General features: G+C 39.3%; 2 protein-coding genes and 3 non-coding genes across 5 annotated transcripts; 1 reads left to right on the top strand and 4 right to left on the bottom strand.

The window, feature by feature from the left end:
• Positions 1 to 29,535: 29,535 nt before the first annotated feature.
• LOC134311834 (uncharacterized) lies at positions 29,536 to 31,685 on the bottom strand. The gene is made up of 3 exons (XM_062993502.1): positions 31,644 to 31,685; positions 30,829 to 31,078; positions 29,536 to 30,203 (listed from the first exon to the last, which is right to left on the bottom strand). The coding sequence occupies exons 1-3, from the start codon at positions 31,683 to 31,685 to the stop codon at positions 29,536 to 29,538; spliced, it is 960 nt and encodes a 319-aa protein (XP_062849572.1).
• A 539-nt stretch (positions 31,686 to 32,224) lies between these two features.
• On the top strand, positions 32,225 to 41,205 carry LOC134311833 (uncharacterized). The gene is made up of 3 exons (XM_062993501.1): positions 32,225 to 32,264; positions 32,390 to 32,803; positions 40,856 to 41,205. Exons 1-3 carry the CDS (start codon positions 32,225 to 32,227, stop codon positions 41,203 to 41,205), a joined length of 804 nt encoding a protein of 267 aa, XP_062849571.1.
• Positions 41,206 to 42,135: 930 nt separating this feature from the next.
• trnap-cgg (transfer RNA proline (anticodon CGG)) lies at positions 42,136 to 42,207 on the bottom strand. The gene has a single exon. It is a non-coding gene; the product is annotated as a tRNA-Pro (tRNA).
• Positions 42,208 to 56,584: 14,377 nt separating this feature from the next.
• Positions 56,585 to 56,656, bottom strand: trnap-agg (transfer RNA proline (anticodon AGG)). Its single transcript has one exon. It is a non-coding gene; the product is annotated as a tRNA-Pro (tRNA).
• A 619-nt stretch (positions 56,657 to 57,275) lies between these two features.
• trnap-cgg (transfer RNA proline (anticodon CGG)) lies at positions 57,276 to 57,347 on the bottom strand. Its single transcript has one exon. It is a non-coding gene; the product is annotated as a tRNA-Pro (tRNA).
• Between the last annotated feature and the right edge of the window lie 14,742 nt (positions 57,348 to 72,089).

Here is a 72,089-nt window from a genome sequence, read left to right as displayed (position 1 = left end):
CACCCGAGTCAGTATTCAGCCGTAGATCATTTAACACTTTTATGAGAGCCGTTTCAGTGCTGTGGTGAGGTCGAAAGCCTGCCTGAAATTTGTCAAAATAACCACTGGAATTAAAAAAACTGCTGACTTGACTGTAAACAACTTTCTCAATGATCTTAGCTATGAAAGGAAGATTTGAGACCGGCCTGTAGTTGTTTAACACAGACGCATCCAGAGTTCTCTTTTTTAGGAGTGGCTTAATGGCAGCTGTTTTCAGTGACTTTGGGAAGACGCCTGATGCTAGTGAGCCATTAACTATTTGTTGCAAATCAGTTTTTACAGAGTTAAAAATAGTTTTAAAAAATTCAGATGGCAGCATGTCGAGACAACATGTCGATGATTTAAGATGCTGAACTGTTTTCTCCAGAGTGTTTTGGTCTATTGTATTAAATTGTGACATAATAGTCATGTTATTTTTAGGTGTCTGTAGGGGCAGCATGGTTTCATCGTTTGACTGAGTGGCGTTAATGGTCAGACTAATAGTTTTGATTTTTTCACAGAAGAAATGAGCAAATTCATTACATTTCTCTGTGGACAGAAGTTCTGGGGTGATCTGTTTTGGAGGATTTGTAAGCTTGTCGACCACGTTGAATAGAGTGCGGGTGTTGTTGATGTTCCTGTTAATGATCTTAGAGAAGTGCAGCTGTCTAGCCCTGCATAACTCTGAGTTAAAACTACAAAGGCTTTGCTTATAGAGATCATAGTGGATTTGAAGTTTAGTTTTCCTCCACTTACGTTCAGCTCTCCTGCATTCTCTTTTCAGAGCTATTACCATCATTGTGTTACGCCATGGTGCTTTCTGTTTGCTCAACGTTTTCATGACTTTTACCGGGGCAACCACATCCATGACAGTCAATATTTTCACATTAAAGTTATCCAGAAGTTCATCAACTGACTCTGCAATTAAAGTTGGTGATATAGCTATGGCCTCCATAAACTGAGAACTAGTGCTTTCATTTATGTACCTTTTCTTAACAGAAACAGAGCTAGTTTGAGCATCTGGAGTGATCAGTATTTCAAAGAAGACACAAAAATGATCAGAGAGGGCCAAGTCCTTGACCATAACAGAAGAAATGTTAAGACCTTTAGTAATAACTAGATCCAGAGTGTGCCCTCGAGTATGTGTAGGCCCTTTCACATGTTGCAATAGACCAAACGTGTCAAAAAGACCAAAAAGTTCTTTAGTGTTATTGTCCTTGTTATTATCTAAGTGGATGTTAAAATCCCCAGTTATGATGAAAAAGCTGTACTCAGTGGAGATAACTGACAGTAGTTCAGCAAATTCATCTATAAAATGTGCAGAGTATCTTGGAGGTTTATAAATGGTTAAAAATAAAATTTTGGGAGCACCCTGCAAAATAAAACAGAGGTATTCAAAAGACATAAAATTGCCAAGTGCAGTCTCTTTGCACTGGAATACATCTTTAAATAAGGCAGCTACTCCTCCACCTTTCCTACCACTTCGACACACATTCATAGAACTGAAGTTTGCTGGTGCTGTTTCATTAAGAACAGTGGCACTGCTGCCTTCTGCTAACCATGTTTCAGTTAGAAACAAAAAATCTAAACCGTAGGATAGAATTATGTCATTCACTAAAAATGATTTGTTGGCTAGAGATCTAATATTAAGCAGAGCTAGCTTTAAAGGAACCACAGGAGCCCCTGGGGCAGCCCGAGGTTGTGGTGGTACAGGTAAGAGGTTAGACTGGTTGACTTGATATGCTGAATGCGTTCTATTCTTTCTATTTCTAATCAACACAGGAATAGAAAACATTTCAGACATACTGGGTCCAAGCTTACTCTCCAAACTGTTGTCAGTATCATATCTGCTATAGCAAGGACCCTGAACACATCACAACGTGTTATCATTGTTTTGTATTCTGAAGCCGCTATCAGTAGCACTCGCTGAACATTCTGAACTCTGTACAGCCAGAGTAGATGAAGTACAAGGCTGCTGCTGACGGTGCTGAAGTGGCCTCAGAGCGCGGGGGGTAATGGGGGGAAGGGGTGCCCTGGGCTTTTTGGGTGAAACCTGTGGACTGGCTGAGATGGAGTGTGAGAATTTAGTCCCAACACACACCAGTTTCTCCATTTTCTCTGTGAAATCCATATGTGGAGGTGATGTTGTTGAGAGAGAGAAGTTGGAGGATGACTGTGATGTCTCTGCTGCTGACTGCTGTGTCACTGCCTGATGATGAAGGTCGTAATAGCTTTCGTCACGAGTCAGAAACTCAGCCTGAGCTGTGTTCTCCAGTGATGGGGATTTTATGTTTGATGGTCCTTCATGGTTGAAGGCAGGTGAGGGAGGTTGAGGATGCACGTATTGTGTCGAGTCAGTCCAAGAAGCAGATGGGTGGCGAAGAGCAAAATGGAGGTTGTCCTTTAGTGCCTTTACTCCAGTCCTGCTTAGGTGGGTGCCATCTGGGTAAAATAATTCTCTGCGCCCCCAGAATAGATTAAAATTGTCAATATAATCCATCCCTTTCAAACAGCAGGTTCTGCTTAGCCATGTGTTGAGGCTGAGTAGCCGAGAAAACATATTAGATCCTCGGGCTGGGAGAGGCCCACTGATGAACTTCTGAGCATTCAGCTTCTCAAGTGTATTAAACAGTTCAGTGAAGTTGTTCTTTAAGATTTCTGACTCCTCTTTGCGAATGTCATTTCTGCCCACATGCAGAATAATTCGGTCGATCACTCCATGCTGGGAGAGAATGTTGGGAAGTTCCTCATTGAATTCTGAGACAGTCACGTTCGGGAGACAGCATGTTAGGATTGATCTGCTGCCTATATTCTTGATGGCCGAGTCACCGACGATCAGAGTTTTCGTAGTGGTCTCTGCATCAGGCAAGGGCCTCTGCTTGTTCAGCCTCGTGTTTTTGCTAGCCCGCTTTGAGTCCCCTTTTAAAGTCATCTTCACTGGTTTTGTTTCATTACCATTACCACTGGGGGTAACCTCGATGAAATTTCTGAGTGGTTCAAAACGATTCAGCAAAGGGATCGGTTTTTGTTGCGACTCTGCTATTTTCCCACGGGGTGCAATTGTGCTAGCTTTTGGAGTAATCTTAGCTTTCCGAGCCCATGATGAACAGTCTGGTGTGGAAGACATTAAAACAGCCACCTGCTGCTTTTGTGCTTTTTGTTTTGGTTTTGCTCCAAGTTTGTGCCACCGACTTATTCTCTCACATGGCTCATTTCTGTTCCCCTGTTTTGACTGAATTCTGTCAAGCTTCGGGAAATCTGTTAAGCTTTCTAGTCTTAGCTTAGCTGGTTGTTCTGTATTAGATTTTGACTCACCCTCGAGTGATCTGGAACCATTTCTCCTATCCATTCCAGGTAGGATTGTGAGCATTTTTGTCTCCAGTACAGCGATTTTCCGTAGGAGTCTGTAGCAGTTGGAGCAGCACGAAGAACCCGCTGTAGTGATAGGAGCCATGGTAGTCCTGATAACTGTGCCCGAGTTCAGTCTGACGGCTGGTGGAAAACTCTGTTAACTAAGCGTCTAGTTTAATGTAGTTCTGTAATTCTGTGCCTTTTTTGTCGATCTATTGTCAGTGTCTGCTGATTGAGCTCTATATTTTAGAAATAAAAGATAAAAAGTAACTAAAATAACTAAAAACTAAAAGCAAGCGGAGAGCAGACAGAAAGCGTGCAGCCAGAGCGAGCATCAAGGACGAATATATAATTAATTAATATATAATTAATTAACTCTCATAAAGTTTACACTATAGTTTTAAATATCAGTGAAAACTAAACATTTTTAAGTAAGAATATAAATATATACACAATATATTCAAGTAGTAAATAAACTATGTGGGGTGAATAAATCTTATTTTAAACATTCTAGTAGTGTTGAAATGTTTTTTTTGTCATTGACCATAAACCTAGAAATAATAAGTAAATATTCATCAAAAAACACATCACGTTTAAATCCATGCATGCGCGATGAACGAGACTTGATAACGTGATTTCTGTACTAACATTAGATCATTGTTTTAATACCAACAGTTTCTGTTTATTTACAGGGTTTCCTAACTTTCAGGACAAGCCAGTGCATGTTAACATTTCTTTTGTTTAAAAAAAATTGTTGATGTATTTTCTGAATTGTACAATTGTTTTGAAAGTTTTACTAAATGCACTTTTAAATACCTAACAGGTCATGTAACCATTCAGTGGTCTTTAATGTTGATTGAACAACATTTAATTTGTTTTCTATTTATTTTTTCTATTTGCTTTATAAAACTTCATAACTTAAAAAATATATATATTTTTTATTTCCAGGCAAGGCAAGGCAAGTTTATTTGTATAGCACCTTTCATACACAGTGGCAATTCAAAGTGCTTTACATAAGGAAAAAAAATTAATTAAAAGCATTAAAACATTCCTGAGATCTAGAATCTCAGAAAGACTTCTTGCAAACATTTAGTTACAATTAAGACAACATGAAATTCAAACAAGAGAGATAAAAAATTAAGAACATGAAAAATTAAAAGAAATATGGTAAAATGAGGGTAATAGCAAAAAATTTTGAGCTCAATCATAGGCACAAGAAAAAAGAAAAGTTTTAAACCTGGATTTAAACATTTCTACATTTGCGGAACATCTAATATCTCCTGGCAGTCTGTTCCAGTTATATGCAGCCCAACAGCTAAATGCTGCTTCACCATGTTTAGTTTGGACTCTGGGCTCAACAAGCTGACCTGAGTCCATGGATCTAAGAGATCTACTAGGTTTATATTCTCTAAACATTTCTGAGATGTATTCTGGGCCGAACCCATTCATTGATTTATAGACCAGTAGCAGCACTTTAAATTCTATTCTGTAACTAACCGGAAGCCAGTGTAGAGATTTTAGAACTGGAGTGATGTGCTCAGTTCTCTTCGTCTTAGTTAAAACTCTAGCAGCAGCGTTCTGAATGAGCTGTAACTGTTTAATGGTCTTTTTGGGAAGTCCAGTTAAGAGACCATTACAATAGTCCACCCTACTGGAGATAAAAGCATGGATGAGCTTCTCTAGGTCTTGCTGGCACATTAGACCCTTGATTTTGGCTATATTTCTAAGATGGTAGAAGGCTGTTTTGGTGCTGGTTTTAATATGGCTGGTGAATGTAAGATCTGAGTCTATTAGAACGCCAAGATTCCGGACTTGGTCTTTGGTTCTTAGAGCCCGGGAATTGAGGTGTTCACTGACACTAATCCTCTTCTCTTTGCTGCCAAACACAACAATCTCTGTTTTGTCCTTATTTAACTGTAAAAAATTCTGGCTCATCCAGTTATGGATGTCCTCCAGACACTGACACAGTGAATCTATTGGGCTGTAATCATCTGGTGAGAGAGCCAGATATATCTGTGTGTCATCTGCATAACTATGGTAATCAATGTTGTTAGCCTGTAGCATTTGGCCTAATGGCAGCATATGAAGACTGAACAGAAGAGGTCCGAGAACTGATCCCTGGGGGATTCCACATGTCAAAGCCACCCTGTCAGATTCATAGCTGCCAATAGTGACGTAGTAACTCCGGTCTTCTAAATAGGACCTGAACCAATTAAGGACTGTTCCGGAAAGTCCAACCCAGTTTTCCAACCTGTCCAGCAATATTCTATGATATACAGTGTCAAAGGCAGCACTAAGATCCAGTAAAATGAGAACTGATATTTTACCCGAGTCAGTATTCAGCCGTAGATCATTTAACACTTTTATGAGAGCCGTTTCAGTGCTGTGGTGAGGTCGAAAGCCTGCCTGAAATTTGTCAAAATAACCACTGGAATTAAAAAAACTGCTGACTTGACTGTAAACAACTTTCTCAATGATCTTAGCTATGAAAGGAAGATTTGAGACCGGCCTGTAGTTGTTTAACACAGACGCATCCAGAGTTCTCTTTTTTAGGAGTGGCTTAATGGCAGCTGTTTTCAGTGACTTTGGGAAGACGCCTGATGCTAGTGAGCCATTAACTATTTGTTGCAAATCAGTTTTTACAGAGTTAAAAATAGTTTTAAAAAATTCAGATGGCAGCATGTCGAGACAACATGTCGATGATTTAAGATGCTGAACTGTTTTCTCCAGAGTGCTTTGGTCTATTGTATTAAATTGTGACATAATAGTCATGTTATTTTTAGGTGTCTGTAGGGGCAGCATGGTTTCATCGTTGAGTGGCGTTAATGGTCAGTCTAATAGTTTTGATTTTTTCACAGAAGAAATGAGCAAATTCATTACATTTCTCTGTGGACAGAAGTTCTGGGGTGATCTGTTTTGAAGGATTTGTAAGCTTGTCGACCACGTTGAATAGAGTGCGGGTGTTGTTGATGTTCCTGTAAATGATCTTAGAGAAGTGCAGCTGTCTAGCCCTGCATAACTCTGAGTTAAAACTACAAAGGCTTTGCTTATAGAGATCATAGTGGATTTGAAGTTTAGTTTTCCTCCACTTACGTTCAGCTCTCCTGCATTCTCTTTTCAGAGCTATTACCATCATTGTGTTACGCCATGGTGCTTTCTGTTTGCTCAACGTTTTCATGACTTTTACCGAGGCAACCACATCCATGACAGTCAATATTTTCACATTAAAGTTATCCAGAAGTTCATCAACTGACTCTGCAATTAAAGTTGGTGATATAGCTATGGCCTCCATAAACCGAGAACTAGTACTTTCATTTATGTACCTTTTCTTAACAGAAACAGAGCTAGTTTGAGCATCTGGAGTGATCAGTATTTCAAAGAAGACACAAAAATGATCAGAGAGGGCCAAGTCCTTGACCATAACAGAGGAAATGTTAAGACCTTTAGAAATAACTAGATCCAGAGTGTGCCCTCGAGTATGTGTAGGCCTTTTCACATGTTGCAATAGACCAAACGTGTGAAAAAGTCCAAAAAGTTCTTTAGTGTTATTGTCCTTGTTATTATCTAAGTGGATGTTAAAATCCCCAGTTATGATGAAAAAGCTGTACTCAGTGGAGATAAGTGACAGTAGTTCAGCAAATTCATCTATAAAATGTGCAGAGTATCTTGGAGGTTTATAAATGGTTAAAAATAAAATTTTGGGAGTACCCTGCAAAATAAAACAGAGGTATTCAAAAGACATAAAATTGCCAAGTGCAGTCTCTTTGCACTGGAATACATCTTTAAATAAGGCAGCTACTCCTCCACCTTTCCTACCACTTCGACACACATTCATAGAACTGAAGTTTGCTGGTGCTGTTTCATTAAGAACAGTGGCACTGCTGCCTTCTGCTAACCATGTTTCAGTTAGAAACAGAAAATCTAAACCGTAGGATAGAATTATGTCATTCACTAAAAATGATTTGTTGGCTAGAGATCTAATATTAAGCAGAGCTAGCTTTAAAGGAACCACAGGAGCCCCTGGGGCAGCCCGAGGTTGTGGTGGTACAGGTAAGAGGTTAGACTGGTTGACTTGATATGCTGAATGCGTTCTATTCTTTCTATTTCTAATCAACACAGGAATAGAAAACATTTCAGACATACTGGGTCCAAGCTTACTCTCCAAACTGTTGTCAGTATCATATCTGCTATAGCAAGGACCCTGAACACATCACAACGTGTTATCATTGTTTTGTATTCTGAAGCCGCTATCAGTAGCACTCGCTGAACATTCTGAACTCTGTACAGCCAGAGTAGATGAAGTACAAGGCTGCTGCTGACGGTGCTGAAGTGGCCTCAGAGCACGGGGGGGGAAGGGGTGCCCTGGGCTTTTTGGGTGAAACCTGTGGACTGGCTGAGATGGAGTGTGAGAATTTAGTCCCAGCACACACCAGTTTCTCCATTTTCTCTGTGAAATCCATATGTGGGGAGGTGATGTTGTTGAGAGAGAGAAGTTGGAGGATGACTGTGATGTCTCTGCTGTTGACTGCTGTGTCACTGCCTGATGATGAAGGTCGTAATAGCTTTCGTCACGAGTCAGAAACTCAGCCTGAGCTGTGTTCTCCAGTGATGAGGATTGTATGTTTGATGGTCCTTCATGGTTGAAGGCAGGTGAGGGAGGTTGAGGATGCACGTATTGTGTCGAGTCAGTCCAAGAAGCAGATGGGTGGCGAAGAGCAAAATGGAGGTTGTCCTTTAGTGCCTTCACTCCAGTCTTGTTTAGGTGGGTGCCATCTGGGTAAAAAAATTATCTGTGCCCCCAGGATAAATTAAAATTGTCAATATAATCCATACCTTTCAGACTGCAGGTTCTGCTTAGCCACGTGTTGAGGTTGAGTAGCCGTGAAAACATATTAGATCCTCGGGCTGGGAGAGGCCCACTGATGAACTTCTGAGCAGTCAGCTTCTAAAGTGTATTAAACAGTTCAGTGAAGTTGTTCTTTAAGATTTCTGACTCCTCTCTGCGAATGTCATTTCTGCCCACGTGCAGAATAATTCGGTCGATCACTCCATGCTGGGAGAGAATGTTGGGAAGTTCCTCATTTAATTCCGAGATAGTCACGTTCGGGAGACAGCATGTTAGCATTGATCTGCTGCCTATATTCTTGATGGCAGAGTCACCGACGATCAGAGTTTTCGGAGCGTTCTCTGCGTCAGGCGAGGGCCTCTGCTTAAACAGCCTCGTGTTTTTACTAGCCCGCTTTGAGTCCCCTTTTATAGTCAGCTTCGTTACCATTACCGCTGGGGGTAACCTCGATCAGATTTCTGAGCGGTTCAAAACGATTCAGCAAAGGGATCGGTTTTTGTTGCGACCCTGCTATTTTCCCACGGGGTGCAATTGTGCTAGCTTTTGAAATAGTTTTAGCTTTCCGAGCCCATGATGAACAGTCTGGCGTGGAAGACATTAAGACAGCCACCTGCTGCTTTTGTGGTTTTGGTTTTGCTCCAGGTTTGTGCCACCGACTTATTCTCTCACATGGTTCGTTTCTGTTCCCCTGTTTTGATTGAATTCTGTCAAGCTTCGGGAAGTCTGTTAAGCTGTCTAGCCTTAGCTTAGCTGGTTGTTCTGTGTTAGATTTTGACTCACCCTCGAGTGATCTGGAACCATTTCTCCTCTCCGTTCCAGGTAGGATTGTGAGCATTTTTGTCTCCAGCACAGCGATTTTCCGTAGGAGACTGTAGCAGTTGGAGCAGCACGAAGAACCCGCTGTAGTGATAGGAGCCATGGTAGTCCTGATAACTGTGCCCGAGTTCAGTCTGATGGCTAGTGGAAAACTCCGTTAACTAAGTGTCTAGTTTAATGTAGTTCTGTAATTCTGTGCCTTTCCAGCCGATCTATTGTCGGTGTTTGCTGATTGAGCTCTATATTTTAGAAATAAAAGATAAAAAATAACTAAAATAGCTAAAAACTAAAAGCAAGCGGAGAGCAGACAGAAAGCGTGCAGCCAGAGCGAGCGTCAAGAACGATGCGTTAAATGATCTGGCAGATGTACCAAATGTTTCAGCTTGGAAGACACTATGTCAGAGTCTTCTCACACAGATAATCTTCTATAACAGAAGGAGAGAGGGAGAAGCTTCAAAATTACTCCTGAAAACATACAGAGCTCGCAACAAAGCTCCTCCTTACCCAGAAATATATGAGAGCCTCTCCAAACTTGAACAATCACTCGTCAACAATTTTACCAGACTAGAAATACGAGGGAAGAGAGAGAAAAGTCCCGCTGGATTCTTTCTTACCTCACTAATTAAGGCCCTTCTTGCCCAGATGCCAAGTTTAGCAAAGCGTCCAACTCAGAAGGTTTAAGGTGCTGCCAAGTGTCTTTAATGTTAAAATGATTATTACCACTGTGGTCCTGAAAACATGTGATGCCTTAGACATTGTTTTTTTATAAAATGTTAATTGTACCCATTTAAGATCAAATCCATAAAAAGTCGAGGGGTTTGAACACTTTCTGAATCCACTTTCTGTTTTTGTTTAAAAGTAGTGTTATTCAATCACAGGACTCTACACATGTTCTCACTCCTAGGGGGATCCATATTTTGGGGAGGTAGCAGGGTCTCCAGGCCCCTATTTGCTGTGCAGCACCCACATTACCTGCTGTACTGCTGTTTTACCCAATTAAATCTTTCTTACTAATGAGCGTGAATTTGGAAGTTGCGTTCTAAACAAAAAAAAAGAATCCTTAAGTTAGTGATGCTCTTGTAACATGTTATAAAGACCCTAATTAGTTGCCCTTTAGATATAGTGTCACTCATTTATATGTAGAAGCCCAAAGAAATGTTCATAAATGTTCCTTACAACTCTGTAAATACCTTATTCGGTGCAGCTGTAAATTGTGCGAGCTCACTGATTTTGGCTGGTCAGGTGTCTAGATACAGGCATGATTGGCTATGTCTAAGGGGGAGAGAGTGGCCAGAATGGTGTCCTGTCCAGGGTGCATTACTGCATTGTACGCAGTGGATCCATGAATACCAGGCCCACCCTGACCCTGACCAGGGTGAAAAATGATTCCCTTTGATCTAAAAAATGATGTAGTAATGACAGTGATGTGAAAGAGGACATGTTGGTAGGACATGTTGGAGAAAATAAATGTTTTTCTTTAAGAGCTGTGAATTCTGGCTTATTTATTACTACCACATGTTCATTTATGTGCTTCTTCAGCTATTCAGGTAATAATTAGTATTTATTTCCCATCAGCAGTGTTTATCTGATGTGTGATTATACAGTGTTCTGGTTCAGTTAGAAAACAACAAACTGCTTGAAATGGCTGCACATGAATATTTCCCATATTTCAGTACATGAACAGTCGGAGTGATGCTGCTCTGTTCCTACATGCAGACAGGAACTATCAGAATCCCAGACTACTGAATGAAGCTTTAGCATTTTAATCTCATCTCTGTAGCTGTGAAGGTAACCGGAGTGACCGTGCTGTGCCTGACATCCTGCCTCAGTATTCAAATAGCTCAACAAACTCTTCTTATACACATATACAGTGTATCACAAAAGTGAGTACACCCCTCACATTTCTGCAGATATTTAAGTATATCTTTTCATGGGACAACACTGACAAAATGACACTTTGACACAATGAAAAGTAGTCTGTGTGCAGCTTATATAACAGTGTAAATTTATTCTTCCCTCAAAATAACTCAATATACAGCCATTAATGTCTAAACCACCGGCAACAAAAGTGAGTACACCCCTTAGTGAAAGTTCCTGAAGTGTCAATATTTTGTGTGGCCACCATTATTTACCAGAACTGCCTTAACTCTCCTGGGCATGGAGTTTACCAGAGCTTCACAGGTTGCCACTGGAATGCTTTTCCACTCCTCCATGACGACATCACGGAGCTGGCGGATATTCGAGACTTTGCGCTCCTCCACCTTCCGCTTGAGGATGCCCCAAAGATGTTCTATTGGGTTTAGGTCTGGAGACATGCTTGGCCAGTCCATCACCTTTACCCTCAGCCTCTTCAATAAAGCAGTGGTCGTCTTAGAGGTGTGTTTGGGGTCATTATCATGCTGGAACACTGCCCTGCGACCCAGTTTCCGGAGGGAGGGGATCATGCTCTGCTTCAGTATTTCACAGTACATATTGGAGTTCATGTGTCCCTCAATGAAATGTAACTCCCCAACACCTGCTGCACTCATGCAGCCCCAGACCATGGCATTCCCACCACCATGCTTGACTGTAGGCATGACACACTTATCTTTGTACTCCTCACCTGATTGCCGCCACACATGCTTGAGACCATCTGAACCAAACAAATTAATCTTGATCTCATCAGACCATAGGACATGGTTCCAGTAATCCATGTCCTTTGTTGACATGTCTTCAGCAAACTGTTTGTGGGCTTTCTTGTGTAGAGACTTCAGAAGAGGCTTCCTTCTGGGGTGACAGCCATGCAGACCAATTTGATGTAGTGTGCGGCGTATGGTCTGAGCACTGACAGGCTGACCCCCCACCTTTTCAATCTCTGCAGCAATGCTGACAGCACTCCTGCGCCTATCTTTCAAAGACAGCAGTTTGTCAGGATGTGACGCTGAGCACGTGCACTCAGCTTCTTTGGACGACCAACGGTCTGTTCTGAGTGGACCCTGCTCTTTTAAAACGCTGGATGATCTTGGCCACTGTGCTGCAGCTCAGTTTCAGGGTGTTGGCAATCTTCTTGTAGCCTTGGCCATCTTCATGTAGTGCAACAATTCGTCTTTTAAGATCCTCAGAGAGTTCTTTGCCATGAGGTGCCATGTTGGAATTTTCAGTGACCAGTATGAGAGAGTGTGAGAGCTGTACTACTAAATTGAACACACCTGCTCCCTATGCACACCTGAGACCTAGTAACACTAACAAATCACATGACATTTTGGAGGGAAAATGACAAGCAGTGCTCAATTTGGACATTTAGGGGTGTAGTCTCTTAGGGGTGTACTCACTTTTGTTGCCGGTGGTTTAGACATTAATGGCTGTATATTGAGTTATTTTGAGGGAAGAATAAATTTACACTGTTATATAAGCTGCACACAGACTACTTTTCATTGTGTCAAAGTGTCATTTTGTCAGTGTTGTCCCATGAAAAGATATACTTAAATATCTGCAGAAATGTGAGGGGTGTACTCACTTTTGTGATACACTGTACATGCTTTACCTTTATTGTTTGTTTATTAGGGTTTAATCGTCATGTTTTACACTTTGGTTACATTCATGACAGGAACTGTAGTTACTCATTACACAAGATTCACCAGTTCACAAGTTTAATATCAAACACAGCCATGGACAATTTAGTGTCTCCAGTTCATCTCACTTACACATCTTTATACTGTGGGAGGAAACCGGAGCACCTGGAGGAAACCCACACACACACGGGGAGAACATGCAAATTCCACACAGAAAGGACCCGGACCGCTCCACCTGATTATCGAACTAAGGACCTTCTTGCTGTGAGGAGACAGTGCTACCCACTGAGCCACCCTGCTTTACCTTAAAATCTTCACTGAAAGACTCAAAGTAAAAAAGTAACAAATATTCTTACACAGGGACACAGTCAGTCTGGTACAGGAAAGGACATTCCTCAAACTGTTGCCATAACATTGGAAGCATAGAATTTACTTCATATAATTGACCACGTTAGAGATAGGTATTGCTGAAACATTTGAGCTTAATAATTAGAAGTGTCCACATACTTTTGGCCATATTTACATTATATTGCCAAAAGTATTTGTAGTATAGTAGTGTGTGAGATCAGGGCTTGCAACTCAGGCAAACTGACATGATGAAAGATGGGATTGCAAGAAGCTTAAGAACACTCTCCAAGATGACCTTGATTCTAAGGAAAGTATGCCACTATGCAATGAAACAATATACAAGGCAAAATAAACAGATGATTGGAGATGAAAGAATTTGCTGTCCTGGATGAAAGCAACTTTCACCACAAACGAAAAGTGAGCAAATTACATTCATCTTATAGGCTACTTGATATATTCAGCTTTCTTGCTATAGTTTTTTTGGGGAGTCTACTTACCAGATGCCATGATTGCCACAAGGATGTGTGATAATACCAAAGTCAAATTTTCTGGTTGTTTGTAGTGGTATCTGGATATTACTTGTCTCTCAGCAGAAAATCTCGCTTAACCTTCATGATTTGTCCCTTGACTTACTTTGGTCCAGCTCAAAAGCCCTAAATGATCTTAACCTAACAACATATTCTTATTCCAACAGTATGGTCGAGGTAGGTTTGCTTCCTTGGAGGAGATAGAAGTGGATATTTTGTGTGCTTGGCATAAGGAATAAACCCCGGCATCCAGTTCTGTGCCATGTGAAGCGAAGGTCACGGCATCAGCTTATACCTATTGTTGTGAAACATGTGCGTCCTGGTACAACAATAATTAGTAATGAGTGGAGAGCTTATAGAGCTGCCTTGACAGATATGGGTTACACTCATTTTAGAGTTAACCATTCCCAGTGGTTTACAGATCCACACACTCAACATCTTGAGAGGGCATGGTTGACCTACAAATCAAATATCTGGAGGCTAAGAGGTAACAGGACAGAGAAAATGCTAAAACAAAACCTTTCATTGAGTGGACTCACTGGCTTGCAGATAAGCATAGGCATGGTACACTTGGCCACTTGCTTAAAGACATTAGGCATCAGTTTCCTCTTTAAATAACTGCCCCCCCCATTTTCTTTTTTTTATTTAAATGCAAAAAATAGCCTTTATCATCCTTGAAGGTTGTTTAAATATTTACTTTTATATTTTAGAGAATATTTATAGTGCAGTTATTTTAAATCCATATATCCATTCATATATATATATACAGTGTATCACAAAAGTGAGTACACCCCTCACATTTCTGCAAATATTTCATTATATCTTTTCATGGGACGACACTATAGACATGAAACTTGGATATAATTTAGAGTAGTCAGTGTACAGCTTGTATAGCAGTGTAGATTTACTGTCTTCTGAAAATAACTCAACACACAGCCATTAATGTCTAAATAGCTGGCAACATAAGTGAGTACACCCCACAGTGAACATGTCCAAACTGTGCCCAAATGTGTCGTTGTCCCTCCCTGGTGTCATGTGTCAAGGTCCCAGGTGTAAATGGGGAGCAGGGCTGTTAAATTTGGTGTTTTGGGTACAATTCTCTTATACTGGCCACTGGATATTCAACATGGCACCTCATGGCAAAGAACTCTCTGAGGATGTGAGAAATAGAATTGTTGCTCTCCACAAAGATGGCCTGGGCTATTAGAAGATTGCTAACACCCTGAAACTGAGCTACAGCATGGTGGCCAAGGTCATACAGCGGTTTTCCAGGACAGGTTCCACTCGGAACAGGCTTCGCCAGGGTCGACCAAAGAAGTTGAGTCCACGTGTTCGGCGTCATATCCAGAGGTTGGCTTTAAAAAAATAGACACATGAGTGCTGCCAGCATTGCTGCAGAGGTTGAAGATGTGGGAGGTCAGCCTGTCAGTGCTCAGACCATACGCCGCACACTGCATCAACTCGGTCTGCATGGTCGTCATCCCAGAAGGAAGCTGACGCACAAGAAAGCCCACAAACAGTTTGCTGAAGACAAGCAGTCCAAGAACATGGATTACTGGAATGCCCTGTGGTCTGACAAGACCAAGATAAACTTGTTTGGCTCAGATGGTGTCCAGCATGTTTGGCGGCGCCCTGGTGAGAAGTACCAAGACAACTGTATCTTGCCTACAGTCAAGCATGGTGGTGGTAGCATCATGGTCTTGGGCTGCATGAGTGTTGCTGGCACTGGGGAGCTGCAGTTCACTGAGGGAAACATGAATTCCAACATGTACTGTGACATTCTGAAACAGAGCATGATCCCCTCCCTTCGAAAACTGGGCCTCATGGCAGTTTTCCAACAGGATAACGACCCCAAACACAACCTCCAAGATGACAACTGCCTTGCTGAGGAAGCTGAAGGTAAAGGTGATGGACTAAACCCAATTGAGCACCTGTGGCGCATCCTCAAGTGGAAGGTGGAGGAGTTCAAGGTGTCTAACATCCACCAGCTCCGTGATGTCATCATGGAGGAGTGGAAGAGGATTCCAGTAGCAACCTGTGCAGCTCTGGTGAATTCCATGCCCAGGAGGGTTAAGGCAGTGCTGGATAATAATGGTGGTCACAAAAAATATTGACACTTTGGGCACAATTTGGACATGTTCACTGTGGGGTGTACTCACTTATGTTGCCAGCCATTTAGACATTAATGGCTGTGTGTTGAGTTATTTTCAGAAGACAGTAAATCTACACTGCTATACAAGTTGTACACTGACTACTCTAAGTTATATCCAAGTTTTATTTCTATAGTGTTGTCCCATGAAAAGATATAATGAAATATTTGCAGAAATGTGAGGGGTGTACTCACTTTTGTGATACACTGTATATATATATATATATATATATATATATATATATATATTAGGGCTGTCAAACGATTAAAAATTTTAATCGCGATTAATCTCAGAATTTCATATAGTTAATCGCGATTAATCGCTTTTTTTTTTTTTTTTTTTTAAAGGAGGTGGTTTTAATGTTATGGCTGATCGGTGTACATACACTAACATACACAAAAACTCATTCACAATCAACACAGTCTTGTTCCCTGGGTTCTGACAACTCATACTAGTGACTATATTACTTGCATCTTTGCACAATATTGCATTGTTTTTGCACCTTATTCTCACCTTATTCTACCTGCTGCTATATAAACCCTACGCTGCTAACTGGATATCAGAATAAGTTTTTATTAGGGCTGTCGAAGTTAACGCGATAATAATAACGCGTTCCAGTGTTGCCAGATTGGGCGGTTATCCGCCAAATTGGGCGGATTTTGTTGGAAAACAATTTAATAGCATTTAAATAACACTTCTGTTTAAAAGAAAATATTCAGTTTTAAGAAGCACCAGCATTGTAGAAGGATATTAAAAGTAAAGTCAATTTTCAATGCTGATTTGGCTTAATAGTGTTGGTCAGTCTGTATCATATTCTTAAAATGATAAAGTATTGCAAAGGAATATCTTTGAAATTCTTCCTCATAATGTTAAGGTTGCTATATTTTGGTTTTTCACTTGTCAGGGAAAATTAAGAGAGAAAAAAGCTTATTATTATCATACGTGTGATCTATATCATTTACGTGATCTGCGTATCACGTTACCACTGTGTTGTACGTCACTGAGCTGATATGTGTATCAGGTGACCAGCGGGTAACGGCGTGTTATGTTTAAGTGTGATGCTCCAAGTTGTGGATTAAGCAATAACGACAACATGTTCTCCACATAACTAGTGTCATTTGTATTTCGTGGTTAAGTACAAAACATAACAATGTGGGTCTTCGTGATGTAATTCTACATGGCACTCACTGCCTGTATAGGTAAATTTTTCCTGTATAGAATTTGCGTTAACGGCACAATTTTTTTAAATCGCGTTAAATTGAGATTGCGTTAATGCGTTAATAACGCGTTAACTTCGACAGCCCTAATATATATATATATATATACAGTATATATATATATACTGTATATATATACGTATATCCATATATCATTTTTTGTGGCTGTAACTGTTCGCACAAAGCAGTCTTTAATAATGTGTAGAGATGTTTTAGTATAATTTTATATGTTCTAAATACAATTAAGTAAAACATTTACAGTCTGTCATGCTGGTTTGCTCAGTTTGTTTCTTATGATCTCATGTTTTATGTAGCAGGAAACATTTGGAAGTTGTGCATTTTAGTAGATGGACTTTGAAAGATATGCACCTTATTAGCAGGCATTTCACTGATCTGTAAGTTACTCATACTTAATTAATGATTTATTAATATATACATATGACTAGTAAATGTATATTATGTCATGACTTTACTTGGTGGAGCACATAATCATGAAGCCATGCTGAATGTAGACAAAGTTCATAATGCATAGATACATTAACTAAGGATGTGTAACTATGTAGTTCATTAATAAATGGATAGTTAATTTAAAAAAATGAAATTTGAATCAAGGAGCAGTGCACCAAACCAAAATATCCCGTCAACAATGGATGTGCTATAGTCTCTAACTGTACAACAGCAAGGTGGAGCTGCAAAGTAGATACAGTTAATAAAAGTACAGGTAAGTGTACACAACAACATCTCAGCAATGCTGTTTTGCCAGAAACATTCATGCCATTGCAAGACACGTTAACATGTCACTACCAGGATAGGCCACAGATGTGTTCAGAATGGTCTACCATCCAAATAATAGTTTCATGCTTTTCCCAGTTTTATTTAATGTTGTGTGTGAAACATAAAGGACAAGAAAACTGTGGAATACTGATTCCTTCTCAAGAAACTGAAACTGTTGATTGTGCTGCCCCTCGCCTCTGAAATTCCCTCTGCATCCTCCCTCACGCATTTCAAATCATTGCTTAAAACACATCTCTTCACTGAGTATTTTTCATAGTTGTTGTTGTAAAGCGTCCTTGAGCATGGTTAAAGGTGCTATATAAGTATAACTTTGTAACGATGAGCTCCTGTGTGCCAGGCCCCTCTCCGTGAGCACACTCTGTCTCGTGCCATGCCCTGAGCCAATGCCCCTTTTCTGATTGGTTCCCTGAGACTATTAGCTCCAGCTGTCCCTCATTTCAGGGAGTGTAAGAGGGGAGCTAGAGGGAAGCCTCAGTTGGAGGTTGTTTGCTTTACCTTGCTTTGTGACTCTTTGGGTTTGGTTGGATGTTAGCCTTGATAGACTTGTTAGCTTTGTTAGCCTTGTAGACTTGTTAGCCTTGATAAACTTGTTAGACTTGTTAGCCTTAATTGACTTGTTAGACTTGTTAGCCATGTTAGCCGTGTTAGCCTTGTTAGACTTCTCAGCCCTGTTTAGTCTTGCTTAGTTCTGTTTATCCTTGTTTAGCAATGAAACATTCATAATATTTGATATTTTCTAGTAGACTCAACTTAACTTAGTTGCTTTCTTTTCTTGAAACTACTTAATGCAATTAGTTTATTAGGTGAAATTGCGCAATACATCGTGAGAGCACGTTTTGTTTTAGTGGCGTCTCAGGTAATGTGAAGCTCAACAAAATCTTTTTTCATCTGTCTAATTGCATGCTAATCATGATGTTTATCTTATTATATTGTTTAATATAGATCTTTAGTTAAATAATATTAAAGTTTTATTGTTGCACATGCTTTATTTGTTTAAAAATACTAACGCTAATTAGCATGTGCTAATGTTAACGCTATCGGCGGATCTGCTTACAGTGATTTATTTATTAACGTCTTTCTAGGGTTTCTGTGAATCGTATTAAAGTCTTAAATTGACCTGGTTTTAAATGTGTCAGAGGCATATTTTAATAGATTGCCTTTGGCTGACTGTATAAGTCCGGTTGCGCTCTGTGTAACGTTAGTATAATTAAAAATCTGAGTTTTGTGACTGTTATCCATGAAAACACAAATGTGAACAGTATCGGATATTCAATTAATTTGTAATGTTAAAGTCTTTACTATAGAAATAATATTTTAATTATTACAACAAAACAATTGATGTCTTGTATCTCAGAAGGGCCAGTCAAAAGTGTGGAAGCTCTTTTAGTGACACTGAGGGGGTTATTGACACCCCAGGGGAAGAGAGACTGTTCAGTTTGGAAGATTTTTCTCCCTTACCTCAATGTGTGGAAACCTCCTCACCACAATCAACTCCTTGGGGACCGCTGTCTCCCTTCCCTATCACACTGCCACCCAGGTCACCTAGAAAAAGGAGGGTTAGAATTTAGAAGCCAAAGGAAGTTAATCCAGTGGTGGTCCACCCAGAGAACCACGTAGAGCTCTTTCAAATTGAGCCATGCCCCAGCACACAGAAAACTGCCACTTTGCCGCTTATCCATGAGCCGCAGGTGGAGACCCTCTGTAAATCACCAGCTTTGGTGGCGGTACATGTTGAAAACACCACCTCGCCACTGAGTGAGGGAACCGAACAGGACCCTCCAATGATTTCCGCTGAACAATCAGGTGCAACACAAGTGTTAGATGCATCACAAATGCCAACAGAGGGGATTGTGTTAACCCAACCAGGTGACATCTTATCACCAACAGATTCATTGGGAAGTGTTCCTAGAGAGGAATTTGAAACTAGCCTTTTGACAGAACCCCTCATAAAATCAGTCGTACTGCAAACCAGTTCACCAGAAACATTTAGACCAATAAAACACCTCTCCACAAATAGGAAAATGGTGAACTGGAGTTTCAGTGCCCACAAACCAATATGTCTTCTGGGATTTGTCCAGAATCACAGGACACACATTTGGGGACTTGCAAGTTGACAGCTATCCAGGAGGCACATTTAGACATGCAGAGAACCTCATAAACAAAGCCACAGTGCATGTCAGAGTACAACGGTCATCCTAGCTTTTGGCATTAACCATCGTAACCAAAAGGGCAAAGAGACCGCAGTAAAACAGATGCAGCGGGCATTGAAAGCAGCAGCTGAGAAGTTTCCAGATGCGACCATTTGGATTCCGTTAGTTAATTTTTCGAAGGCTCTGAAATTAAAGGAGCAAACCATGCTCACAACCCTCAATAACCACATCAAGAAAAACATGGCATTTTTGCCACTGCTACCGGCCGCCCAGTTTAAAGTAACCCAGGATAGGGTACACTGGACGTCAGCTTGTGCTAAAGCGATGCTAGAACACTGGGCTAAACACCTAAACTTCACAGCCTTTTGAACCCAAAACAGGGACTACCCAAAACAGGGACTACAGAGAGGTGGTGAGGTGTTAAATTTGTCAAAACACTTCACACCTACTAAAGGTCAATTAAAACTTTGAAATAAGGGCTTAACATTCATCCCCACGCCCAAAATAAACCAAGACATGAAAAAGCAACTCACCTTTGATGTACAACAGTACCATAGGAGACTGCTATTAACAACATACTTTAGGTATGATCAAGGGTCCGATCCTCCTTTCACCCCCAAATCAACCTGGACACCCAAACTCTCCCAGGTTCCGAATACTGTAAGAAGAATTATTAGAGCAGATAAATATGCGAATATAAACTTGCCCTGAAACCACAGAGAAACGTCAAACCTTGATAGAGAGGAACAGCGAGCCTTAGAACAGTTACGTCGTGACAAATCCATTGTCATCAAACCTGCTGATAAAGGCAGTGTAACAGTAATAATGGACAGGGATGCTTATGTAAAAGAAGCAGAGCAACAATTACACCAGGAGACCTACTACTAAAAACTCCACGAACCAATTTTCTTGAAAACAGTTCCAGAAGTCCGAAATATCCTCTCCCAATTACGGGAAGGAGGCTACATTAATAAAAACAGGAAACTTACCTGATGGGGCCGGACAATCCACGCCAAAGGTTCTTCTATCTGCTCCCTAAAATACACAAAGATCCAGAGTCATGGAGTGTCCCTTTTGAAATGCCACCAGGCCCCCCAATTGTATCGGACTGTGGCAGTGAAACCTATGCCACAGCAGAATACATTGAACATTTTCTGAACCCGATCAGCATCAGACACCCAAGTTATATCAAAGATACATATGATTTTATAGACAAAATCAAAAACATTCTTCTTCCATTGGAATGCTTCCTCTTCACCATAGACATAGATAGTCTCTATACTAACATTGAGACATCCGCAGGGCTGGAAGCAGTGAAAGAATGGTTCATCAGATATCCTGACAAATATAGACCTGATGGAATCCTCTTAAAATTATTAGAAATTTTTAATTTGATTCCAAATTTTATCTCCAAGTGAAGGGAACGGCAATGGGAAAGAGATTTTCCCCCTCATATGCCAACATCTTTATGGCACGGTGGGAAGAGACAGCACTGGCTAATTGGCACAGATTTTTGGATGACATCTGGGGTGTCTGGTCAGGAACGGAGGACGAGTTCAAACAATTTACAACTCACCTCAACCAGTTTGATCAATCCATCAAAATCAAGTATACATTGCACAAAACGGAGGTGAACTTCCTGGACACAGTAACTTTTAAAGGCAACGACTTCTCAGATACACATAGACTTCATGTCAAAGTCTACTTTACGGACACAGACACACATGCCTTACTGTTTAAATTGAGCTATCATCCTAGACACACATTTAAGGGGATTGTCATGTCTCAATTGTTGAGATTTCACAGAATCTGCACCCAATCAGGAGACTTTTTGCAAAAAGGGTCCTATTCCGAGCACTCAGGGAAAGGGGTTACTCCCGCTCCCTCCTTAGAAAATGCTTAAGCAGCTTCTTCACTAGAAAGGAGGAGGATACCACTGAAATAATCCCCCTAATCACAACATTCTCAAAAGGAAGTGTCAGGTTAAACAGAAGGCTTAAAGAGAACTTTGAGAAGTTTGTAGTTGCAGTTGGTAATTTTACTGGTAATTTTTTTTTCTACATTTTATGCTAAATTGAAGAATATTGAGCTACGTTTGACTGAACATTGAGTTATAAAGTTTGTTTTTGAAGAAGAAAAAAAATGTGGAAATGTAAAGATTGTGGAATTTCAGTGTCCACCAGATCTCAGTTATTAATTGTACTTCCTTATTCATTGCACATCAGCCCCGATGCCATTCTTTATTCTGGATCTGCTGCACCTAAAATAAAATGCTATCTGATGAAATTGTTAGTGTGAAGGCTTTACTTAATTTTATGATTAATGGTAAAGCTGCTCTCGCTCCATGTTCAAAGTTATTTGTGAGAGCAAACTGACAGATGACAGATGATATTAAGTTTACTTAAGTTAATTATTTAAGCTTTAATGAATAAATTATGATTGGTTGATTTACAAAGCCTGAACATAGATAGATAGATAGATAGATAGATAGATAGATAGATAGATAGATAGATAGATAGATAGATAGATAGATAGATAGATAGATAGATAGATAGATAGATAGATAGATAGATAGATAGATAGATAGATAGATTCTTTATTGATCCTTTGCAGGAAATTTCTTTGTTATAGCAGCTCACATCAGACAACAACTTCTTGTATACATACAATATTAACTTACAGTGTAAAACAAGCAATAAGGGTAAAAATGTACAGTATGGTACTATATACATGTAAACTTTTTATAAGATAAGATATCCTTTATTTGTCATATATACATATACAGGTGTACAGTACAATGAAATTCTTTCTTCGCATATCCCAGCTGGTGTTGGAAGCTGGGGTCAGAGCGCAGGGTCAGCCAACTTACGGCGCCCCTGGAGCAGACAGGGTTAAGGGCCTTGCTCAAGGACCCAACAGTGGCTACATAGCAGAGCCTGGATTTGAACCGCCAATCTTCCGGTTGATAGCCCAAAGCCCTACCCACTAGGCTACCACAGGCCCCATGGTGTATGCATAGCATACAAAATTAGTATTTATTAAGGTATGTAACCATTGGTGCATGCATAGCATACAGAAGTAGGTATTTCTTATAAATGATTTATTTGGATTATTATGAATTGTTAAACAGTCTGATAGCAGTTATAAGAAAAGATTTTCTGTAGCGTTCAGTCCTGCATTTAGGAGGAATCAGTCTGTGACTGAAGGTGCTCTGTCGAAACACCTCCAGGGTATGAAGTGGGTGTGAATTGTTTTTGATAATTGAGTTAGCTTTGTGAGCATTCTTAACTCTGCTACCTGCTGAACTGAGTCCTGTTCAGACCCCACTATGGAGCTGGCCTTTTTGATCTGTTTGTTTATTCGGTTAGTGTCCATTGTTCTAGCACTCTCACCCCAGCAAACCACTCCAAAGAAAAGAGCACTGGCCACCACAGACTGATAAAAGGTGCACAAAAGTGGCCTGCTGATGTTAAAAGATTTCATCCTTCTTAAGAAGTACAGTCTGCTCTGCCCCTTTTTGTACACCGTCTCCATGTGTGTAGACCAGTCCAGCTTGTTGTCCAGCTGAACTCCAAGGTACCTGTAGCTGGGTACAAGTTCCACCTCAGTTCCTAGGATAGTAACTGGCTCAGGATCCCTCTTCCTCCTCCTAAAGTCCACCACCATCTCTTTGGTTTTTGTGATGTTAAGTTGTAGGTGGTTGTTGCTACACCAGTCCACAAAGTCCTTGACCATGCCCCTGTATTCCTGCTCACATCCTGCCCTAATACAACCCACGACTGCTGAATCATCTGAAAACTTCTGAAGAAAACAGTTGTCGGAGTTATATTGAAAGTCCGATGTATACAGCGTAAACAGGAAAGGCGACAGGACTGTTCCTTGTGGGGCCCCCATACTGCTCAAGGTTTTTACAGAGACACAGTTTTTAAGTCACACAAACTGTGGTCTAGAAGATAGATAGTCCAAAACCCAGGAGACTAGAGCTGGTTCCACATTCATCTTCAACATCTTTTCACCTAGCAGCGCAGGTTAAATAGTATTGAAGGCGCATGAAAAATTGAAAAACATAATCCTCACAGTAGCGTCCACACTGTCCAGATGAGCATGAGCCCTCTGTAACATGTAGATGAGAGCATCATCCACGCCGATATTTTGTTGGTAGGTGAACTGTAGAGGATCCATATGTTCCTTCACTCTGGGTCTGATGTGAGCAAGGACTAGTCTGTCTAGCGACTTCATAACATGTGAAGTAAGGGCGACAGGCCTGTAGTCGTTGGGGTTTGTTGGGTAACTCTTTTTGGGAACGGGAACCAAGCAGGAAGCTTTCCACAGAGTGGGGATCCTCTGTAGACGCAAGCTCAGGTTGAAAAGGTGTGTGAAAATGCCACAAAGCTGACTGGAACAAATCCTCAACAGCCTGGGGCAGATTCCGTCAGGTCCAGCTGCTTTTCCCTGCTTAAGTCGATCCAGTTCCCTTTTCACTTGATATGGTTTAAGTGTTAAGGGTGTGGTTACTGATGACAAGGTGGCATTGTGTGCAACAGGTAGAAGGCATTGTGAGGTAGATTGTTCAAATCTGTTAAAAAACAAATTCAGGTCCTCAGCCGTGTCCTGGTCACCATCAAGCAGCCCTCCTCCCTTCTGTTCCAAACCAGTGATCTTTCTCATGCCATTCCAGACCTGACACACTCCTTCCTGTTGTAACTGTTGTTCTACTCTCTGTTTGTAGGCTTGTTTCCCCTCCTTAATCTCCAACTTCAGTTGTTTTTGAAGTATCTTTGCCTTTTCATGGTCACCCTCCTTGAAAGCCTTTTTCTTTTGATTTATCAGGGATTTCATGTTGCTAGTAATCCATGGTTTGTTGTTTGGGAAGCATCGAATTTCTTTGCTGGGTATGTTGCTGTCAACACAGAACTTGATGTAATCAGTCACGCAATCTGTGAGTCCCTCAATATCCTCCCCATATGACTCACAGAAAACATCCCAGTCAGTGAGTTCCAAACAGTCCTGCAGAGATTCGTTTGCTTCATTGGACCAGCATTTTATGGTTTTGGTAGTGATCGGCAGTCTTTTTATAACCGGGGTGTAGGTGGGAGAGAGGTAAACTAGGTTATGATCCGATCCTCCAAGAGGGGGCAGTGCAGTGGCTTCATATGCATCCTGAACGTTAGCATACAGAAAATCAAGAGTTGTGTTTCCCCTTGTAGTACAGTCAACAAATTGTTTGAGTGTGGGCAGTATTTTGGAGACAGTGACATGATTAAAATCTCCCCTTAGCAGAAGGAATGAGTCCGGGTATTTCTCTTGTAGTCTCGCGATAACCATGTAGATTACGTCACATGCTGTTTCAGCATGTGCAGACGGTGGAATGTAAACAACATTTACATTTACATTTTCAGCATTTAGCAGACGCCTTTATCCAAAGTGACTTACAGTACAGTTACAGTATACAGTCTGAGCAATTGAGGGTTAAGGGCCTTGCTCAAGGGCCCAACAGCAGCAACCTGGCAGTGGTGGGGCTTGAACCAGCGACCCTCTGATCACTGGTCCAGTACCTTAACCACTAGGCTACAACTGGCCCACCACAGTGAATTCCCTCGGTAGATAATATGGTCTCAGACTAACTGCTAAGAGTTCAATGACCTTATTACAGATTCTCTCCTTAACAGTGGCATGCTCAGGTTTACACCATCCTGTCCACAGGAATATTGTGTCTAATTCCAGCTGTTTTGGAAACCGATGCTATGTCCAGTAACTCCTGTCGGGAATAGACGATTGCCGATGGTTTTGGTCTCCAACACTCCTCGCGCTCAGATTCCTTTAATAACATTCTAATACGGCACTTTATCGATTTGTGCAAAATTGAAAAATAATGTAGAAACGAAAAATAAAACGAAAAATAAAAAAATAACAAGCAATTAAACACCGTAAGACACTTAAAACACATAAAACAAAACACGATACGAAGAGCTGCTTAGTAACAGGCTGCACTGGTAGGCGCCATCTTGGATATAATGAATGTTCAGCTATAAGAAATTGATGTGTCATATTTATGATATGTTTATTTGCAACAGAGTTTATAATATGGGTGTTACGCTGCCTGGTCTCTGCAGCGAATTATGGGCTCGCTATAACACAGCACATTAGTGTTATTGGCACACTCTTGCGTTTCTTCTGTTGTTGTTGCTTTTGATACAGGAACAACGACCAATGGATCACTGATCCGCCAGCAGGCAGGACTGGAGGACAACCAATCGATCGCTTGGGTTAGGCTGCGGCATCGCCAATCAACGCGACGAATGGGAAAAACAGAGGCGGGACCTATGCTTGAAGAGCGGAGCTTCAACACCTATTCAGCAGCTTTCGTGCTCAGACTGGCTTTGGCTATTGAGAACTGTGTATTGCTGTGATTAGTGCGTGCGTGTGTTGTAGTTGGTGCTTGTTGTGTATTTAGTGTTGCTGTCTGTGTTCGTTGTGTTAGCCTGTTCTGTCCTTTATATGTGTTCGTGTTATATATAGTATTGTAAATAGTCATCACTTCTCCCACTTTGTAAATATTTGCACAACCACTATATAAAACCGTAAATGCGCATTTGATGTTGTCCGTTTATTTTCTGGGTTTCCCGTTTAGTTTCTATTTGTAAAACCAGTTGTTTCTTAATTTGATTTACCCTTAAGTGTTACGGCTTTTTCCCCCTAGACTGGGTCGTAACATGGGTAAACATCCCAGTGTATTGATTCCATAATTTTTGCCAGTGGTTGTAAGAATTCCATGATTAAATTCTTGTGTAAAATATAGGCTTACATAGGTTGGTTTTGTGAGAGACACATTGGTGAGTGCTAACCCTATTGCAAAGTGTTTTTTATTGTATTGCATAGCTGTTCACAGATATTGTTAAGTTTTATACATAACCAGGATATCTGTTTACTGTTAGATTACAGTTTGCACCTCCAATTTAGGTTATTTGATCAGGCCGTTTCTCTATACCAACTCTCAGAACTTAACCCCTGCCAGAAAATCCTCTGCAAAAAAGGAACAGTGGAAAATTTGTCTTGCTTCAGAGAAACATGACTTGTTGGTTGATGACAGACCTGTGAGCAGTAACTATGAAGCTGGAGAAACTATTTCAGCGAGAGCCTCAAACAGCCAGTATGAAAACAGTTATTCAGAGCACAAGAAAGGAAGCCAGTGTGTAGCTGAGGAAGCTTCTGACAAGGTTAACATGCTGGTTGAAGATAGGAAGAGAAATGCCAGTAGTAATAGTACGTACTATATGGAAGTGAATGAGATTTCAGTGAGCGCCTCATTCAGCCAATCTGATTCCAGGTTTTCAGAATACAGCAGAGGAAGCCAATGTGTGGCTAATTCACTGATGTTTCTAGCCCACCTGCATAAAACAGAACAAATGGATAGTAAAAGTTTGGGTAGTGTTTTAAGAAAAGGAGACCAATTGTATTGTCTGATACAAAGCAGATTAGAAAAGGAGAAAATGTTTGTTTCTGTGCATCTAAACTTTGATGAATTACCAAATACAATTTAAACTGACAGAGGCTGTTACATCATAAAGAAATCCAACCCACTAAGTGGGTTGTTACTGCAAGATGCACCTCATGACTGTGAAGACTTTTTAAATCTATCGCTCCGACTTGAAGGTTTTGGAACCAGATATTCACAGGCATTGCTGCTTATAGGTGCTTTGTGCATTAGTGTTTTCCAAGATCGACATGGCCGTAATGCCAATGGAACATGTTTTGAGAAAAATGGGATAACTGTGATGGTTACTTTTCACACTGTGTCTGATCTGGCAAAAACGGCTAATAGAACTCTTCTACATTTCATTGGAACTGGATGCAGGGCAGCAATATGATTTGTCTGAAGACCAGGAGGTAAGAGCAATAGAGAGTGAACAAGGAAAGATGTCACAGCAAACCTCTTCTTTGTCTAAGATGTCAATCAAACTTGACAAACATAGACAAGAAAAAGTTGCAGAGGCAGAAGAGACTAACAGTCACCAAACAGATCAAACAGTCACCAAATGAAACAAGAAAAATAAAACAGTTAAATTCTCAAAGGAAAAAAGCTGATAAGGATCGATATAGATTACATTTATCTGAGAAGAGGGCCAGCATCAGAAGCCGATATCTTAATGACCCTGTTTTTTATTTGAGACAAAAACAGTACATTAGACATCGGTATATGAACGATTCCTATTTCCAGCAAAAACAACAACAGCGCACCAGAGACCAGGAATACAGGAATGACCCTGCATTCCAGCAAAAAAAAAAAAAAACACACATTAAGGATCAATACAGAAATAACCCCGCGTTCCAGCAAAAACAAAAAAAACACATTAAGGACCGATACAGAAAGGACCCTGCATTCCGTCTGAAGCAAAAATACCACATCCGAGTCAGATATAGAAATGATCCTTCTTTTTGTTTGAGGCAAAAAGAGTATATAAGGAGACGATACAATTTAGATTCTTCTTTCAGTGCTAAACATAAGGTTTATTTAAAGACACACTTTAAAAGTAATTATGCACAAGGTGGTAGATTTCACAGAGTACAGTATATGTCGCAAGGCTTTAAATTAAGACAAAGTATAGATCTTAAAGCACTAAACAGTATAAGGTGTAGTAACCATTTAAGGAACAAGTACAGAGCTATTGTTTGCTGTAGTCCAGGACAGGTCAGCAGTGAAAACTTTGCTACAACACAGCGTAGTAGGGAAAATCTGCTAATAAAAGAGGCACAATTACTGTTTGAATTGAATGTGCAACAAGGGCCAACGTATATTTGTACTGTCTGCCACAGATGTTTTATTTTCTAATCAGGTCAGACTATGTAAATCATCAAATTATTCAAAAGACCCTGAGCTTGTGTCCCTGTCTTTAACTGGTACGTATGTCCATGTTTGTGAAAACAGATGTGCAGATCAAGGTGAGTGTAAAATGCCTGAAAGAAAAGATGAATTGATATGTTATAGCTGTCATGAACATCTGAAGTCTGGTCATTTACCACCAATTGCAGTGGCAAATAATCTTAAACTTGACTCAATCCCAGATGAATTGCAAGGGCTGAATGTACTTGAGAGACACGTCATTGCTAAATTCATACCTTTTGCAAAGATTATCTCACTTCCAAAGGGACAACAGCGTGCAATTCATGGAGCAGTGGTACGTGTTCCCTCTGAGGTTGAGTCAACAGTTCAGTGTTTGCCCAGACCATCTTCGGAATCACAACTTCTTAGAGTAAAGCTGAAGCGTCGTTTACAGTACAAAGGACATTTTCAATTTCAGAACGTGGACAGAGAAGTATGTTTAAGAGAGGATGCCAGGGTTCTTGCACCATTTTAAAAGTAAAATTTAAGGCTTTTTAAGACATTTTAAGACCTCAATACATATAATTTAAGACCCAAAAATGTCATAAAAAATTATTTGGTAGAAAATATTCAATTTATTGTCTCCCACATTGGAAATCAAAACTTAACTTAATTGTTATCAACAATCTTTTCAATTTTGTTCCATTGTGATGCAGAACAGAGCCAGCATAAGATACATAAGCTGCATTACATTAAACAACACACTGACTTGCATGTAGAAACCATACAGAATTATAAAATAACATGTAAAGCATACTGCGTTGTAAATATAAGCTAAAAAAAAGTCCTCAAAACAGCTTGTTTGCAAAACAACACAAAATGTTATCACATGAATCTTAGAGAGAAACCAATGAACAGGTCAAATTCAAGAGGTCAAAATTCTCTTCAAGACATGTAGCGTAGCTCTGCCACTCTCTTCTCAATTTCATGGTCTAGGTCCATCAACTCCCCTCTCTTGTCCTTGCATCTTTTTCTCATGGAGTTGGATTTAGTGATGAGCTCTGCCATCTTGGTCCCAGCTGTATTCTCAGCCTTCTCTGCAAGGCTATCTGCCTCCTTCTCTAGAGTGTCACACACAGTTAAGATTGTTCTTCTTTTCTTGCGTAGCTGTTCAAGCTCATTTTCAGCCCCTTTTCTCTTGTTCATCTGTTTTGCCTTTTCCTTTTTCTTCCTCTCATCTTCCAAGAAGATCCTATACCGGTTGCGTGAAGTTGCACATTCATTTAGCAGCTCTTTAGTTAGTGGCACTTTGACCACTCCACCACACATCCTCACATAGTCGCAGATCAGTCTCTGTGAGACTATAGTGTCCTCGTTCATATTGCACATCTCCACCTCCTTGTTTATGGAGAATCCACGCTCCACAGTGGCTTGTCCATGGGACAGAAGCAGTAGCTTTTCCACAAAGCTCCAAAGTTCTGCATATCCATTCATGGCCTTATGCAGGAAGCTGTCAACTCGCAATGTCCCATCCAATGCACTGAAGACCATGAATTCCTCTCCTCTGGCCTCATTAAACAGGAACTTCTGAAACTGTTGTGCAATCTTATCACCTGCATTTACATAAAGACAAACACATTTGTATATTTTCCAGTTAAAATTATATTTTGTGGAAATCACAAGAGATTTATATTCAATATACTCTGGAAAATGAATCTCAGATTTCCAACTATATTTGAACTAAGTCCAAGAACATTTATTAGGCCTACAGACATGTGTTACAACTCCTACTAGGCTATATTTCCAATAAAATAAAATACAACTAAAAAGATGCAAGTAATAGGCTAGTATAACTTGACATCTAAAATATGGCTATTTACTGAAATAAGATATTGTCTTAGTCAACGACATTGAAGGGAGAGATGCAATAACATTTAGAGCAGTGGTTCTCAAGCTTTCTCATGTCAAGGACCCCGAAACTGGCACAAATTAGACCACAAATCCCCATCTTTTAAGATTTTTGCTTTTAGAGGTCTTATTACAAAAAGTGTATGAATCCTATGACCAAAATTGTCATACATTCTGTCACTGTGTGATTTATTGATGGAATTATAGTGAGAATAAATGATTCCCCTGGAGTTCACTTTTAAAACCACTGGTTTAAAGAAGGTGCCTAAAGACTCCCTTTGCTAAACCATAGGTAACTGTTCTTATTTCTAATATGTCTACAGATGTTACCCGCTGTGACTCCTCCTGACAACTTCTTGTCCTGCACAAATTTCATGACGAGGGCCTTCATTTTTTTCAAGCACATGTCTGGTTCAGTGTGCATCTTTTGGGGGTCCAGGCACAGCATATTTCGGACAGTGGGGTACTTCAGTGGGCACTTCAATAGAATGTTCTGACAAATTTTTGACAGAGCACTCTGGCTGTCTCGCATGAACTGTAACACATCACGCTCACTTCCACCCTGACTGCCTGACATGCCCTGACAAATGCACAAAAGTCATGTGTCTCCTGAAACATCAAATAAACTCTCCCTATGTGTAACTTACACTACACAACATTTTACAAATCCTGTGAATAAGTCAACTGCTTGATGTCTAATCTTAATCTAATCTATTGGTTGTTTTAGAATAAATACTTAAGTAGTCAAATTACTTGCAGCTGATGTAGCACATTGTTGAAGTCATCCAAGATAATAAATGGTACCTTGAGGGCAGCTGTGGCTCCCAAGCCAATGTCCACTTGCTTTGGACTGACCCAAAATTTTTGGTCTGTCACATCAAGCTTGACCAGATTTACTGGGGAAACATCAACCTGAACATCTCACTTTATAAACCGCCTGAGAAGGCTCTGAAAACAGAATAGCACAGGCATAGTAATTATTATTATAATCAAAATCTGAATAAGTATTACTGTATTTACAATATATTCTACAAACATCAACATGCTGAAAATGCATTACTTTGTTTTATCTTTCATATCCTCTGTAAGTAACGATGGTTAAATGACTAAACCTTTAATACATTTTCAGCTGTCATTAGGCCTACCCTGATTAGATCCTCCAAATCTCTGCCTAAGAAGGGAATCATCGGGGCAAAAGTGAAATTAATGTTTTATTTACATATTTAAATGATTTTTTTTGTCCTGGATTGTTACTACACCACTGACTTAATCATACCTCTATGAATCAAAATACTTTATTTAACTTTTTATTATATGATGTATATTTGATTTGAGATCTTATTGGCAAATAAGTTTAGCCAAGTATTTAATTATTAGTAAATTATTATTTACACATTTTGAGAGTTCAGGAAATATTTTACAACAATTATTAAATAAGATCATTTATTTTATGTTGAAATACAATAATAGATGTAGCATGTTGCAAAAGTGGACACCTACTGTATATACACAATATTTCGAATAAAGTTGATCCCATGTGGCTTGTGTTTGTTTACAATGTGCTCAGGACTCAAGATTCCACATGCAACTCTGAATATAGAGCAAAGAAGATGGTGTTGTCACTGCCATGTGATACCATGAGGTGGAGCTTTATTATAATGTATGATGCTACAACCACTGTAGAGAAGCATTTACAGAAATATTCTCATACTGATACACACCCATCATGTTCACCTTTATATTCATGTGTATGTGGATTTCACTAGGTGAGTACATATGATTATCTTAAAGATTAATAGTATTATTTTTAATATTTCTATAATTATTATTATCAAATTAGGAAACATTAGTCTGTGATCAGAATGTGATTATGCTCTGTTCTCTATCACAGGTGATTCTATGGCAGATCCAATAAAGCCACTTTTTGCAGATAAAAGTGTAACTGAAGGTGATACTGTTACTCTGTCCTGCAGCTACAAAGACTTCACCCAGATGGTAGGGAACTTACACTGGTACCGGCAATATCCAAAATCTAAACCAGAGTTCCTTCTTTACATCTATCCAGGTGGATCTCTGAGTGAAAACATCCCACCTGGTTTATTTGCTGATGTTCATAAAGACATTAAACAAGTGGATCTGAGCATCTCCTCTGCTGCAGTATCAGACTCTGTAATATATTACTGTGCTCTGCAGTCCACAGTGACAGGAAACCCAGCTGCACTGTACAAAAACTTCAACACAGTTATGTTATTCCAGCTGGATTACCTATTTTCCTCTCTCTCATTTTTACACTTTACAATGGGGAGTGAAATGTAATAAACTGGAAAAAGAAACCAACATTTGAAAAGATTTTATTAATTGCACATGTTACATCTGTACCAGTACAACACAATATCTACCATAATACATTACACCACACACACACACACAACTTTGTTACACTAGTAGCAGCACCACACACACCACTCTAGTGGTGTAAAATACACTGAGATTTGTTTAGGTATAGTGTAAATAAACTTGCAAATGTCTGTACTTATTTTAAACATGTTCAAATATATTAATGTCACACTGATCAAATTGTAGCAAGTACACTTTTATCATACTTTTCGAAAAAAAGTTACTTTAATAAAGTATACTTTTAATAAATACATAACCATAAAGTATACTTTTGGTTAAAATTAACTTTTATTTAATTTATTATACTTCTTAAATACTTCTTTTCAAATAGATGTTTAGTCATTTTTTGCAAAGTATATTAAATAACTGCTGTATTAATTCACTTAAAGCACACTTTTAACACGTTATACAAGAGTTTTACTTAAGTGTATTTTTTAAGTGACTTATTTTTTATATATATTTTATTTTGAAATATAATCATTTTAAATATATATATATATATATGTATATAAATGTATATAAATTACAGAGGGAAAATTAATTAATGGTGGCACGGTGGTTAAGTGGGTAGCACTGTCGCCTCACAGCAAGAAGGTCCCAGTTTCGAGTCCCAGGCGGGGTGGTCTGGGTCCTTTCTGTGCGGAGTTTGCATGTTCTCCCCATGTTTGTGTGGGTTTTCTCCGGGAGCTCCGGTTTCCTCCCACAGTCCAAAACCATACAGTCATTTTAATTTGGAGACACTGAAATGCCCTATAAGTGAATGTGTGTGTGTGTGTGTGTCTACCCTGCGATGGTGCCCCGTCCAGGGTGATACTGTTTGCCTTGCGCCTATTGAAAAGCTGGGATAGGCTCCAGCACCCCCAGCGACTCTAACTGGATAAGCAGATAAGAAAATGAATGTATGAATAAAAAAATATATAACATTAAAAAAACATATTCAGGTACTTTATAATACATATCCCTGCATTTTACCTAATGAACTCTTAATGTTTAGCTCAACCATGACCCTAATTATGATAAGAAGAAGAATGAATTACTTAAATTATACATTTCAAGTGTATTTTCAAGTGACCAAACAGTTTATTTAACATATCATCAGTATTACAGATCGATTTGACTTACTAATTAAAACTGATTTTAATAACATGTAAAAATTCACTTCAACAACAAGCTGGTATAAACTTTATAAATTAATATTATATTATTAATAAATGTGTGCTCCCAGTTCTTAGATGGCATCTTGGATTACCATAACTGAAGTAATTATAACCTTTGCTGGCTGGTCGATGGCGCCTCCATGCAGACAACAAAAAATGGAGATCAGTGCGTGACTCATAAACACATTGCTATGCACTACAAATAATCAGGACTAGAAAGAAGTTTTTCTGACAGTGTTATTTTAAGTTAATATATTTGATGTCTAAGACATTTCTAATGTAGTCAATGCATAATAATAATACACATGAACAGTGATTAAATGTGTTTTCATTTCACTTTAAGTGTAAGTGAAACTGGGAGGTATATACACATGCTGTAGTACACATAAAAAATTAAGGAATTATACTTAAAATAGTCCTACTGAAGTACCGTTTATTATACTTAACACAATTAAAGACAAGTGTTTGTATTATTTTTGTATAATTAAAGTATAAGTACAAAAATAGTTGTTCTATTTTAACACTCCTGATCATTAGTGTGACAGCAAGTACACTATGGTGCAATGTAGTATATTGAAGATCAGTATACTTACATCTACTTTTATTCCAACAGGGCTACATGTTAAAACTTTTATGGTTTATTTACTTATTTTGTGTGTATGTAGGTGTGTGTGTGTGTGTGTGTGTGTGTGTGTGTGTGTGTGTGTTCGCTCATATGGGGTCTCAGTAAAACTTCTTAATGACGATGTTAAAAATGTCAGAGTTAGAGTTAATTGCTATCAAACTAAATCCAAAACATAAACTAAGAGTTTTAATATACTTAGTGAACAACTGATACTGAAACTGGTGTGTGTAGTTGTGCTGAAGCTTCTGCACTTCCTGTGTGTGGCTTCCTAAAGACTTATGTGAGTGTTGACTTTCATACAGAACTGTTATACCGAGTGCTCACAAAGCTGTGTTCAGAAATGCATCAGTTATGCAACTTGCTGCAAATTGGGAGATACATAACACTGATTCTCACATTAGCATCAGGTAATAATAAACACATTTATTAATAAATAAAGGTTATTTTATTTATTACATTGTGTTTGCTGACAAATCAATTTTGTTTAAATTATTTTCTTTTTTTTACAACAGGTGGTTTTGCAGATGAAATTAGACCAATAGATGCCAACATTGTCAGGAAAGAAACAGAGTCTGTTACTCTAAAATGTTCATATCAGTCCAGCAGCAGTTCTGTTTGGCTTTACTGGTACAAACAAATTCCTAACAGCGCACCACAGTTTTTACTGTATAAAGGTGCAAAATCACGTAGTGGTGATGAGCACAATCCCACTGGCTCTCGATTACAGTCAAACACAGATGATACATCTACTGAACTTATTATTAACAATCCACAGCTGACAGATTCTGCTCTCTATCATTGTGCTCTTAGAGACACCCAGTGATACAAAACTATTGAGATGCTGTACAAAAACTCACATATATAAAGCTCTTTGAAGCTCAGAAGATCAAAGTTTGTTTTTCCTTTTACATCTTATCAGTTAACCACACACACAATACAAGTAGCACCTGCTCTCTGAATATATATTGTATTATTTAACAAAACATGGTAATTAACACCCATATCATCCTTGTAAAAAATAATTGGTAATTGTTGTAATTAAGTTGTATTTAACTTGGTAAGCTACTTTAGCTAGTTTTACACAACCAAACTTAATGTCTACCAGACTGTAAAAAGATCTTACTAATCTTTGGCATTACCAATAAGGTGAAGCAGTGACCTCACACTATATTGGTTTATTCAGTTATCTTGTCTGTTTCTTAAAGAAAGATTGGAAGGGATTTGCATAGTTGTCCTTTATCAGTGCATAATATCATTAAACAATTTAAGAAACTTGGATGAATTTCAGTGCTTAACACTCATGATCTCCGATCCCTCAGAGAGCACTGCATCAAGATCTGTCATTCATCAATAACTCATATAACCACATGTGTGTTACTTTGGCAAACCTTTGTTAAGCACTACAGTATAGAGTTACATTCACAAATGCCACTTAAAACTTTACTGTGCAAAAAAGGAAGTCTCATGTTAGCCATGTCCGGAAACAGCATCAAGTTCTCTGGGCTTAGATGCATCTGTGATGGATCATCACACAGTGTAAATGTGTGTGCTAAGATAAATTAGTAGACCAGATATTATTTGGAAGAAATAGACGTTGTGTGCTCCAGACCAAAGACTTTGATTTCATTAGACAGTATGGTCTTGCACCATCATGCCTATTTAGTGCATGTTTATATTGCTGCTAAGCCCCATCTGTCTATTTTGCCCATGACCGCTACACTCAAGCTTAACATTGTCTCTTTTTTGCTAACTACTAAGACTTCATAAGCATGAAAAGAACCATTTAGACTGTTATCAGCAACAAGCCCAAAAGTCAGGGTCTGGAGCTGTGTCAGTGCCCTTGGTAAAGGTCATTTACACTTCTGTGATGGCAGCATTAATGCAGAAAAGTACAGTGAGATTTTAAAGCAACATGTGCTGCCTTAAAGACAACATATTTTCCAGGGACGTCCATGCATTATTCAACAAGACAATGCAAAACCACATGCTGCACACATTACAAAGGCATGGCTGCAGTCCTGACCTGTCCCCAATAGAAAATGTGTAGAGACTTTTGAAAGGAAAATGCGACAACGACGACCCCGTACTATTGCACATCTTAAGACGTGTTTGCAGGAAGAATGAAACAAAATAAAAGCTGAAACACTAAATCACTTGGTATCTTCAGTGTCAAAACATCTTTTAAGTGTGGTGAAAAAGAAATGGCAACATTACAAAGTGGTAAATGCTTTACTGTCCCAACTTTTTTTGGAATGTGTTGCAGGCCTGAAATGCAGGAATGGATGTTTATTAATAAATTAAATGAAGTTGAGCAGATAAAACATGAAATATCTCAGGTTCATCCTGTCTGCAATCAAATGAAAGTCAAAGTAAATTTCAACTTCTTAAATAGTGGTTGACAAATCAGCTTTGTAGGATGAAGCTTCGTCATGGACCAGTGTTGTGTATTTTCAATAGAAGATACATTATCATTCTAAAAATGACTTCATCAGCAAGTCTATTTTTTATTTATGAAATAAAAAAGTCTCCAGAATTTTGATGTAGGCCTGTGTATTGACTGTTAATGTAATGACCTCTCCTGGTTCTTTACCTGACATGCAATCCATATTTAAGGGATTAGTTTTTGGAGAGATACACTAAGTGCTACAAATCATCCATCTCTAGTGTATAGGCACCTCAAACAGCAGAGGGTGCAAATGTACTGCAGCAATAAATTTGACCTTTGCCATTCCTCAGACAAAGTCAATCATGTCTGTATGGATGCCCGGCCAGGTCAATAGCATCTCCTGAGATTCAAACTTGAGAGATCAAGATATCTGCAGTGGTAACCTAGAGCATTAGACTACTGTACCAACCAAGCAACACACCACTGGCTATCACTTTAATCCAATCAGCTACACTGCATGATTGCTTCTCTTTAAGCAACTGAAACCTATTTTTCTGTTAAGGTGAACATGAATCCAAGTTAACATGGTGTATAAAACTGCATTTAAGGCAGTGAAATGATGAGCACATATGGATGAAAATAACCATATGGTATATGTTTTAAAATTAGGGTAGGATTAATTAAAATTTTAAATACATAATAATACAAGCTCCATTTCCACTGAAGTCTTGTACACTGCTCACAAAAATTACGAGATATTTCAAAATGAATATGAAGCAATTAAAAAAAGAAGGACTGGCCTTCACGTTCTCCAGACATGAATCCCATTGAACATGCTTGGGATGCACTGGGAAGACGTCTGGCAAACCGTCCAATTCCTCCCACAACACTTCTTGAGCTGGAAGTTGCCCTGGAGCAAGAGTGGCAGAGGATCGAGAACTACTGGACAGTCTGATCTTGTCCATGCCCCATCGCTGTCAGTGTGTTTTGGCAGTCTTGGGTGACCATACACCCTACTGAACAGTCAATGTGTGACACTCTCGTCCGGTTTGACATGCTCCTGTTCACCCCCACTAATATGTCACTTGCTACTCAATCAGATAACTGACTTTGAATCTCATTTGCATAATCGAACAACTTTCTTTGACTTATTGTTTGCTTTTCTGATGTTCTTGTTTAATAAAAAAAAATCAAATGCTTCTTTTTTTAATCGCTTCATATTCATTTTGAAATATCCCCTAATTTTTGTGAGCAGTATATTAAGCAAAAGTAGGCTAAAAATGTCACTTGCAAAACTTCATGAATTAGTATCCTCAGTTCCCAAACAATTAAAAGTAGAAATAATTGGAATGGTAATGTAACACAGTGCTTGTAGGAGCCATAACTCAGTAGCAGTGATTTATGTTTATATGTTACGATTAAACTGGTCAGTAAAATATTGGAAATCTTGTCCTTGTATTTTTGTTACTTAAATAAAGGTTCAAGAAAATGAACAAATCACAGATTCTTGTGTTATTGCATTTTAAAAAGTGTCCAAACTTTTCTGAAAATTGGGTTTGTTTTTAGTGGTTTTGTTAGCTCTGTTGTGTGCATAGACTGACAGAAGTAATCCTTAATTTTTTTTTTTGCAGACTATCAATTTTATATGACAATTTCCTGTTTCTATTTCCTATTTTTGCACAATGAGACCTGATCTGTACTGTTTTTCTATTCATTTAATTGTGCTTTTTTATATATGATAAAAGAAGATAGGGCATTAGATCATTAATTACTTAACAACTCAACTGAGAAATCCGGCATAATAATAAGTGATTTTAATACTACCAAGTCTTCTGGAAAAAAAAGTTGTTTCATACCATCTTCTGTAACTGCAGTCTTTGTAAGTAGCCTAGCACTGCATACTAAAACACATATAAGTCCGCACAGGCAGAAAAGCAGTAAGGAAGCTGCTTCTAGATTTAGACCCTCCTCATGATTCACTATGACTGTGGGGGGAGCTAGATGTGAGAACAAAATGTAAAAATTTGCATTTTCTTTAAACCTGGTTATTTGAACTGACACTCAGAACAACCATGTTACTTCTTGTTTTAGCATTTATTGTTGTTGCTCACACTGGTAAATATATATTTTTTTATTCTTTGTTAATTACATTTATTATTATTATTATTATCATCTAATTTATATGAATATTATATTGGTTTGCATACAGTGGGGCCAAAAAGTATTTAGTCAGCCACTGATTGTGGAAGTTCTCCTACTTAGAAAGATGAGAGAGGTCTGTAATTTTCATCATAGGTACACTTCAACTATGAGAGACAAAATGAGAAAAAAAAATCCAGGAAATCACATTGTAGGATTTTTAAAGAATTTATTTGTAAATTATGGTGGAAAATAAGTATTTGGTCAATAACAAAAGTTCAACTCAATACTTTGTAACATAACCTTTGTTGGCAATGACAGAGGTGAAACGTTTTCTGTAAGTCTTCACCAGGTTTGCACACACTGTAGCTGGTATTTTGGCCCATTCCTCCATGCAGATCTCCTCTAGAGCAGTGATGTTTTGGGGCTGTCGCTGGGCAACACGGACTCCACAAATTTTCTATGGGGTTGAGGTCTGGAGACTGGCTAGGCCACTCCAGGTCCTTGAAATGCTTTTTACGGAGCCACTCCTTCGTTGCCCGAGCGGTGTGTTTGGGATCATTGTCATGCTGGAAGACCCAGCCACGTTCCATCTTCAATGCTCTCACTGATGAAAGGAGGTTTTGGCTTAAAATCTCACGATACATGGCCCCGTTCATTCTTCCCTTAACACGGATCAGTCGTCCTGTCCCCTTTGCAGAAAAACAGCCCCAAAGCATGATGTTTCCACCCCCATGCTTCACAGTAGGTATGGTGTTCTTGGGTTCTTCCTCCAAACACGACGAGTTGAGTTTTTACCAAAAAGTTCCATTTTGGTTTCATCTGACCACATGATATTCTCCCAATCCTCTTCTGGATCATCCATATGCTCTCTGGCAAACTTCAGACGGGCCTGGACATGTACTGGCTTAAGCAGGGGGACACGCCTGGCACTGCAGGATTTGAGTCCCTCTCGGCGTAGTGTGTATACTGATGGTAGCCTTTGTTATTTTGGTCCCAGCTCTCTGCAGGTCATTCATCAGGTCCCTCCGTGTAGTTCTGGGATTTTTGCTCACCGTTCTCATGATCATTTTGACCCCACGGGATGAGATCTTGACAACAAGGGAGATTATCAGTGGTCTTGTATGTCTTCCATTTTCTTACAGTTGTTCCCACAGTTGATTTATTCACACCAACCTGCTTGCATATTGTAGATTCACTCTTCCCAGCCTGGTGCAGGTCTACAATTTTCTTCCTGGTGTCCTTTGACAGCTCTTTGGTCTTGGCCATGGTTGAGTTTGGAGTCTGACTGTTTGAGGCTGTGGACAGGTGTCTTTTATACAGATAACGAGGTCAAACAGGTGCCATTAATACAGGTAACGAGTGGAGGACAGAAGAGCTTCTTAAAGAAGAAGTTACAGGTCTGTGAGAGCCAGAAATCTTGCTTGTTTGTTATTGACCAAATACTTATTTTCCACCATAATTTATGAATAAATTCTTTAAAAATCCTACAATGTGATTTCCTGGATTTTTTTTTCTCATTTTGTCTCTCATAGTTGAAGTGTACCTATGATGAAAATTACAGACCTCTCTCATCTTTCTAAGTAGGAGAACTTGCACAATCAGTGGCTGACTTAATACTTTTTGACCCCACTGTAAATTATGTTCTTATAGCAGAAGCTGCTGACAGCATTGAACCAGACCAACCCAGTTCATCTTCAACAGAAGGAAGCAGCATCACACTGTCCTGCACATATACAGGATTACCATATAATCTCCAGTGGTATTATCACAAACCTGGATCAAAACCAGAGTTTATGGGGCTGATTAGACGATCCACAAAAGATGTCACTTATGCTGAACCAACTGATCCACGTCTGTCTATTAATCTTAATACAGAAGATATGAAAGTGGAGCTGAAGATCTCCTCTGCTGCTGTAACAGATTCTGCACTGTGTTACTGCGCCATGGAGCCCACAGTAACAGCAACTCCAGTCATGCTGCACAAAAACTCTTTAATGTGATGTGTTTTGTTCTCACTAGGTGGAGCTGTTTGCTTTTTAAACAGATGTATTTTATCTGGAATAGTTTACAAAGTAAAACAAGTTTTATCTGTTTTATTCATTTAAGTTCGAAATGAATAGACAGTCTTTCTGGTTCTCTTTGTACTGAGGCTCAGGTAGTAAATTCATTTCAATTTGAATATTTTTCTTATCACATTTCCTCTTTGTTAGCTCATGTAGTGCTTATATTGTGTCTTTCATAATGATGGAACAGTACTTTCTCTATTAATTATCTTGCATGTTCTTTACAATAAAATTAGTACAATTTTAAGTCCGGTCGAGACCCCGCACCTTGATGAGTCTCCTGATCTATGTGAGGAATTTCTCCACTTTTTTTATCAACAAAATAGAGATAAACATGTTTTATCAATTGTTAATAAAAAAACTATCAACAATGACAGTGCTTTAAATTTAAACATGGATTCACAAAACCTATCGATGGCTTTTAGAATAAATCTGACAGCATGATTTTATTTTTCAAAGTTTAAGCTAAAGGTTAAAATTTTAATAATGTGGTCTGGCATCCAGGTAGAAAGCTGTTCAAGTTTTGCCATTTAATCACCCCATTTAATTTCCATTTGCACACTGGGATTAGAACCTGAAGAGGCAGTTGACAAATTAAACATGGGTAAGCAAAGGCTCATCCAGGATTTGACCCCGGGACCTCTCGCACCCTAAGCGAGAATCATACTCCAAGACCAACGAGCCAGCCTAGACAGATGCCAGTTTAAGCATGAGGTGTCATTAAAGGCATGAAGGGTATTTGCATCCACATAAGCTTACCAACTTCTACCAGTGTATCAGCATGTGTCATTTTTGTTTAATCATTAGATTTTAACAGGACACTTAATACGTTTTTTGTATAGTTCAACGAAGCATTTGACTAAACGAGGGCTCATCCGGGATTTGAACCCGGGACCTCTCGCACCCGAAGCGAGAATCATACCCCTAGACCAACGAGCCAGCGGGAACAAGAGTCTTTGTGCTACTTTGATCTGCGTGACTGACCTTCAAACCTATGTTGTCTGGTTGAGCTGGTAAGTGTGGTCGGTGCTTGTATTACAAAACTATCAAAACCTCCAGTATCAGTACATAGACTGGTTATAACCTCTTTTTAAAGAGTTGAAACATGAAAAATATTTAAAGGCTCCAAATAGTAAAAACTTCGTTTAATTAGTCAACTGTCAGGACTAGGAAGCATTTGAAAGCTTTGTGCTGTTTTCATAAAGTACCTTTGTAACCCCATGTAATTAGGCAGGTTTTACATGTTTACCAATTTAATACCACCTTTGATTTCTAATTGCACACTGTGATACATTTTGAAGAGACATTTTGATAAGTCAACATTCTTTAGTGAAAGAGCAGGGGATTAAAGAAGGGATCCACCCGGATTTTATCAGGACACCTACACAACCTTCACTTACATTATTGTCCTTTACAACATTATTATACTAACCCAAGGTGTGGCTTATGGAGTACATTCCAAACATCCTCAGATCCAACCGTGATTGTGTGTACACTAGCATTGCTGTTGAATAAAAATGTCCCCTCACCTACATTTGACAATTAAACCACTTTTATCATCTGTCTTGTGAAACCCATTGTAAGGACTATTAAAATATGGCTGGAGTGGGCTGATATCTCCCTACAACATCAGCTGCAGCACACAGACTGGAAGCAGTTAAAACTTCCAGACTTGTTGAAAAGCTCTTAGATCTGGGCATCAGTTTCTCACTCTGTATCTGGACTTTGGACTTTCTTACTAACACCACAGTCTGTTAAGTTCATCCATCTTACCTTCTCCATCCTGATCCTGAATACAGACGTGACCCAGGGCTGTGTGCTCAGTCTACTGCTCTTCTTCATGTCATGTCTATAAATTGGTTTATGGATCTAAGGCTTATGGACCTGTAAATCATTTTAGTTTTCTTGATGTATGAAAGTAAGCAATTTGTCTGCTATCACAGATACAAGATGATGATGACCCAGTGTACCCTGGTGCATCTCTCACAAAAGGACAGAGTCTGCTGTTGCTCATGTCCTTTGTATTGACATTTTTTCCAGGCTTTCCAGTTACCCTGTACGGGTAACCCTACGGACAGTTTGGCCACTACGTGCCACATTATTATTGTATTAAATGTGAAAGTTACACAGGACCCAGGGGGGCAACTCCAACAGTCTGTTCCTGTTGTAAATCTACATTTGACGTTAACTTATTTTCTTGTACTTAGTCTATCAAGCCAGATTGTGGATAAATTTAAATAAAACAGAGAGACCAACAGGCATTATTTTTGACATACAATGTGGAGCAGTTTATAAAAACCTGAAACACAATGGAAATGGGAGATAATGACATCTAAATGATTTGGAACTGTGATGGAGTTCCAGTGTTTCAAACAGTGATGATTATACTCTCGCCTTGTGCCCATTGTTTTTTTACAAAGAACTTCTGGAACAACAAGAAAAGTCATACAAATCTTTCATTCAGATGATAATGGACTCAACTAACCTTAGAATTGATAACCTCTTTAAAGATGTCCAGGAATTAAAAGGCAGCCTCATCTACTCACAAAATGAAATAGAGGATCTGAAGTCTGCATCCGCTTCCAGTCTGACTGCACTGAAATCATTGGAAAATGACATGGAGAGCGCTTGGAACACACTGACTAAACTCTCTGCTAAATCAGAATACTTGGAAAATCAGTCTCGCAGGAATAACATTATAGTAGACGGAGTACCTGACGCAAAATCAGAAACATGGCAGGAGTCGGCCACCAAAGTGAAAAAGCTGCTCACTGACCACTTAAAGTTGGACGCAACGCTGATTGAATTTGAAAGAGCTCACCGCATTGGTAAGTTTGACGCCGGTCTTCAGAGATCTATTGTTGTTAAGCTTTTGCGGTACAAAGATAAAGATGAGATTCTAAAACGTTCAAAAGCATTCAAAGGCACAAACATATATGTTAATGAAGATTTCTCTGAAGCTGTTCGTCTGAAAAGAAAATAACTCTTACCTCAGCTACATGAGGCACATCGACAGGGAAACACATATCTCAGATACGATCAGCTAATTGTTCTTCCACCCAAGCAGAATGTTCAGTCACAGTCTGAATAAGGCTGCTATTGAATTGAATGTATTGATGTTCATATCTACTTAATTCTTTGCATTGTTATATCTTATTATATATATTACTTTTTTTTATGTCTGCCTTTCTGTGTCACCCTAATAAGGACCCACATACAATCACAGATAACTTTCCTGTCCAGAATGATATGGATTTTAATTTATTTTCTGATATTGACCCTGATGTAAACTTTGCATACAAACCTAGTAATAATGTAATTGGGAACTGCAATTACCATACAGAAAAATCTTTTAGGAATCTGTGTTATGCAGATAAAATAACAGATGACTCTTTTTCGCTGTTTCACCTACAGTGGGGCCAAAAAGTATTTAGTCAGCCACTGATTGTGCAAGGTCTCCTACTTAGAAAGATGAGAGAGGTCTGTAATTTTCATCATAGGTACACTTCAACTATGAGAGACAAAATGAGAAAAAAAAATCCAGGAAATCACATTGTAGGATTTTTAAATAATTTATTTGTAAATTATGGTGGAAAATAAGTATTTGGTCACCCACAAACAAGCAAGATTTCTGGCTCTTACAGACCTGTAACTTCTTCTTTAAGAAGCTCTTCTGTCCTCCACTCGTTACCTGTATTAATGGCACCTGTTTGACCTCGTTATCTGTATAAAAGACACCTGTCCACAGCCTCAAACAGTCAGACTCCAAACTCAACCATGGCCAAGACCAAAGAGCTGTCGAAGGACACCAGGAAGAAAATTGTAGACCTGCACCAGGCTGGGAAGAGTGAATCTACAATAGGCAAGCAGGTTGGTGTGAATAAATCAACTGTGGGAGCAATTGTAAGAAAATAAAAGACATACAAGACCATTGATAATCTCCCTCGATCTGGGGCCCCACGCAAGATCTCATCCCGTGGGGTCAAAATGATCATGAGAACGGTGAGCAAAAATCCCAGAACTACACGGAGGGACCTGATGAATGACCTGCAGAGAGCTGGGACCAAAGTAACAAAGGCTACCATCAGTAACACACTACGCCGAGAGGGACTCAAATCCTGCAGTGCCAGGCGTGTCCCCCTGCTTAAGCCAGTACATGTCCAGGCCCATCTGAAGTTTGCCAGAGAGCATATGGATGATCCAGAAGAGGATTGGGAGAATATCATGTGGTCAGATGAAACCAAAATGGAACTTTTTGGTAAAAACTCAACTCGTCGTGTTTGGAGGAAGAAGAATGCTGAGTTGCATCCCAAGAACACCATACCTACTGTGAAGCATGGGGGTGGAAACATCATGCTTTGGAGCTGTTTTTCTGCAAAGGGGACAGGACGACTGATCCGTGTTAAGGGAAGAATGAACGGGGCTATCGTATGTATCGTGAGATTTTAAGCCAAAACCTCCTTCCATCAGTGAGCGCATTGAAGATGGAACGTGGCTGGGTCTTCCAGCATGACAATGATCCCAAACACACCGCTCGGGCAACGAAGGAGTGGCTCCGTAAAAAGCATTTCAAGGTCCTGGAGTGGCCTAGCCAGTCTCCAGACCTCAACCCCATAGAAAATTTGTGGAGGGAGTTGAAAGTCCGTGTTGCCCAGCGACAGCCCCAAAACATCACTGCTCTAGAGGAGATCTGCATGGAGGAATGGGCCAAAATACCAGCTACAGTGTGTGCAAACCTGGTGAAGACTTACAGGAAACGTTTCACCTCTGTCATTGCCAACAAAGGTTATGTTACAAAGTATTGAGTTGAACTTTTGTTATTGACCAAATACTTATTTTCCACCATAATTTACAAATAAATTCTTTAAAAATCCTACAATGTGATTTCCTGGATTTTTTTTTTCTCATTTTGTCTCTCATAGTTGAAGTGTACCTATGATGAAAATTACAGACCTCTCTCATCTTTCTAAGTAGGAGAACTTGCACAATCAGTGGCTGACTAAATACTTTTTGGCCCCACTGTACTTCTAATCTTGACACACACCAGCAGGACAAAGACCTAAAGCATATATTTTTTTTAATAATAGAAAAGGACAAAACTCTGATAAGTTCTGAAGTTGCTTGCACTGAACCCAGATCTAAATTCCATCGAACACCTGTTGAGAGATTTTAAAACAGTTGGGAGAAGGAAACCTGCAAATGTAAGAGACCTGTAGACCTGTTGACCTAAGAAATGTCCAAAATTGAAGTAGATAGGTGAAGAGAAAGCAATTACAGGAAGAGATCATTTCAGTTATTGATTCCAAAAGGTGTGCTACAAAGTAAAAATAAAATAAAATAAAAATAAGTTACACAAACCATCATCCTCTATAATGAGTTCTAGTTCAGGCAGAAAGATGTGAATCTGCATTTCAGAAACATCCTCCACTGATTTAACCCTCCACCGCTGACTGAGGACGCTTCTCAACTGACACACGCTCCCTCCGACACGTGCTCAGTACAGACTGCATTTTTCTCCTGCACGAGTCGAGTTCATATATACCGATCAGCACTGTGCGCTGAGAGCCACACCCTGATCAGCATTATTCCTCAGCCCTGTGCAGGCGCCATCAATCAGCCAGCAGGGGTCGTAATTGCACCAGTTATGAGGACCCATGATCCGGCTTGCACCTAACCCTATGAACAACAGCCAATCATTGTTCATGCAGCCGCCCAGCCGGATGGCAGAGCTGAGATTCGATACGATGTATTCGAAAACCCAGCTCTGGTGTGCTAGCGTATTTTAGCGCTGCACCACCTGAGCAGCCTAAATATAAGCACGTTAATTTATAACATACAAGAATACGTTACATCCTTATATTATGCACACAACGCAATATACACAGATTGATCAGGAGATCAGTGGAGCAGTCTATATGGCAAATACAACAGCTATACAGACGGCACTGAAGAAGTAACACCAGAGGACATTGTGAAGTGTTTGTAATTATTTGTAGCACAAATAAGTATTCAAATATCTTTGTCAGGTTGATGAGACATTTTAATTCACTGAATAATACAGAATGGGATAAGTGTACAGTTTATTTGGATACCAGCACATGAATCACAGTTAATGAGAAAGCAGATCAAATGTCTAAAGTCACTCACATTTAACAACCTAAACATTAAGGTGTTAGTGGGGTAATGTAAAACCTAAACATGAAGAAAGTACTTTAGAAGCTACAAATATTTCAATATTGTCTCACACCAAAGCTCAGAAACGCCAGAAGTCTCCAGCAGTGTTTTGGTAAAGAATAGATGATGATGTGTGTACAGTGTTGCTGCAGCACCTGCATTGCTGTGTGTGACTTCCTAGAGACTTGTTTCCTCATGTTATAAGTTCAGCACTATTATACAGAGTCCTCACAAAGCTGTGTTCAGAAATGGCTCCACTATGTAACTTACTGCACATTGTGAGATACACAGCACTGATTCTCGCTTTAGCATCAGGTAATGTATTAACATCTTAATCAATACCCATGTTATTAAAATATGTTTAATTTCTTTACAATTTTTAGTATTATTTAACATATTTTCTTTTCTTTTAACAGGTGGTTTTGCAGGTAGAATTTGGCCAATAAATTCTGACATTGTTGCTAAAGAAACAGAAACTGTTACTCTACAATGTTCATATGAGTCAAGCTATAGCTACACTTATCTTTACTGGTACAAACAAAGTCCTAACAGTGCACCCCAATATTAACAGCATAAACAAGAATCATCAGGTTCTACTGAATTTACTATCAGCAATATAAAGCTGACAGATTCTGCTCTCTATCACTGTGCACTAAGAGAAGCAGCCCAGTGATACAAAGCTATTGAGATGCTGTACAAAAACTCACTTATATGAAGTTAGAAGATCAAAGTTATTTTTACACCTCATCAGTTAACCACACACACACACTGTACAATATAAATAGCACCTGCTGTCTCTGATTGTTAGTATCTTGTATTATTTAACAAAACATGATATTTAACACCCATGCATATTACCCTTGTAAAAAGTTATTGTTTTCACGTTTTTTGTAATCATGCTCCTGTATTCTCCTCTACTCCTCTCAGCTATACAGTGTAAGTCCATCTCATTATATTTCATGCAATCACAGAACGTGTTAATGTTGTGTAAGAGTGTGAGCATAACTTCTTTTTATTTATCTTACATAAAACACCTTGTTTATCTGATTTGCAGGGAAGAGTTTGGCACAGTCAATAACACCACTGAGCGCCACCTGAGCGGCTCAAAATACATTTTTAATTGATAATTTAATCTTTAAACTGCAAAAGTTTATCCGTCATTAACTGACGGTGTCTCACAACAGGGGACACATGAACCCAATACACAACAATGTGCATGAATATAGTTTCAAGGGGGAACTACTGAAATTTGGCTCCTGCTGCTGAGCCTAACAAACAGATTCCTTGGTGCCCCCATCCAAAGGCTTTGTGATCCCAAGACGATGAGTGCAAACTCACCCATTCACAGGTACTGTGTAGAAAGTAAATAAAGACGTACAGTGTATCACAAAAGTGAGTACACCCCTCACATTTCTGCAGATATTTAAGTATATCTTTTCATGGGACAACACTGACAAAATGACACTTTGACACAATGAAAAGTAGTCTGTGTGCAGCTTATATAACAGTGTAAATTTATTCTTCCCTCAAAATAACTCAATATACAGCCATTAATGTCTAAACCACCGGCAACAAAAGTGAGTACACCCCTAAGAGACTACACCCCTAAATGTCCAAATTGAGCACTGCTTGTCATTTTCCCTCCAAAATTTCATGTGACTCGTTAGTGTTACTAGGTCTCAGGTGTGCATAGGGAGCAGGTGTGTTCAATTTAGTAGTACAGCTCTCACACTCTTTCATACTGGTCACTGAACTCTCTGAGGATCCTAAAAGACGAATTGTTGCGCTACATGAAGATGGCCAAGGCTACAAGAAGATTGCCAAAACCCTGAAACTGAGCTGCAGCACAGTGGCCAAGATCATCCAGCGTTTTAAAAGAGCAGGGTCCACTCAGAAAAGACCTCGCGTTGGTCGTCCAAAGAAGCTGAGTGCACGTGCTCAGCGTCACATCCAACTGCTGTCTTTGAAAGATAGGCGCAGGAGTGCTTTCAGCATTGCTGCAGAGATTGAAAAGGGGGGGGGGGGTCAGCCTGTCAGTGCTCAGACCATACGCCGCACACTACATCAAATTGGTCTGCATGGCTGTCACCCAAGAAGGAAGCCTCTTCTGAAGTCTCTACACAAGAAAGCCCGCAAACAGTTTGCTGAAGACATGTCAACTGATTACTGGAACCATGTCCTATGGTCTGATGAGACCAAGATTAATTTGTTTGGTTCAGATGGTCTCAAGCATGTGTGGCGGCAATCAGGTGAGGAGTACAAAGATAAGTGTGTCATGCCTACAGTCAAGCATGGTGGTGGGAATGCCATGGTCTGGGGCTGCATGAGTGCAGCAGGTGTTGGGGAGTTACATTTTCATTGAGGGACACATGAACTCCAATATGTACTGTGAAATACTGAAGCAGAGCATGATCCCCTCCCTCCGGAAACTGGGTCGCAGGGCAGTGTTCCAGCATGATAATGACCCCAAACACACCTCTAAGACGACCACTGCTTTATTGAAGAGGCTGAGGGTAAAGGTGATGACTGGCCAAGCATGTCTCCAGACCTAAACCCAATAGAACATCTTTGGGGCATCCTCAAGCGGAAGGTGGAGGAGCGCAAAGTCTCGAATATCCGCCAGCTCCGTGATGTCGTCATGGAGGAGTGGAAAAGCATTCCAGTGGCAACCTGTGAAGCTCTGGTAAACTCCATGCCCAGGAGAGTTAAGGCAGTTCTGGGAAATAATGGTGGCCACACAAAATATTGACACTTCAGGAACTTTCACTAAGGGGTGTACTCACTTTTGTTGCCGGTGGTTTAGACATTAATGGCTGTATATTGAGTTATTTTGAGGGAAGAATAAATTTACACTGTTATATAAGCTGCACACAGACTACTTTTCATTGTGTCAAAGTGTCATTTTGTCAGTGTTGTCCCATGAAAAGATATACTTAAATATCTGCAGAAATGTGAGGGGTGTACTCACTTTTGTGATACACTGTATATGCACATTCACATACTGTAGAAATGAGTTACATTGTCACAGATCAAAACACAGTTCACAAAGACTCAGAAGCAACTGATAATGACATGACTTCAGCAGATGGGTTTTCTTGCTGAAAGTGTGACCATGACTGGTTTTGAATGTGGGTTTGGGCAGGCAGGTGCTCTCCTCTCTTTCCTGTACTGTGTACCACCACTGAAACCTCTTCTGACCTACTGTTCACCCCTGGTTCCCAACATCATAATTATTCTCACCTGGGAACAGAGGGTAAGAGAAATGTGTGCAGAGATGCAGTTTGTTGTCAGGACTTAAGCACTTGGACATAACCGTTTCCACCCCTACTTCCAAGGCATCTGTACTTCTTGCCTAGTCATTGCCATCATGATTTGGGGTGCTTTTTCCTTCAATGGAACAATGGAGCTTCAGGTTGAGCAGGGGCGTCAAACAGCAGCTGGCTATGTGGAGATGTTGCAGCTGGCATCCCTCATGACTGAAGGCCCTCATCTGTGTGGTAATGACTGGGTTTTTCAACAGGACAATGCTGCAGTTCACAATGCCTGCCTGACAAAGGACTTCTTCCAGGAGAACAACGTCACTCTTTTGGACCATCCTGCGTGTTCTCCTGATCTAAATCCGATTTAGAACATTTGGAGATAAATGGCAAAGGAACTTTACAAAAATGGACATCAGTTCCAGACAGTGGATGCCCTTTGTGAAGCCATCTTCAACACTTGGAGCAACGTTCCCACTAGCCTCCTGGAAACACTTGCATCAAGCATGCCCAAACGATTGTTTGAAGTAATCAGCAAGAATGGTGGAGCTACTCATTACTGAGTCCTTCTTTTGACACTTTGATTTCTGTTTTGAGGGGGTTTTTGGGTTTTTTTGAGCGATGGTCTTAAACTATTAATCAGCTGATAAACAGCCTATTTCAGTTAAATTGTTGTTTTCAATAAATTGCCTGCTCAAAATCTTTTGTCTCTTGCTGCCATTTCTTCTTTTAGCATTGTGAAGCTCTACTTAGAACCTTCTTAAGATTTAATAGTGCAAAATGCAAATTCTTGCAATTTTTTAACTGGTCTTAAGATTTTGATCAGGAGTGTATATCCCAAAGCTCTGTCCCAAACAGAGGGTATGTTAGCCTGTTAGTGGAATGTAGATGCTGCCAGTGCAAAAAGCTGGATAACAGATTGAACACTGTATAAGAAAACGTTCACATTTTTCCAGTGTGCAGCTTTATTTATTCAGAGGATTCCAACCCACCACCACCTGACATGCTAACAGTAGCTATACACTAAAGATCTTGTACTTTTGCTGGTACTTTGTTTGGACATATACAACAAACAGACCAAGGTCAAAACCCAAGCAGATCGCTGTTAAAGCAAACAGTCCAAAGAGAGTTCCAAAAAGCAATCCACCTGTAACAGGTAACTTCCACCCACTTCCTCTCTCGGCAGGAAGCATACATTTTCTGTCTGTAGTCCCAACAAGACTACAAAGCCCCAAAGCTTTAGCTATGTCGGTAAAGTAAATGAAATCTCTCCCATTTAATCTACACTGATGTGCCAGAGCATCGTTTTGATCATGTTTTCCACTTTACTTCACCTTCACAAGAGAATCGATTGTTCACTTGATTCCTCATTTTGTTCTTTTTTTTTTTTTAAAGCAAGGCCGAGAGAGAAGCATAAGAATTACAATTGTGAGTCGTAGTTGATGGATCGAGTAGCTAATATGCTGGTCATGGTCACAGTACCACCTAGTGCTCTGTCTTCCTAGCTGTAGTTAGTCCTGTCATTAGTTTGGAGTGAACCCCCATGAGCGGAGTCGACTCCATTATCTCATTCTGTATTAACTAATAGCTCCGTTCTTTCACTCGGCTTTTCAGGCAGCCAGATAACGAAGGTGTGACCTTTTGTGTCTCGTCCCGTCCTCAATCACAGACACTGGTTGGTGGATAAAGGGATTTTTTTACTGATCTGCTACAAGTTCAGCAACCACAATGGTCAGCTAGCCAGCCTAAGCAGAACAGGCTAATCAGTAACTGAGCACGTGTGATTTACAAACTTCGGTTAAAAGAGTGTAAAATAGCCTGTATTCACAACCAGCTCATGAATGTTAATCTACATGCATGAATGTTAATGAACAAAATATAGCAGAGCTGAAAAGTTACTAGCTTAATAAAAGTATATATTTAAGAGTATTGCAGGAGCTTTGCTTAGACGAACTTACCCACAGCAGTGCTCAGTCTATCTGCTGTGGATCTCCCAGCATTCAATTAGCTTAATAGAAAAAGGTGCTGGTGGCATATGACAAAAAGATGATGCTGAAGTCATATGCAGGAATTTCACAAACTATACACATAAACATGAGCATCTTTTACCACTGTTACATCAGCATGTGTCATTTTTGTTTGATCATTAGATTTTAACGGGACACTTGATGGGTTGGTTTCCCAGACAGGGATTAAGGCTATAGTCCAGGACTACATTTTGCTTTAAATGGAGAATCTCCATTCAAAATGCTGTGTAGTCTAGGACTAGGCTTAATCCCTGTCTGTGAAACCAACCCGATAAGTTTTTTGTATAGTTCAACGAAGCATTCGACTAAACAAGGGCTCGTCCGGGATTTGAACCCGGGATCTCTTGCACCCAAAGCGAGAATCATACCCCTAGACCAGAGGTCACTAACGGGTGGACTGCGGTCTGGGTCCGGACCCAGAAGCTGTCCCATATGGACCCGGACCGACAGCCAAAACAGAAAGTTATGGTTTAAAACCTGACGGAGTGCTTCTATTTTAACCGGCGCAGCTTTTGTAGTCTTTACGGTAGCGGTTTAGTGAATGAAGAAACGCACAGACCAATTGCATGCGAGTTCCCACGTGACACCACTCAACCAATCAAGTCTGTGCATTCCAGGAAGTAAACATTGCGACGCTCCAGTGCAGACGGATGAGAGAGTTAGAGGCAAGTTGCTCATGAAAAGATGGTAGATAGAAAAAAAACATAGCAAATTTAGAGAAAACAAAAAGGGAGAGATACAGACGACTGCGCTGGACAAAATTGAGGAAAACACGGGCGAGAAACAAAGGGAGAGAAAAATAACGAACAAATGGCGCTCTCCAAAAAAAGAAAAGTGGACAGCGAAAACAGAGCATTTAATCCGGAATGGACAGAGTCATTTCTGTTCATACTTCCCACTGGGAGCACTAAACCCGTGTGTCTCATATGTTCAGAAACCGTGGCACTTAATAAAAGTGCCAATGTAAAACGCCATGAGAGAAAAAGCATAAAGGTTTTGAACAAACATACCCACTCAAATCTGAAGTGAGATCAAATAAAATAAGTAGTCTCAGAGCCCAATATGACCAGTCCACCAGAATCCTGAGCCACACATTCACTGCCCAACAACATGCTCATGAGTGTTCCCTCAGAATTGCTTGGATTTTGGGTCAACACAAAAAGCCATTTACTGATGGAGAGGTTGTCAAGGAATGCATGAGTGCAGTAGCTGAAACACTAATTGAGGGAAAACAAAAACAAGAGCTTTGTGATAAAATAAAGCAAATACCCATGTCAGCATCATCTGCCACAAAGAAAAGTGAAATATTGACTCAGGATGTGCTAACCCAGCTAGATGAAGCCATTAATAGGGCACCATGTGTAGGTTTAGCAGTGGATGAGTCCACTGACATGTGTGACAATGCTTAGCTGTTAGTGTATGTCAGGTTTTTCAACACAGACCAGAGAGCATTTTGTGAAGACCTGTTAGGTGTCACTCCCCTTCAGACCAGTACAAGAGGAGAAGATATCTACCTGGCCATTAAGGCGATGTTAACAAAGAGAGGAATAGAGCCAAAAAAAGTCATTTCAGTAACCACAGATGGAGCCCCTGCTATGATAGGTAGAGAGAAAGGAGCTGAAGCAAGACTGAAAGTGGACAATCCTGAGCTCATAGCTAACCATTGCATTATTCATCAATCTGTCCTCTGCGCCTCCCTGTCAGATGAGCATGCTGAGGTGATGAATACAATGATGAAAATGATCAATTTTCTCAGGGCATCCTCTTCCTACCAGCATCACATGCTTAGGGAATTCCTCAGGGAAGTTGATGCCAGTGCTGATGATCTTTTGCTGCACAACAATGTGCGATGGCTCAGCAAAGGCAGAGTGTTAGCACGCTTTTGGTCTATTAGGAGGAAAGTTGCATCTTTTTTGGCAGAGCTAAAAAGTCAGAAGGCAACACAGTTTTCTCTCTTTTTAGAAAATGAAAAACAGATGGACAAAGTGGCCTTTTTGGTTGATATCACTTTACATCTGAATGAACTAAATTTGAGGCTACAGGGCAAGGACAACTCAATTTGTGAACTGATGACAGCTGTCCACTCCTTTCAGAGGAAACTTGAGGTGTTTAAGGAACACCTGCAGGGAGACTGTGCACACTTCCCAGCAGTGCAGGAACAGGTTCAGGGAAAGCGAGATGTGTCTTCTTTTGTTGACTTTATTGATAAGTTGATTGTAAACTTCAGCAACCGTTTTGACAGCTTCAACTTTGGACAGCAGCTCACCATGTTCATTCTGAACCCATTTCTCATCACAGATGTCAGGCAGTTCTCAAAGGAAGTCACACAGCACTTTAAATGGGTAAATGCTGGGCCTCTCCAGATGCAATTGGTTGATCTCCAAGCAGATGTGGCCCTGAAAGAGCAGTTTGTAAGAACTGATCCTTCCACTTTCTGGCTCCAAATGGTCCCTGAGACAGCTTTTCCAGGTCTGAGGAAAGAAGGTCTTTACATCTTGACCATGTTTGGCTTCACACACAACTGTGAGGCAGCTTTCTCCACAATGAACATAATCAAAACTAAATATCGTTCCAGGCTCACCAATGACCACCTTCAGGTGTGTATGAGAATGGCCCTGACTCCATTCAAACCCAGGTTTAAAATCCTGGCAGGACAAGCTAAAGCTCAATTCTCTCACTAAGCAAAAACGTGGGGGAGTTGAACATAAGAGGGGAAGAAAGTGAACCTCTAAAGCTGTTTCATTGTTAACATGTTAAGACTTATTATCTGTAAAATTGGTTGAGACTGTTGAGTCAAGATGTAAAACATTCACAATTTTCACATTTTCTTTTTCTTTTATTTTGAAATGCATATCAGCAGTCATACATATATGTTTAGTTCTATGTTACATGACAATAAATATTGCTAAAATTTGTGAACACGTTTTTAAGTAAGTTAGTTTTTGAGTTAAATAAGTTTTTGAATTGTACTGAATTCATTTGATTTGACAGTCAGGTATTGATTACATGCAGATGTTCATACAACTACTAGGCTACCTTAATATATATCACACTAAATAGTTGGACCTTATGATCTTCCGGACCTTTGCTTCAAGAAATTTTCTCTAACTGGACCTCTTATACCCCTGCCCTAGACCAACGAGCCAGTGGGAACACAGATCATTGTCTTACTTTGATCATATTTAAGGCCGGTCAGTTATACAAAAGAATGATACATTTGATAGGCTTTTTTATTTTTTATACCGACTCTCGCACCCAAAGCGAGAATCATACGCCTAGACCAATGCTGCGTGACTGACCTTTGAACTCTGTTTTCTGGTTGAGCTAGGAAGTGAATTCAGTGCTTGCATGACAAAACTCAAGGCATAGAATAATTACAACTCATTAAAGAGTTAAAACATGAAACATATTTAAATGCTCAAAATAATAAAAGCTGGTTTTACTTAGTCAACTGTAAAGACTTGGATGACTTGGATTTTAACAAAACACCTCCCGAAATTTATGTAAGAATCACAAATCCTGGACAAACCATCCTACTACGACTAAAAGTCCTTTACATTTACCCAAATATTACAGTAACCAAATAACTAAAGTTAAAATTCTTTAGGTGAACATTTTTTAAATAATTAAATCAACTTTAATTTACATGTCATTGATCAGTTGGTTCAATTTGTGTTGTTTTTTTTAAATACAAAAAAAAAAATTAAACAGATCTTGTCTAACAAGCTAAAGGTTAGAATTTTAATATGTGGCCTGGCATCCACGTGGAAAGCTGTTCAATCTCCCCGTTTCATTTCCATTTGCACACTGGGATTAGAACCTGAAGAGGCAGTTGATGAATTAAACATGGGTAAACAAGGGCTCGTCCGGGATTTAAACCCGGGACCTCTCGCACCCTAAGCGAGAATCATACCCCTAGACCAACGAGCCAGGACAGATGCCAGGGCATTTTTGACCACCATGGCTTAGCGTCAAAACCATGTTGACTGGTTGCACTGGGAAGTGTCTTCATGACAAAACAAAATTCAATGCAGAGCTTCATTAAAGCATTTCTAACAGTTTAAGCATGAGGTGTCATTAAAGACTCGCTTTGTCAAATTAAAAGACTTGGAAGCATTTGACAGGAGCTGTGTGCAGTCCCACTGACTTTATGCTTCACACTGTTTACGTTATATATCATGTTTATCCACCCAAACTGTACAATACAAACGTTGTGATGCTGTCTTTAATCGGTTAGTAATACAAGACATTTTGTAACATTTACATTACCATGATATTTTATCTTGTCGTGATGACTTCATGCTCCTTGCTGTTTGGATTTTGTAAACATTTTTAATGCTTTGAATTTGTCCAAATATTCTAAAATCTGTAGAAGAAAAAAAGAACTTGAAGCTGACTGGAAGAATTGTTATGAAAGGTATTTACATCCACATAAGCTCACCAACTTCTACCAGTGTATCAGCATGTGTCATTTTTGTTTGATCATTAGATTTTAACGGGACACTTGATACGTTTTTTGTATAGTTCAACGAAGCATTCAACTAAATGAGGGCTCGTCCGGGATTTAAACCCAGGACCTCTCGCACCCGAAGCGAGAATCATACCCCTAGACCAACGAGCCAGCGAGAACAAAAGGCTTTAAACAAGAGACTTCAAAACTATGATGTTTGGTTGAGCTGGTAAGTGTGGTTAAAACATGAAAAATATTTAAAGGCTCCAAATAGTAAAAACTTCTTTTAATGTCAACTGTCAGGACTAGGAAGCATTTGAAAGCTTTGTGCTGTTTTCATAAAGTACCTTTGTAACCTCATGTAATTAGACAGGTTTTACATGTTTATTAATTTAAAGCCACCTTTGATTTCTAATTGCACACTGTGATACATTTTGAAGAGACATTTTGATAAGTCAACATTCTTTAGTGAAAGAGCAGGGGATTAAAGAAGGGATCCACCCGGATTTTATCAGGAAACCTACACAACCTTCACTTTTGCAGGATAAACGTTTTTAATGACACATTAGTAAATTGTTACACAAAACCCTGTCCATAAATCTGTATTGTTACGTTTCTGTTGAGGAGATGCGTCTACTTTTAACTTGTTTACAAAAATTTGGCAACCCAAAACTTGCACGTTTGCTAATAGACGCCGGGAACAATCACCCAAGAATGAGTGATTTCTGAGAGAAAATCAGGCATGGACACATTTTTTTCTAATCCTAATACATATGGGATGCTAAAAATGACCAGAACAATCAGTTACTAGTAGGAATTTCTTGAAGCCTTTGACAGAAGCTGTCTGTTTTTTTTTTTTTTGTTTGTTTTGTATTTAATGCTTTGTTGCGTTGTAACATTATCTTAGATTTAACGTCTATTAACTAAAGGAAACAAAATGTTTTTTTTTCTGCACACAGATGTAGGAAGGAAAGTAAACACATGATGGCAGACTCCATCTACATTTTACTAAACACTGTAACAGAGCTGCACTGTTGGAAAGAGAAGCTGAAGAAAGGAAGTGATTCAAACATGTATAAGAATGATAACAGGCTTTTAAAGCTGCACTAGTCTGCAGTTCAGTCATGGCATTGTTTGTTTTTGTTTGCCTTCTTTCAGTCATTTTAGGTGAGAAATAATATCATATCTAATGTATTTTTAATAATCAATTTTTTTTAATTGTTTTTAATTAAATGAACATTTCTTTTTCTTTTTTTTTAAGTTTATACCTCTGCACAGACTATTACATCAGTTTCTACCACTGAAAATGTCTTGGAGGGAAACTCTGTTACTTTATCCTGTAATTACAGTGGATCAGCTGGAAATAGTGAGCTGTTGTGGTATCGTCAGTTCTCCACATTCAGACCAGAGTTCATTATTCTGGTTGCTGAATATCAAAAAGAAGCTGCAGATTCTAAGTTTTCTGCAAAGATAAATGAAGATAAAAATCGAGTGGATCTGAACATCTCCTCTGCTGCAGTATCAGATTCTGCTCTCTACTACTGTGCTCTGCGGCCCACAGTGACAGGAAATCCAATGATACTGCACAAAAACCAAACATCTACATTACATTTACAATATTCTCAATAAAACTTGATATAATAATATCCTGCTTTTGTTCACCTAACACATATTTTTGATGACATATATTATTCACCTAAAGTAACAGTTAATGACTGTGTTAATTCTGGGACAGTCTTTACAGTAAAATTGCTAATACTTAAACATAAAAAACACAGGGCCTTGTACTACCCTCCAGACATAGCCAATTATGTCTGCATGTAGACCTGAGTGTATTAAAATAAACAAAATTAGGTTTTTTTTTAAGTCCTTATTTGACTTCATTAAGATGTTGTGGTACGATCTTAAAAACCCCAGTGCACCAACATTCTTTCACAGTGATGTGAACACTGTATAAGGGTGGTAATTAATTACAAAAGACAGGTAATTGATCTTTAAAAGTCATGGCCAAAAATATAGGCATTCCTGTACTTCCAAAATCTCTTTAATCTCATACTGGTGTAGCTTAGAGGCCGAGAGAATTTACAGACCATTTCTCCTATATGTGTGAGTTTCTGTGCTGAGTTTAGATTGAGTTTCTGCACTTGGTCTCACAGATCTTTACAAATCTGATTTGCAATATTTTCTATTGATAAACATAAAACTAATTTTTACTGTGTTGTTTATTATGGTGCATCTACTGAACGACCCAAACAAATATTGTATCATGTACAATTATTTAAATCATGACTAAAAACAGCACAATAACAACATTAAAGTTTCCAGCAGTGTTTTAATAAAGAATAGATACTGCACAATAATGATGTGTATAAAGTTGCTGCAACACCTGCACTTCCTGTGTGTGACTTCCTAGAGACTTGTTTCCTCATGTGATGAGTTCAGCACTATTATACAGAGTCCTCACAAAGCTGTGATCAGAAATGGCTCCACTATGTAACTTACTGCAGATTGTGAGATACACAGCACTGATTCTCACTGTAGCATCAGGTAATTTATTATCATCCTGAATAAAGCCTGTGTTATTAAGATTAAAAATCTTAGTTTATTACAACATTTTAATATTATTTTAAACAATTTCTCTTTCTATAGGTGGATTTGCAGATAAAATCTGGCCAATAAGTTCCAACATTATTGAAAAAGAAACAGAGACTGTTACACTAAAATGTTCATATGAGTCAAGCAGCAGTGAAATTCGGATTTACTGGTACAAACAAAATTCTAACAGTGCACCTCAGTTTTTACTGTATAAAGTTGCAAGAGGTGGTTCAGCTCAGAGCACTCCTGATAACCCTCGATTAAAGATAGAAACAACTTGGGACTCAACTGTACTGATCATCAACAATCTAAAGCTGACAGATTCTGCTCTCTATCACTGTGCTCTTAGAGAAGCCCAGTGATACAAAGCTATTGAGATGCTGTACAAAAACTCACACACTGAAGTTCCTCAAAGCTCAGAAGATCAAAGTTATTTATTCCCACAGCTTGTTATCAGTTTACAGCATTCACTTGCACAAAAACCACATGCACACAGACTTTTATTTTATTGTTTCTCTCTCTCTCTGTAGAAGTGCATACTGGGAGCAAGTGAGCGGAGTGGCAGTGGCAGCAGGTGACTTTAGTTTTGTCATGTGGTTTCACACAGTTAAGGTGGCGTCAGAAGTTGTTGGACATGACTGTGTTATATCTGGGTCTAGAATGAACAGCGCGATTATTGTTTTCCTAAGTACAAAAGAAAAAGCTAACAAACTAGTGGAGAACAGTGTAGTTATAAGCGGTTCACACGTTAGTGTTCTTTCCCGTCTCAGGCCGGCAAAAAGAATCACCATATCAAACGTACCGCCGTTCATTAAAGACGAACAGCTGATAGAAGTTTTACCCAGGTACGAAAAAATTGTTTCCCCAATGAAAAAGATCTCGATTGGAAGCAATTCTCCACTTTTAAAACATGTAGTTTCATTCAGACACAATGTGTACATGGTTCTTAATGATAATAATACAGACTTGAACCTGTCCTTTAGTTTCCATGTGAACGGTTTTGATTATTCAGTGTTTGCTACTACTGATTTGTGCATGGCCATTAAAAACCCTAGTGAAAAAAAAAGTGTACTTAATATACTGAGATTTGTCTAAGTATACTTTAAATGAACTAGCAGATGTTTGTACTTATTTCAAACATGTCAAAAATATATTAATGTCATACTTTAATCAAATTATTGCAAGTAAACTTTTATCATACTTTTCAAAAAATACCAAAAAGTATACTTCCACTAAATACATGACCATGAAGTGTACTTTTAGTTAAATTTAAGTTTCGTTTAATTTATTACACTTCTCAAATACTTGTTTTTAAATATATTTTTGTTATATTTTTGCAAAGTATGTTAAAGAACTGATGTAGTAATTCACTTAAAGCACACTTTTAACACATTATACAAAGGTTTCCTTAAGTGTATTTTTTTCATGAAGTTACTTATTGGTACGGTAGTAAAACATTTTTACAATTTTTGTTAAATATAATAATTTTAAATATATTTCACTGTTATTTAATTCTAATATATAAAATAAATGTATCATATTAAATAACATATTGCGGTACTGTTTTAATACTATGTTATGTATATTTACTGTGCTATTAATAAATTTCACATGATGCTGTAATTATACAAATAATTCACTACATTCATTCAGTGTTCTTACGGAGTTTAAATAGTTCTACTAAATAAACTTACTAAATAAAGCAGATTTTAATAACATGTAAAACATTAACTTCAACAACAAGCTGGTACAAATATTTTTTATTTCTAAATGTCATATGGAAAGGACTCTTAACCCTGTAGCATTGTTAGTCTCTTTCAACATTATTTGGCAGAGGAATAACATACATTTTGTCTTGTGACATAACCATTACACATTTTCTTTCTAATAAGTGAGGATGCACTGCAAATACATTATTTGTGTCAGTTACTTCTGTGATAAAGGATATATTCAGCCCAATATCTCTGCAAAGCTTTCTGCTGCTTGCAAGCTCTTTTAATAAAACACAGGAAATATTTGTAGATGAAGTTCTATCTTCTGATTTGAAAGCCACCAAAGCCAAGATTTTGCAGTAGGTTCCATCTTCTAACTGTACAACTGAATTATTTCTCTTTATATTATAAGCATGATATACAACATTATTATAAATAAAACGATTGTAGAATAAACCTGATAGAACTGTGCGTCCAAGAAATTGTTTAATAGCCATCCTCTGCACACATATGTACTTTCAGTTTTTGGGCAGCCTAAACCTCTCACATGACCTGGAAACTCTGCAGACCTCTTTGTGTGGCTAGGGATACCTTGGAGGTTGTCAAACAGTTGCCTAACATTTACATTTGCATTGGCCATAATTGTTTCAGCTTTTTTAGATAAGCTTCTCCACCTGAGGAATTTCTTTACTATTTGAGTAGGCACATGCGTTGTTCCATTAAATAACCTAAGAAGGGTTCCATTAAATGATTCAAATGGAAATGTTGATGTTGCCCACAGTGGCCCCCAGTTATGCACACTTTCTGCCAGGTGCATCAACAAATGAACATTAAAAGAAACATTAGCAGCACCATAAAGTTTTTCAAAGTTAAACACAAACTTGTGAAGTGCTTGTTTTGACAAATCTACCTGACTTACTTTGATGGCATCCTGGAGAAGAATGTGCATTGCAAAAACTAATAAAAATAAATGATTCCAATATTTCTTTTTTAAAATGTTGCTCAAGACAGGCATTGCATAAAAGAGCAAAAATGACCTCCATTCACTTGCTTTCCAATATTTTCGGTCATTAATTGACCTTGGTGCCCTTGTGACCTCTACTGGTGGTTTAATGGCAAGGAGTTGCTTGTCTATAATGCCGACTTTTGTGCCTAAGTACCAGTCTTTCCCATGGTGCTTACTGTCTAGCCAGAGAGATGCAAGCTGTCTAGTGGTTCCTAAGCAGACACTGTGTTGGTACTCAGGAACAAAACCTGTGATAATATTAAAATTCTTAAGTTCCATTAGAGGGGATGGGCCTTTCACACCCATTACTGGTTCAGCAGGTGTTGCTAACAATGCATGTTCAAAATGATCTTGCTCTGACCTACAAGGTGGTTCTGGAGTCTCCCAAGCATAAGGACCACCACCAGTGTGGAGGCAGAAGTCACAGCCATATTTGCCATTTAATTGTTTAGTATTTTTTAGAAGGGGACGTGCAACTGAATCTGCAGAACAGATTAATGAATAAACTTTACTTGTGTGTTCTTTGTTTTCAGAGTCTTTTCATTTAATTCCAATTTGTTCCAGATTTTTAAGCTCTGCCACAAAAGCATTCAGGAATGTAATCATATTTGGCTTCCCCTTACCAAACCATAGACATGGGATGCATATGTTGGCTTGACGGTCTCTTGGCAAAAGTTCTATGATTTGGCACTGAATAGGCCATATCTGATAATTATTACTCTCAAACACTGGAACTCCATCACAGTTCCATATGATTGAAATGTCATCATCTCCCATTTTGCCACTTTGTATCAGGTTTTATAAAGTGCTCCAGATTGTATGTCAGAAATAATGCCTGTCGGTGACTCTGTTTTTTTAAATTAATCGTAGGTTTTTCCAAAATATCCACAATCTGTTTTGACAGACTAAGTACAAGAAAATAAAAACCAAATCTTAAATTATAGTCAGCATCAAATGCAAATTTACAAAAAGAACAGACTGTTGGAGCTGTCTCCCGGGGTCCTATGTAACTTTTACATTTAACACAATAAAAATGTGGCACATAGTGGCCAAAGTGTCCGTAGGCTTTATCAAAAAGATACAGGGTAGCTGGCACTAAGCCTGGAAAATGTTCATTAAAAATGTCAAGAAGATGTTGAAGAGCTACTCCAGTCAGGCTGTCTCTCAATACATACGACATGAGCAACAGCAGACTCTGTCCTTTTGTGAGAGATGCCCCAGGGTACACTGGGTCATCGCCATGTTGTATCTGTATAAAGAGACAAATAAAAAAAATTGCTTACTTTCATACATCAAAGAAACTAAAATGATTTAAGCATATATTCTGAAACAACTTTCTGTTCTTTGGATAGACAACATAATTTCATAGATATATAAAACATGCAGTAAAGGCTTGTACCTAATTTTGTTTCAGGCTGTTGGTAGCACTCAATATACAGGAAATACAGTATACAAAAATGCAGACAATGTACAAATTATAAAAAGCTAGTAGAATTTGCAAATATACAAAAAATTGAAAAATAGCCGAAGATAAATAATAAAAATTACAAATGAATTTACAGTATAATAAAATGCAGTATATTTAAAGTGCAGTGTGACAGTCACCTGGATCCTTTCTTCTCCTCCCTGCTCCTGGATGATTTCTTCTCCTTCTCTCTCCTTTTGGATTCTTGCTTCTGCTTCCATCTCCTCTTGAATTATTTCTTCTCCTCTCTCCTCCTGAATTATTTCTTCTCCTCTCTCCTCCTGGATCATTTCTTCTCCTCTCTCCTCCTGGATCATTTCTTCTCCCTCTCTCTCCTCTTAGTTTCTTTCTCCTTTTCTTTTATCATGGTTACTTGCTTTTCCTTTTATCTTCTCCTGAATCCTTTCTTCTCTTTCTCTATCATCCTGGCTTCTTTCTTCTCCTTCTTTCTCCTTTCTTTTTTTCCTCTCTCCTTCTGGCTTATTTCTTTCCATACTGTCTTCTCTTGGCTTATTTCTTTTCTTGAATTTAATTCTTGCTCACCTTCATCATTCTCTCTACCTATCTACGGTGATGATAGAAACCAGATATCGCAATGTTTACCGATATATGCATTTTTTACTATTCAAATCCACCAGTGGATAGAACACAATAGAACACGTTCGGAACTTACCGTATTAATAATTTGTCTCCTGTATGCAGTTGTTCGTGGAACATCACCACATGTGTAAATAAATGCTTTGTAGCTTTTGGCTGACTTTTTTTCCTGCTTCTAGAGTGAGATCACATGAGAAATAACACATTAATACTTATTTGCCACAGTCTAATTTGAGTTATATTTTATGTATGGAAGACGTGTAAGCTATACGTTTTTACCTGTTTGTTTTGTAGTTGTCTGTATTTTGTTGCTTTTGGCACTGCCGATTCATTGTCACACAAATTTAAATGCCTCTTGTAGCATTTGTTTGACGCCATGGTTGTTAGATTTAGAACTGCGGTGAAATTTAAACTGTTCTGGCGCGAAGACTAATTTACTAATCTGATGCAGCTGTTTTCCGCGAGACAGCCAATCGGAGCTTGGCTGAATCGGATCTGCATCCTTTTTGCATACCCGTCCAGAACGCTGGAAGTTTTGCTTGCTTTGGTCAGTCATGACAAATTTCAAGTTTGCCATCTTTTATTTATTTGATAAAAGTGTCAAAGTCAAAAGTACTCACTCGTATCATTGTACAAATCACGTCTCGTCCTGACCTTGAGTGTGACGATGGATGGATGGAACTTGAGTGGCCCACTCGAAAAGAACCGAAGAGGACTGTTGCAGCCAAAGTACTGTTGTTTGGAGGTGTGTATTTTAAATAACATGTAGCATGTACACATTTTGGAATAAACGTAAGCTGATACTTTTTGTCACTCATAAGTTATGCACAACGCTGGCGCGTCATCTTTAGTGTTACACTGTAATATTCTTAACAGAATATAACATTATAAATGTTTATACAAACTAAACACGGCAAAACTGCTTTGTAAAAAGATACACGGCATGCGTTTTGGACACCGTTATTGCAGCTTCATTTCAAACTGCACACTACCTTCTATTACGTACTGCACACAGTTTAGTAACAGAATGCAAACTAAGACAGAAAAAACAGGAAAAGTTAACAAAACTCTTTGTATTATTGAAATTATAACACGGGATTCGTTTATCTTGCAATTATCTATCAATGCAAGCGGGCGTGATTAACAAAAGCATCATGTCATTTTAGACCGTGCGTGTGTGTGTGTGTGTGTGTGTATGCAGAGGTGGAAAGTACCGAATTACATTTACTGGCTTTACTGTAATTGAGTAGTTTTTTTGTGTACTTGTACTTTTTAAAGTAGATTTTACAGCCAGTAGATTTACTTTTACTTAAGTATGTTTTGGGTTAAGAATTGTAATTCGCTACATTTTAAAAAACATCCGTTACTGAGTAAAAAAACGCTAAAAGAATCGCGTCTGGGAAACATAAATTTATAAATATATAAATAAGACGGCCTTTAAGACAGGCTGTCTGGTGTCTTTAAAGAAAAAATTTTCCCAATTTTCCAGATATGTATAAAGAGTTGGTTAATAAAAAGAATGCCTTCTTAAAGGGCAAAGACATCTGGACAACTGACAGAAGAGGAGTGCTGATGAAAAAGAGGGCGGAACCTTCTAAAGCACCTGAATCAGGCAGCATAAAATCTGACCACCAGAGACCGGTACACATAATTTTGTATAGTTATTTTCTGTGATAATAGTTGCTTGAATCATTCTTTGGAAAACCAATTGCCTATAGCTTAAATGTAAATTAGCTTATGGGCACAGACCTTCAAGGTATTATTGCAGTTCAGAATTACCAGCCAACACCACAGAGTTAATTGTTTTGTTTCTTGGTGACAAGCCTTATTTGGTATGAGTCTTACTCCTTAAATTTCACTTTGACTGATGAAAGCTAAACCAATCAACAAATAAAAAAAAATTTCACATTTAATGACACTGGTTTAATACCTGTCCTAAACTTACTTTTTATTCATTTCTAGACAAAGAGTGCAAAGCTTGCCCAGGCAGCACGAGCTAAAGTGATGCACAATCTGAAGACTCAAAGAAGTACCCTGATATCTACACAAGATAGTTCTGATGAGACAAATATTGACATGTTTGAGCAGAAAAGTCCAGAGGTTCTTGAATTTTTTTTTTTTACTTAATCTCGTTTTGAGACAGAAACTTTAAAAATCCTATTTGCTTTTAAGGGTGATGACAGTGATGTGGTTGAGTCACATTTGACATCGCATTGCCCATGTGCTGCATCAACTCATAGACAGGTAAGTTATTGTACTACACATGTACAATTACTTTATGTGGATAGTATAATAGGTTTCATATTGGGTTTGTCATTTCAAAAAGGTTTGCATTTATATGTAAATATTACATAACTGTTATGAGGTGGTAGGAGGAAGGACCCAAAGATGCGGAGGTTAAACACAAAAGGTTTATTTAACAAATAATAAAACACAAAGTACAATATAAACAAGAAATAAGGGAAACAAAAACACTTCGGGGAATCCCGAAGGCAGCCGCTGACGTCATGGACAACTGAAAAGGAAAAGAACACGTTAAAGAAAAAACAACAAGAAAAGTGAGGCGCGAACCCGGGTCGCACAGGCGAGGGACAATCGCGCTACTCGCGGCGCTACTTAATAGCGCTTGAAACGAGCGAGAGGACCGCTCTAAAGGGAGTGGGGATAACAGCGAGTTCCCGAACAAGTTGAGCCCGTAGTTGATCAGTTCTGCCGCGTAGGCGGGGGGAGAACGTACCGGTGCTGTCACCAGCGGAATGTACCGATTCGCTGGGAAGTGACCAGCATTACAAAAGGTTCTGCCGCGTAGGCGGGGGTAGAACATACCGGTGCTGTCACCAGCGGAATGTACCGATTCGCTGGGAAGTGACCAGCATTACAAAAGGTTCTGCCGCGTAGGCGGGAGGAGAACATACCGGTGCTGTCACCAACGAAACATACCGATTCGCTGGGAAGTGACCAGCATTACAAAAGGTTCTGCCGCGTAGGCGGGAGGAGAACATACCGGTGCTGTCACCAGCGAAACATACCGATTCGCTGGGAAGTGACCGGTATGATAAAATGAAAAGGTTACTGGCGTTGCAGCGAAAGCGCGAATTCGAACCTGGGGTTAGTAGGAGATGCAAGCCATAGCTCTTACCCACTAAGCCATGCGGGCCTAGAGAATTCGCTTCGCCGCTCAGTAACTTGTGCTTGCGCCGAGAGCAGCGGGGCTAGATTTAGCCACTATGCTACTTGTCGGCGCTTACGCAAACTGGAGAGCGCTACAAACTAAAGCAGCGCAGTGGCTGCGCGTAATCGCACCGTATATGAGCAAACACTAAGCCTATTTACCTCGGGCCTCCAGACCTTACGCCTCCAACCGCTATACAGCGCCTGGAGGTACCGTCTAAACCCTACAAAAGTAAAAGCCTGTTCAGTGCGGCAAAAGGGTGCGTTAGGCGCAGTCCTTAATAAACAACAGAAATAAAATAAAAAAAAACATAAAAGGACACCGCAGTGCCAAACAAACCAAAAGAAAGGAAAAGCAACACAAGCAAGGAAAACAGAAGGTGCGACGCCTGCAGCTTAGCGTCATCCCCTTATATAAGGGGGACGAAGCTGCAGCGCGTTCACCCTAACGAGCTGGCCAGGTATTTAAAGCCAGACTCGTATCAGCTCTGTAAGGCCTGTGGCGTTAAGGAAAGGTGGTAAATTCCACTGACACCACAGAGCCTAACAATAACAAAACATAGGTGTCATGGTAGTGCAGTGCTGTACAGCAAAAAGGCACTAAGTTAGATTTTTCGTTCGTATGTGCTCCCCATGTCTGTGTGGGTTTTCTTTCGAGAACGCCTGTTTTCTCTCAAAGTCCAAATACATGTATGTCAGGTGTTCTAGTGTTGGAGACACAAAATTACCCTTTGGTGTAAATGCTTGTTTGTGTGTGTGTGTGTGTGTGTGTGTGTGTGTTTGTGCATCTGCCCTGATCAGGGTGTTTCCTTCCTTTTACCTAAAACAAAGATAAGATAAGATAAGACTTTATTGATCCCGAAGAAATTGCAGTGTCACAGTACTATACAAATTACACAATTACAGTTACAATTTACAAATTACAGTACAAATTACACAAGGGAAGACAGACAAAAAACAACACAATTAAACATAAAAGGGCATAAGCAAAAAGACAGGACATTATCATAAGCAGCCGCATACATATTATTGCACTAAGAGAAAAATATATTATTTTACAAAAGTATATTGCACTAAGAGAGAAAGATATTGCACTGCAAAAGAAAATCAACACTGTTCGGGTGGCAGGAGATCCTTAGTATTTCTGGAATGGGGAGAATCATTGTAGAGTCTTACTGCAGTGGGAAGAAAAGATCTTACACGGCGCTCTTTAGTACAGCGCAGCTGTATCAGTCTACCACTGAACGTGCTTCTCTGTTTCTCCACTGTAGTGTGCAGGGGGTGTGATGTTTTGTCCATAATAGAAAGCAGCTTATTGAGTGACCGTTTTTTTGCTACCTCATTCAGAGTGTCCAATTTGACTCCAACAACAGAGCCAGCCTTCTTAATTAGTTTGTTTATTTTGTTTTTTGCACTTTTGTTGATGTTGTTGCCCCAGCACACAACAGCATAGAATAAGGCACTAGCAACAACAGACTGGTAGAATGTCCAAAGGAGTTTAGTGCACACTCCAAAGGACCTCAGTTTCCTCAGAAAGTACAAATGACTTTGTCCTTTCTTGAACACTGCACAGGTGTTAAAACTCCAGTCCAGTTTGTTGTCCAAGTGCACACCCAGGTACTTGTAAGTGTCAACCACCTCCACTTCCGCTCCATTGATAGTGACTGGTGCCAGGGGAGGTCTGAGTTTCCTAAAGTCCACCACCATCTCCTTTGTCTTACTGATGTTGAGCTGCAGTTTGTTCAGTGTACACCAGTCAACAAAGTCTGAAACCAGCTTCCTGTATTCCGCCTCCTGCCCATTCCTGATACACCCCACGATGGCCGTGTCATCTGAGAATTTCTGCAGATGGCATGTGCCAGAGTTGTATCTGAAATCTGAGGTGTAGATGTTAAACAGGAACGGTGCTAATACAGTCCCCTGGGAAGCCCCCATACTGCACATGGCCATGTCAGAAACACAGCCCTGCAGTCGCACAAACTGGGGTCGACCAGTCAGGTAGTCCATTACCCAAGAGATGATAGACCCATCCACCTTCATCTGCCGAAGTTTCTCCCCAAGTAAGACAGGCTGTAGGGTGTTGAACGCACTGGAGAAATCAAAAAACATAATCCTCACAGTGCTGCCTGTAGTGTCTAGATGGGAGTACTGTTAGGATTTTCGGAACATAAAAAAACGTAAATTCAATGTGAGAAGTTGTACGGCATTTCCCCACGTGGCTCTTTGTCTGGTAGGTGCATTCAAAATGGCGCCTACCGTGATCCCTTGTTAGGGACCCTCCAGATGTCTGCCGTAGGGGGGGAGGGGCGGAGCCCTGGGCTTTTTAGCACATTTCATTGGCTCCACTAGCAGTGAAGGAGGAGGAGCCTAGCTTAGTTTAAAAAACCGCGCACTCAGACGCAAGGGGCTCTTTTCTTTTTGGCTGGCGATCATCTGGATTGCAGGAGAAAAGGAGCGCCGATCGGCTTAGCTCTGACATATATTCACAGATCATTTCTTACGCTAAATAAAGTGTTTTTGAAGAGTACTTTCTGGATTCTCCGACTGCTTCTTCAGGGCCTCTCGACAAAAAGATTCGTCGTAACAGATGGTAGCAGAGGATGGTTCGAAGAGGCCTGAAATAGCATCAAATTAATTCAGCTGACTGAGCTAAGACCTGGATTCTGGGAATCTTTTGAACTCACTACAAGGCGCGCCTACACAAGGTAAACAGACGTTCTCTGTATAGATTAGCTGCACTTATTATTTAGTGTAGTGAGTGTGAAATTGAATCTCAGAATCCGTAAGTGTCTGATTAAATTACTAAAGTATCATTAGATAGTTTAAAACTGTGAATATATGCTGGAGCTAAAAATGTATGTTTCCTGATTGCTGAGTTTGAACCAGACCGGTCTAAATAAACTGTACAGGGCGCCATTGTGTTCGGCTGGGTTGGAGCCCAGGGCACTATCGGAGTGAAAGGAGAGTCTGTCTGTTTTGGTAACGGGACTCGCCTGATTTGAGTGTTCAAAATTTTAACGAATCTGTCTGTTTTGGTAACGGGATTCGATTAATTCCAGTGTCACAAATCTTGAAAGAGTCTGTCTGTTTTGGTAACGGGACTCGCCTGATTTGAGTGTTCTAAATTTTAACGATTCTGTCTGTTTCGGTAACGGGATTCGATTAATTTGAGTGTTCTAAATTTTAAAGAGTCTGTCTGTTTTGGTAACGGGGCTCGAGTAATTTGATTATTCTAAATTCTAAATTCGGTTCGAAAATAGTACATCAGGAGTTTTGTTTGTCAGTACATTTCTGTGTATATTTGTCTGCGAACCGCGGGTGAAACCGTGTGTGTGCAGTGTGCTTTGTCTGTTATCTTTTCTCTGTCGGCCATCTTGTCTTTGTGTGTGCTTTGCGTTATTTTTGTGTGTTGGCCATCTTGTCTTTGTCTGTGCAGTGTGCTTTATCTTTGGTTTGTCGGCCATCTTGTCTTTGTGTGTGCTTTGCGTTATTTTTGTCTGTTGGCCATCTTGTCTTTGTCTGTGCAGTGTGCTTTATCTTTGGTTTGTCGGCCATCTTGTCTTTGTGTGCAGTGTGTTTTGTTATCTTTGGTTTGTCGGCCATCTTGTCTTTGTGTGTGCAGTGTGCTCTGTTATCTTTGGTTTGTCGGCCATCTTGTCTTTGTGTGTGCAGTGTGTTTTGTTATCTTTGGTTTGTCGGCCATCTTGTCTTTGTGTGTGCAGTGTGCTCTGTTATCTTTGGTTTGTCGGCAATCTTGTCTTTGTGTGTGCAGTGTGTTTTGTTATCTTTGGTTTGTCGGCCATCTTGTCTTTGTGTGTGCAGTGTGCTCTGTTATCTTTGGTTTGTCGGCCATCTTGTCTTTGTGTGTGCAGTGTGTTTTGTTATCTTTGGTTTGTCGGCCATCTTGTCTTTGTGTGTGCAGTGTGCTCTGTTATCTTTGGTTTGTCGGCCATCTTGTCTTTGTGTGTGCAGTGTGTTTTGTTATCTTTGGTTTGTCGGCCATCTTGTCTTTGTGTGTGCAGTGTGCTCTGTTATCTTTGGTTTGTCGGCCATCTTGTCTTTGTGTGTGCCTGGGGTGTGTAAGTTGTGAAGTATTTGTTATGGTACCTTATTAAGTGTGTTTTAATGTGGGTAGCGTCTGAAAGAATCCATTGACTTACAAGCCCTGGTGAATTGTATTTGAACAATAGGTTTTAATTCTTAAACTAGGAAGGGGGGCACTTAGAGTAGAATTCATCCATTTGTGAAAAGTATTATCCCTCACAACTGAAAAGAGTAAAACATTTTCACAAATAATTAAGGAAAACCTCCTTAATCAGGGTTGTTATAGTGAATAGGGGCCAGTGATAGTTCAGTGGTTAAGGTAC

Source organism: Trichomycterus rosablanca, chromosome 4 (genome assembly GCF_030014385.1).
Source record: "Trichomycterus rosablanca isolate fTriRos1 chromosome 4, fTriRos1.hap1, whole genome shotgun sequence".
Classification (NCBI taxonomy): domain Eukaryota; kingdom Metazoa; phylum Chordata; class Actinopteri; order Siluriformes; family Trichomycteridae; genus Trichomycterus; species Trichomycterus rosablanca.
The sequence above is the reverse complement of the archived record's forward strand: the minus strand, read 5'-3'. Positions and strand labels throughout refer to the sequence as shown.

Coding starts and splice junctions, on each gene's coding strand:
- LOC134311833 (XM_062993501.1), top strand. CDS start 32,225: ATGTTCACCTTTATATTCATGTGTATGTGGATTTCACTAG. Junction 32,265..32,389: donor GTGTATGTGGATTTCACTAG/GTGAGTACATAT, acceptor TCTCTATCACAG/GTGATTCTATGGCAGATCCA. Junction 32,804..40,855: donor TTTACACTTTACAATGGGGA/GTGAAATGTAAT, acceptor ATGTTCTTATAG/CAGAAGCTGCTGACAGCATT.
- LOC134311834 (XM_062993502.1), bottom strand. CDS start 31,685: ATGATTCCCTTCTTAGGCAGAGATTTGGAGGATCTAATCAGG. Junction 31,079..31,643: donor ATTTGGAGGATCTAATCAGG/GTAGGCCTAATG, acceptor TGCATTTGTCAG/GGCATGTCAGGCAGTCAGGG. Junction 30,204..30,828: donor GTCAGGAGGAGTCACAGCGG/GTAACATCTGTA, acceptor ATGTAAATGCAG/GTGATAAGATTGCACAACAG.